Genomic DNA, 72,089 nt, shown 5'->3' with positions numbered 1-72,089 from the left:
ATTGGTTGATCTCTTTTATTAGTAATTGACATCCTTTATTCTCAGGTTTTTTTTGTTCTGAAATCTACTTTGATATTAATATAACCACCCAGCTCTTTAATGACTAGGACTAGGAGGACATGCCTTGCCTTCTATACCTTTATTATTAACCCCTGTTTCTTTTACTTAATATTTACTAATTATCCATGTTTTTATATGTATTGTATGCTTCTTGAAGGCAATATATATTTTGAATATTAAAAAAAAAATCCAATCCAGCAAACCCTGCCTTTTTATTAGGGCATTTAGACCATTTACAGTTAGTGTGCTCATTCATGTAATTTTCTGTTTTCTCCTTTTGTTATTTTTCCCATTTTTCTCATGATCTCTCTTCTTTTAAAAAGAAGCTAGTATGTTTTATTTCATTTATTCTCTTTTGCTTTTTTATTAGCTGTAACTCTGTGTTTAATTATGCTAGCTCTTGCTTTGAGGTTTGCAGTATATATCTTTAACTTATCACAATATCCCTCCAGGAGATATTATATCTTTTCATATACTATATAAAAAATTTAAAATTGTATATTTAGTTTTCCCCTCAGTCTTTGTACTATTGTCATGCATTTTACTTTTTCTATGTTATGTGTAAATAATACATTGCTATTATATTTGCTTCAATAGTCAATTCTGTGAGATTTAGACAAAAGAAAAACTATCTCAAATTTATCCTTGCAATTATCATTTTCAGTCTATTTTTTTGTGAAGATTCACCATATATTTGTACCACATGTAATATCCATTTTATAAACTAATTTGTAGGTAGACTGAAAATACCAGATATTTGTTAAAATTTTTTAATATTTTAGCTTGTAAATTTCTTATGATGACAGTTATTCAGTAATTTTTTTAAATGAAAATAAATAGCCAGAGTCACTGTTTTATAAAGTTGAACTTTCATGTCCTTATTAAACTATATAATCACATATGACAGCTACAGCACACTTTATTTGATTGAAGCTTACACAAAATAGATACCTTGAAGTCTAAAAATTTACACTTTTTATATACCTTTTTATACAAAATTGTAACACTAGGTTTCCTAGATAACTGCTACCTTCTGAACTAGAATCTAATTATCTCAATGATTATTCTTGTTATAAGAACTTTTGAAATTCTACATTCTGAAGGAGCATGTGCCAGTGAAATGTATAATACTGTTGTCTGTTGCATTAGCATCTATGAACAGAGAAAAATAGGGTAAAAATATCTGTTGTGTTTTTCCTTATTTACCAAATCTTGTTTGTATTCAAAATCAACATGAAAAAAAATATTGATCCACTGTATCAGATAACTGTCAGTATACCTGGTAAGCAAATACATTTAGTTTATTTGCTACTATTTTCAGTTACTTACAAAATTAGTCAATATCAATAAAACTTATAACTTAAGCTCAAGTTATTTGAGATACTTTATCTATTACAGTAGTGTTCAGATAAAGTTGGAGTTGCTTTAAATATTATTTTATTGATATTTTTCTCAAATTTAGTTGCGTTTTCCTAAAGGTAGCTTTCTAGAAAGGAAAGAAGTAAGGTTGTTTAACAGCGTTCCTCCCACCACTCCAGATTAAGCCAATGATACAGTAGACACATACATGCTAACCAATCTCTTACTCTTAAAACATTTTCATAGCAGTTATTAGCCTTGAACTCTAAAACTTTATTTAATATTTTAATTTTATTAAATTCACTCTTTTCACATATTTTATTGTTTTGTTTTAGTTATAACTATTTTATGAAGTATTTATTTCCATTTTATTTTAAGGGGTATAACTATGATCCAAGTATGAAGTAACTATTCTATTTCTAGTATGCAGATTGTTTTCTAATCTGTACCTGTGAATGACATTTCCTGATCATTTAGTTATTTCCTGGATATTATCTAATTAAATTTTTGGTTCTAAAATAGGCATAGTAAGCGATTTAATGAAATAATCTTCTCTCAATATTATGTGCTGAGTGGTGACATCAGCAAGCTGGTAGGGTAGGAATATATGGGTTCTTGTTCTCCTACTGAGACAGTGAATTAACAACAATGTACAAAAAAGAATAACCACGGTGTTCATTGCAACACTCTTTACAATAGCCAGGACATGGAACCAACCTAAATGTCCATCAACAGATGAATGGATAAAGAAGATGTGGCACATATATACAATGGAATATTACTCAGCCATAAAAAGAAACAAAATTGAGTTATTTTTGGTGAGGTGGATGGACCTAGAATCTGTCATACAGAGTGAACTAAGTCAGAAGGAGAAAAACAAATACCATATGCTAATGTATATATATGGAATCAAAAAAAAAAGGTACTGATGAACCTAGTGGCAGGAGAGGAATAAAGACACAGATGTAGAGAAAGGACTTGAGGACATGGGGATGGGCAAGCTGGGGCAAAGTGAGAGTAGCATCAACATATATACACTACAAAATGTGAAATAGCAGAGCTTAACTCATTTGTTGGTGTATATGCTTTCTTACCCTAGGTGTTACCCACCACGTGTAAACTACTTGAGGGTAGTCACTATCTTACTTTGGGTCCCCAGAAGCAGAATTTGAGACAAAAATACAAACTGAGTTGTTTATTTAGGAACTAATTCTAGGAAGCAGCAGTAGGACAGTGAGGAAGTGAGACAAAGAACAGACAGCCTTTGAATGTTATCAGTTCATTTAAACCAGTGGGCAAATGGATTGTAATCCCACTGGGGAGCTCTGGGGCCTGTGGGGAGCACACACCTTGAATTGTCTCATCTGAGGACCAGGGGCCAGGAATTTTTATCCATCAGCTCTCATTAGTCATTGATTGAGGGTTGCTTTCAGGGGTGTTAATTCCTGCCACTTCTAGCCTAACAGGTGGGTGGGCCACCAACATCCAATGCTGGTCTGAAGTGAGAGTGGGTACAGAGGGGATCTTAACACCCAGGAGCTAGATATGAACAGGGTGGGACTAAAACCCAGACTTAGGCCTCCCATGGTGTGAGAGGAGTCTTGTGGCAGAGATGAAGACTCTGATAGTTGGAAGTTTGTCAGTACCCCACTGGAGCAGTATGAGCTCAGTGATTTGGGCAGATTTGGTGTCTGTTACAAGGAATATGTATTTCTTGTTCACTAGGTCTTGTACATAGAGCTACTCAATTAATATTGAATTGAGAGAAACAGAACAGAGAAAAGGGGGGTGGAAATATAATATACTCTGAGTTAGAGACCACTCAGATCTGGGGGGAAATGAGGTAGAGGGGGTTCTCTAGACTCACATAATGAACGTAATGGAGACAGAGAAGGCAGGGAGAGAAACAGAGAGGCATCTATGTAAGAGAGAAGCCAAGGTTGTTGTTCCTTCTTCCCAGAAAGCCTTCTCCTCAAATTTAGTTGTGGCTGGCATCTTCTTCTCATTCAAGGTTTCAGCTCAAATATTACTTCCTTTAACAGTTGAGGTCTGACATCAAGTGCTTTGTCCGATTTCCACATTACTGTATCCCTATGCCCCTGAACTGTGAGCATGCAAAAGTCCCTGAATACATAGTTGCAGAATGATCGAATAAGTGAGTAAGCATTCTGTACATTCAGACCACTCAACTACAATTTTTATTGATGAGGTCCCTATTATGTACTAAATCTTTTCACATTTAGAAACCTTACAATATCTTATTGTGCTATAGAGGACCAATGAAAATAATGCCTTTAATACTAAGTGTCAGCTAATGTTTTGAGCATCTTGATTCATTTAATTTTAGAAAACAGACATAATATTTTATTTCCTAGGATGGAGAAAACATTCATTTTACAAAGAGTCACCATGAGATTAAGCATTTGCCCAAGGTCACACACATGAGTAACTGTCAGTGCTATTTGACTTCAGAGTCTCTGCTGTTAATGCAACACATAAGAGGTTCAAATACGTCCAGTTCCACCACCAGTTATTTGAGCTTGAGCAAGACACAACTTCTCTCTGTCACAGTTTCATCATCTGTAAAATGAGAAAAAAAGTGTATCTATCTATTTATTTTTAATTTTTACTTGATTTATTTATCTTTATTTTTGGCTGCATCAGGTCGTAAGTACAGCATGCAGCATGTTCGTTGAGGCATGTGGCCTTTAGTTGTGGCCTGTGGGTTTTCCCTCTCTAGTTGTGGTGTGTGGGCTCCAGAGCACAGAGACTCTATAGTTTGCGGCATGCGGGTTTAGTTGCCCCGAGGCCTATGGGATCTTAGTTCCCTGACCAGGGATAGAACTCACGTCCCCTGCATTGGAAGACAGATTCTTTACCACTAGACTGCCAGGGAAGTCCCCAAAAATAACATATTTAATGTAAAATGTGTGGACAAAAAGTCATCATTGACCATCTACTTCTACAAAGATTAGATCACTGTCCACTGCAGTCTCTGACCTTCAACATCCCTGAAAGGAGTTCAGGTTGGAGATCACGAATGAGGCTCTCTGTGCTCTGGGAAAAAACTAGGAGAGCAGGTTTTCAGATACTTAGATGTTTTCAGAAGAAGACTTTATAAGGCCAGATCTTACATCTCCTCATGTCCAGAAAAGCACTAAAATTATTAACAGGGACATCTGCTCCTTGTGACTAGCAGCAATCTTCCACTGATATGTGTGCTTGGTTGCACATACCTCACTTCACCAAAATCACCTATATGCTGGCTCCTCACATACCTCTCCAGAGTTGTTTCTCAGAGATTTCTGAGATTCTGCATCCCAGGTTATAGTCCTCATTTTGCCCCCAACAAACTTAACTCACAGTTCTCACATTGTGAAGTTTTTTCAGTTGACAACTGTAATAGATAATATAAAAGGAGAATTTATTCAATTGTATTGTGGTAAAAAATAACACGTAATGTATCCTCTTAACAAATTTTCAATGTATAGTTCATTATTGTTAACCCTGTACACACTGTCGTACAGCAGGTCTCTAGAACTTTTTCATTTTGCTTGACTGAAACTGTGTATTCTCCAAACAGCAACTTTCCATTTTATCCTCTTGACTCTACCCAGCACGTGGCAAGCACCATTCTTCTATCTGTTCCTATGCATTTGACTACACTGGATTATTTATGTAGGTGCACTTATGAAGTATTTGTCTGAATCTGGGTTATATTTAACATAATGTCTTCCATGTTGTCATAACCTACTATAAGGTAGGATTTCCTTTTTCATAATATTCCATTGTGCATTGGCATGAACTTGGTCTCTTTCTCCTTCCTTCCCTGCAAATTTAAATTTTGAAACTCAAATTCCCAATTATTTTAGTTTGATGTAGGTTCCACTTGTTTATTTTAGTTTTTATTGCCCGTGCTCTCGGTCCCATATCCAAGACATGGTTGCCAAAGCCAATATCCAGCGGATTTTACCCTATATTTTCTTGTAGAAGTTCAACAGTTTCAAATCTTACATTTAAGTCTCTAATTAATTTTTTCCTTTATTTTTATGTATGGTGTAAGATTAGGTCTCAGTTTCATCTTGAAGAGAATCTCCTCATTGACTAGTGTTGGAACTCTTCCTGAAGATTGTTTGATTAAACATGTGGGTTAATTTCAGCACTTTTTATACTGTTCATTGGTCTATGTGTCTTTTTGCCAGTCTTATGACTGTTTTGATTACTGTAGATTTGTAATATGTTTTGACTCAGGAAGTATGAGACATTGTAAGGTTCTTCTTTCTCAAGATTATTTTAGCTCTTCAGGGTCCTTTGTTGTTCCATATGAACTTTAGGATTATTTTTTCTATTTCTGTGAAACATGCCCCGTAGATTTTGATAGTTATCGTATTAGATCTTCAGATTGCTTTGGGTAATACATACAGTTTAACCATATTGAGTATTCCAATTCACAAACACAGATGTCTTTTTGCCTGTTTGTTCTCCTTAATTTATTTCAGCAATGGCTTGTAGTTTTTAGCAAAGAGTCTTTTGCCTTCTTGGTTAAGTTGATGTCTATGTATTTTGTTTTTTTATGCTATTGAAAATAGGATTGTTTTCTTTTTTATTGAAGAATTGTTGATGTACAATATTATGTTGGTTTCAGTTATACATCAAAGTGATTTAGTTAAATATGTATTTTGAGATTACTTTCCACTATAGGTTATTACAAGATATTGAATATAGTTCCCTGTGCTATACAGTAGGTCTTTGTTGACTATCTGTTTTATACATAGCGGTGTATATATGTTAATCCCATACCCCTAATTTGTCCCTCGCCCCCTCTACCCTTTGGTAACCATCCTTTTGTTTTCTATGTCTGAGTCTGTTTCTGTTTTGTATATATATTCATTTGTATTGTTTTCAAGATACCACATATAAATGATATCATAGAGTGTTTGTCTTTCTCTGACTTACTTAACTAATTATAATATTCTCTAAGTCCATCTATGTTGCTGAACTTTTCAGGGAGGAAAGGGTGTAGATTCAGGCCTGACCTGCTTAATCCTGGTGTGGGTGGGCTGGGCAACCAAAACCTCAGGTATTTTATACAGTGTTTTGAGGGAGACTTATGGTGGCAGAGGTTTGACCAGTATTGAGGATCAGTAAGGGACAGTGTCTGAGACCCTCATTATTTTACCGGTCTCTACTGGCCGGCTCTGGTAGAGATTTTAAACTTTTCATATGCCCACATTTTGGGGGCAGGACCCATTCGGTGGCTTTTATTGGGAAACAGTAGAAGATGTGTAGCCTTCTGAGTCTTGTGGAATAATTGTGCATATACAAACTGGGCTGATGAGGGAGCAAGAAGGAAAGAACATAGAAAATGGGGTCCAATATGGAAACTCCAAGCAGTATTCTCAAAGAAGATTAAACTGTGTCAGGTGACATTTTCTTAGGAATTCCCCTTCCACCTCTTCTACTACCACTCCCTGCACCAGTACTGCCATCAAACTCCCCCAACAAAACTCCCAAGGCACTTCCCCAAAGCTAGTTTTCTTTCAGAATTTGTAGCCGCAGAACATTTACATTCTACAGCCTCACCTACAAAAAAGAAGTTGCCAGGGGATTTTATTTCCCATTTTTTCTGTATCCATTTTTGTCAGAAGCATCAACTTTCTTCACTGATTGCATATATCCTTCCTACCTTACTTTCCTTCACATTAGTCTCCCCCTTCCATTTTTCTACTTTTTCTCCTGTTTCCTTATCATACAGCTGCCTCATGATAAACCATGTTAAAACTCCAAGAAGGCAACTGGAATATCCTCCTTACCATCCTCCTCCTGATTCCCGTCCATCTTATTTTACACTACCCCCCTGAATTCTATTTTTTTAATATAGCAGTCTTTTTGTTAGTTATCCATTTTATACATATTAGTGTATATATCTCAATCCCAATCCCCCAATTCATCCTACCACCATATGTGTACGTATAGCTGATTCACTTTGTTATACAGCAGAAAATAACACAACATTGTAAAGCAATTATACTCCAATAAAGATGTTAAAAAAAGTTTAAAAACAGACAAAAAGAAGTTAGATATCAGCCACTTTTGGTGGCTGCAAAAAGCATTGTAGCACAGCAGACATCCCTAAATTCCTTAGTCCAAATAGTATTAGATAACATAGTTGCCTTATAAAATGTGTAGTCATAAAATATTTCCCCATCAGCATATACATCCATGATTGTTTACTACATTTGAATAATTTACTCAATTTTGAAGTTTCTGTGTTGGGAAAGTGATGTTACAAAACCAAATGACTCAACTTTTAAAATGGCTTTGCACAGAGAAACTTATGCTGTAATTCAGAAAATGTTGTGCTTTCATACCAGATGAGACCTCTAATATAGCTCGTCTAGCAACTCACATGAAAAATCAAACATGTACTAGTCCAGGGGAAATCTTGGGTAAATGGTTCAGTTCTGAGGTTCATAACTGAAATATCTGCTTATTGTATTTTTATTGTTGCTGGCTATACTATGTTGTATACAATAATATCTCCTTTGCCTCTTGATGTATGTTCAAAACTCCAACTAAAATAATGGTGTCTAAATGACATGAAACTATTGATTTTAGTTCTGTATAAAACGATGGGCATGCACAATGCACATACAGGGTAAAACCGGCATAAGTCCAATTGGACAACTTGGAATTTACTATCAGTCTTTGCCAAGCATTCTACTAACCTAACCACCTAAAAACAAAGAAAGAGCCCAGCTATTAAGACTTGGCATCAAGGAATATAGTGGATCCATGGCAGGTAAACAACCACCCAGTCATCAGGGACCCAATATTTGATTACCTAAAGCTTTCTATTGAAAATCAATGATCAAAGGGGGAAAACTGATGAAGTAAAATTTATACCTTAAGGCATGACAAGAAAACTTAAACCTAAACTTCTCTTTCTCTGGCCAGTTGGGTCTCTTCCCTCCTCTTTAAGTATGCAATATTGATAAACATTTTAAATTAACCAAACCTCCTCAAAGATGGGAGCACCTGATCAACCATAAAGATCTTTTTTTTTTCTGAAGCCAACAAGTAACTTCTTAAAAGAATAGTGTTCTTTCCCAACTCTGTAGGGCATCATTGTGACTTACTGATTGCTTTGTACCTACTTACTTGGACTATATATCCATGGTGAACTTTATGTAAAATATCAGTATGACATTTTGATGTAGGATCCTTTGTCTCAAAGACTGCATCTTCAAGTTCTAATAGTTAAGAACAGATTTCAGAGCTTTCTGAGAGTCAGTCTCCCAGGATATATTCCTCAGTTTGTCACAAATAAAATTCTTTTTTTCTTCTTAACTTGATTGTTAGTTGAATTTTCATGGACAGCAAGACATTTTATTCTTTTTGATGCAGTTGTAAATTGGATTGTTTTCTTAATTTCTCCTTCTGTTAATTCGTTGTCAGTGTATAGAAATCCAACAGATTTATATTAATTGTGTAGTCTTCAAATTGACCCAATTTATTGATGAATTCTTGTGGGTTTTTTTAGTGTCTTTAGGATTTTCTACGTATGATATTGTCATCTACAAACAGAGAGAGTTTAGTTCTCCCTTTTCTATTTGGATTCCTTTTATTTCTTTTCCTTCTCTGATTGTTGTGGCTAGGACTTCCAAAACTGTGAGTAAAAGAGGTGAGATTTGTTACCAGTGCCTTGCTCCTGATCTTAGAGGAAATGGTTTCAACATTTCACCATTGAGTATCTTGTTAACTGTGTACCTGTCATATATGGCCTATGTTATGTTGAGATGTTCCTTCTGTAGCCACTTAGTTAAGAGTTTCTTTTTTTTTATCCCGAATGGATGTTGAATTTTGTGAAAACCTTTTCTGCATCTATTGAGATGATCATGTGGTTTTTATTTTTTAATTTGTTAATATGGTGTATTACATTGTTTGATTGGCAGACATTGAACCATCCTTGCATCCCTTGGTTTAATCCTACTTGTTCATGCTGTATAATCCTTTTAATATATTGTTGGATTCAGCCTCCTTATGTTTTGTTGAGAAATTTTGCCCCGGTGTTCATCAGTAATTGTCTTTTCTGGGGATATTTTTGTCTGGCTTCAGTATTAGGGTGATCTTGACCTCATAGAATGAATTTGGATGTGTCTGCTGCTCTGCAAGTTTTTGGAATACTTCCAGAATGATAGGAATTAAGTCTTCTTTACATGTTTGGTAGAATTAACCTTGAAGCCATCTTGTCCTTTTGTTTGTTGGGAGTTTTTATACTGATTAAATTTCATTTTATCACTTATCAATTTATCACTCAGATAAATGAGAAATCATGGATCAGTGTGTTTTTTTAAGTGAAGTTCTCTTATTATGAGTGAAGTTCCATGACCTTTTCCTATATCATGAATAATGTTAAGGGTCATGTATTTATAATGTGCATGTGATGTGCTCTGTTATTATGCTTTCAAATGGTAATTGAATTATCCCAGTATCATTATTAAAATGTCCATTTTTTATACTGAGATATTTAAAAATTTCACTTGTATTTGGGTGGAATTTGTGCTTTCAATTCTGTGCCACTGCAAAGGGTTTATATTATTTCATTTTATTTTTGTCTATTCATGTGTAAGAGCCAAGTGTTCAATTATACAAGCTTTGGATTGGGCTTGAGACGTAGTAGGACTAATTTCTTTCATCTCCCCACATTTTTTTGGAGGGGAGCTTTCCTTTTCCATTTATTTTGTTGTTACTCTTACATGTTTACTTTCTGGTCTCCTCAGAATGCTCTTCAGTGAGGTTTATTTTTTCCTTAGTTGTGTTAGAATATACATAAGATAAAGTTGTCTGTTTCAATCCTTTTTTTCTCCTTTTCTTTCTTTTTTTTGTTTTTCATGTGATACTTAACAATGATATTATTATTTAGCCATTTTTAAGTGGCAGTAAGAACATTGACAATGTTGTGCAACCATCACCACTGTCCCTCTCCAAAAATCTTTCACATCCTAAACAGAAACCCTGTCCCATTAAATAAGCACACCAAGTTACCACCTACTTCCAGCCCATGGTAACCTCTGTTGTACTTTCTGTCCATATGGTTGTTGTAGTTAGGTTATTGAAAGATTTCTGCACTAAGGTATTGCAGAAGTTGTGGTTATTCCTGGCAATTTACTCCAGAGATTGCAGTAAGGCTTCTGTTAACCCAGAATTCCAAGAACAGAGATGAGACAAAACAAACAAACAAACAAAAATAAAAATAAAAAACTCTGCCTTTTATTTAAGATTTGTACTACTTCATCCCGAAAAATACAGATTCAAGAAGCGTTTTGATTCTATTCTGCCACACTAAAAAATGGAGGAAAGTTATAGAGGCAAGAAGTTACATAAATTGTTTGTCAAGTATTGTAACTAGAGAAAGCAAGAAGTAAGGGTGTTTGTTAAGCAAATATTTGCTGCGCGTGTGAAATGTTTGCATAATTACAAGGGGGAACCTTGTTACCATATACTTGCAACTGGCACGTGTTATTCCAGATATGGCTGGTGGTGTTCTTGGGGTTATACAGTTCATAGAATGTTCAACTTCTTAGTGGTACAGGGACATAACTGAGGACAGATGCTCAATGGCTGCCCGACACCACTTGTTATGTCAGAACTGTAATTACTCCATTATGATTTCAATCTTTCATTACTGTGTTGACCAGTTTCTGCAAAGGTTGTGATTTAACTTCCTTGTCCAATTTCTGCAAAGATTGAAATTTTCCTTCTTACGTAGTTACTGCAGAAGTTGTTTAGTTTGCCTCTCTCTTCACTACAGAGGCTGTGTTTGTTTCTTGGGCTGATTGTTTCAAAACTGTGTCTTAGACTTCCTGGGCCAATTGCTGCAAAGGTTGTGTTTATCTCTCTAGCTGTTGCTGCAGAGGATATGGTTTGGCTCCTGTCTACCTGATGAAGAATTTGTGGTTAGCTTTCCTAAAGATCACTGCAGAGTTTTGTGGGTCAATTTCTGCAGAGGCTATGGTTAAACCTTCAAAGTTGGTGGTCAAAGTGATTGTGGTTAAGCTTTCTGGGCTAGTTGCTTCAGAGGTAGTGGCTGGCTTCCTGTGTCAGTTGCTGCAGAGCTGTGTTATTTTTCCTGCGAGGATTGCCATACATTTGATTTGCTTTCTTAGGTAGATTTCTATAGAGATTTGCTTAAACTTCTCAGCTTGACTATGTTCATACTCAATGGATACAAGCTACAGAAGTTGCAGTTAGAGTTCCTATGTGCTTTTTACATCTAGGTTTTAGTATTCAGGTGTGGTTTGGCAAACAGTTCAGGAAATAACTGCCACTGAGGAGATAATGTATTACAATTCCAAAGTACTGAAACCATATCATGTCATGGGGAGGGGCCATGCTGTTAAGCAGCAGTGTCAGTCAAGGGACAGAAGGAGCAAGTAAAAATGCATGGAAGAGCCTTTATTGTGCTTTCTGTATGAAGAGTAAGACAAGGCAGTGTAATCAGCCTTAGCATTGACTGGAGTATAGTGATTTCCTAGAGTTGTCTGGTACTTAGCCCTGGTGTAATTAGGACAGGTGGATAGTGGCCTGAGTTTTAGAACCAGATAAAGTGGGTGGTTGGCATATGGGCTTCAATTTGGTTGGTTTGCATTTGGAAGATGTGCCCTGGGCATGCTTTCTGCTATCTCTAGGCAGTAGCTAAATTTGGGAAGGGCAATCCCTTCCAGTGTCAGAAAGACCCCAAGATATCAAAACATAAAAAGAAGTGCTTACTATAATTGGACCTGTGATAGTCCACTGTCATATTAAGAACTTTTGGAGTGTTGATATCATGTTCAGTGGTAAGGTCCTGGGCTGGAGGTGATATTGAATATTGTCTGAGGTGATGTCATCTGCAATGATGAGTTCCTGAGCAAAGGTGATGTTGTCTGGGAAGAGGGAGTGCATTATCATTGTTAAGTGGATGCCCACTTGAGTTGATATGTCTTTCATATTTCTTTCTCTGTAGTATTATAGTAAGTCTGAGTTTGTTGGAGCCCTGCATAAGTCTGTAGGCAGACCCTCTAGATTTGCTTATTAGCTATGGGCCATTTCCTTACTTATTAGTTTGGTGATGAGCAAGCCAGTGAGGTAGTTGGGTCGTACAGCTTATATTACCCTGGTTCAACGGCCTGTGGGTCTAAGCATTAGAGCCCCAGTATTGATGAAGTCCATGGAGTATTATGGACTTAAAACTTTAAGCAAATTTTCATTTAAGCAAATGTTACAGCATTATTAATTTAGAATCTATGCTACAGAGGTGCAAAAGTGCCCTTTTCTTTTCTTATATAAATTACTTTAGTGTATAAGAAATTTTTAATATATAATTTATTATATACATATTTTACTATATAAATTTTGTTATGTAAATTTGGGTTTCTACTTTTGTCAAATTATGGATCTTTCTTTTAGTTAATTTTTGTAACTTATTGTACATTTATATTATTATATAAGATATATACATGTCAGTATATAATTTACCTATTTACCTTTTTTTTTTCTCTAGGGTTGCATCTAGGGTTGTTTTGTATCTATAGTTTGTTTTTCCCTTTTTAAAATATTTATTTTAGGCTTTTAGCCACCTGAATCCAAAATTTTGAGGTTTTTCTCTCTGTGGCTGATTAAAGGAAAAAGGAGATAGGAGAAATTCTGTTTACCTGTCTCTAGACAACAGTGTCTCTCTGGAATGGCACAGCCAGCTCCCTGATCTCAATATTAGCAACATTTGCATGAAGCACAATGCTTCCCAGGCTGCCACTGCTGTGTGGCAGAACTAGTTGGTAAGATAAAGAGTCTAGTGACATATCATTTCAATCTGAAACCAAACCACCTTGCTTGCTGCACCAAATGTTTTAATGTGGGTTTTATTATTGTTGAGGCCACAGGTCAGGAGATGAAATCAGTTGAAAAGAGCATCTTCTCATAGTTACCAGGAGGACTGGCACACCATGCCATGTTGGGCCACACAGAGAGATAGCAGGGTTCATCAGGAGACAGAAGGAGTAAGGAGAAAACAGGGGGAGATCTTTTATTGAATGGAAATTCCTTTTAAGAAATAGGTGAGACAGGGAAAGAAGGCTTAGGATTGGTTAGCTTTAATAATTTCAGTACACTGTGCCACTTTCTACAGGTGCCTCTGTAGTTAGCAACCTTCTGTGGTTCACTCAGAGATTGCAGTTTGGCCTCCTAGGCTGCTTGATACATAGGTTTTGGTTAGGTTCCCTGGATTGATGCTGAACAGTATGTGGTTTGCTCAGCTGGTTGATCTGGAGGTTTTTTAGGCTCTTTGGGCAGATTTCTGCAGAGGCTTTGGTTAGGCTCCCTTGGATAGTTGACATAACATTATAGTGTGACTTCTGGATTTGTTTCTGCATAGACTGTGTTTAGTTTATTGGGAGTAAATGCTGCTGATTTACTTTAGTCTTCTTAGGCAATTTGCTGGAGAATTTGTATTTTGGCCTCAAAGCTGGTATCTGCTTATCCTGGTTGATACCTGGAGAGTTCACGATTGTAGTTGCTGCACAGGTTGTACGTGGGCTTTATTATTGATGAGGGCTATTGTAGTTCCCAGGACAGTACAACCTTGGGGTTGTTGTAAATTATTTGCCTTATCTTTAATGTTCTTCCCCAAGTATATATATAAATCCCCTCTTCCAGACTTCCATGGTGGTGAAGTGGTTACGAATCCCCCGGCCAATGCAGGGGACATGGGTTCGAGTCCTGGTCTGGGAAGATCCCACATGCTGCAGAGCAACTAAGCCTGTACACCACAACTACTGAGCTTGCATTCTAGAGTTCGAAAGCCACAACTACTGAGCTCAACTGCCACAACTACTGAAGCCTGTGCATCTGGAACATGTGCTCTGCAACAAGAAAAGCCACCACAATGAGAAGCCCACGCACTGCAATGAAGAGTAGCCCCTGCTTGCTGCAAACTAGAGAAAGCCTGCGTGCAGCAATGAAGACTCAAGCAGCCCAAAACAAACAAACAAACAAACAAATAAATTTAAAAACACTCCATCTCCTCCATATCTTTGCCCAAATGTGCTCTCTTCAATGAGTGAGAAGTTCTCCTAACTTCTCATATTGAGATTCATACCACTTTTCTATCATATTCCTTATATCTTGTCCTTGATTTTCCTTAATTTATTTCTTCATTTTAACTTTATATTTTTAAGTTCATCTTGATTGTCTGTCTTGATCCTCAGAATGAAAGTTCCATGGGAAACAGATTTTTATCTATCTTGTTTAGTGCTATTACACCATTCCCTAATACAGAGCCTGACACTCTAGTAGATGCTTATAATCAAATCTGAAAAGGATGAAAGAACACATGATAACTATGTTATGAGTATTCTCTTTTAAAAATTTCTGAAAAGAGCTAGTTTATAAAATGTATTGGTAAAAAAAAGGCACTAATAGTATACACAATTCAAATGGACAAAGAACATGATATGTATTTTTAAAAAAGGAAAATATTCATGGTCTTTAAATGTAGGGAGATGTCCAACTTCACTCTTAATAAGAAAAATGAAAAATAACACTATTTTAAGATGGTAATTTTCATTTCTCAAATTGGCAAAAAACAAAGCTTACTATTGACAAGGCTGTCACAAAGAGGAATGTACACCGATGGCACTCCTATAGAGGACAAAATGGCAATATATAGTAAAATGACCTACCTTAGATTTTAAGTGAGAGTAAAGATTTAAAAAATAATAATCACTTCAAATTATTTCTAAAAATATTCACCTTTACTGACACTAATTTTGCTTATCTATCACTATGTCTTGTTCCATCTCTTTCCTCCAGCAGAAATGGCTTCCCACAGAATTACATTTTTTAAGAGTTCCAAATTGTTCCCTCACGTTACTCATAATTTTTCTGTTTTTTCCATGGTTAGTTTGTGCATACACACAAAAAAACTTAAATATATATTAACATTAATACATAAATAACAAATATGAACATACATAATTTTTAAATATAAAAATACATGTAAATAAAAATACATATAAATAAATTTATATTGTATAATAAAGTGTATGCTATATATTGTAATAATGTATACATAGGTTTTCCTACTTAACATGTAATGAAAAAAATTTATATTTTAATTATGTTTTAATTATTTGTTTTGATTGTCACTTCATTTAGAATATGGGTACATGAAACAGGGACATTTTTAAATTAAAGGCACTGCTGTGATACAATGGCATTGACAAACCTTTATGCCTGTTTCCCTCTTCACATCTCCTAGGCTCTCCTTTCTTCCAAAACACTTTAAATCTCCCGTCAGATTCTTCAGGAGGAGTGTAATACCCAGAAGGGACCACGGCTTGTTAAAATGGGTAGGTCTGAAGGGGAACCCAGGTTGAGGTCCCTTTTTGGTGGCAGGCATTATGAGCCAATTCAGCCACTGAGGTCCTCTTTGGCTTCATGTTTAGAACTTGGCTGAAATCAAATTCATGTTTTAGAGGGTGACAGCATTAGCTGCTGCTCAGCTGCTCTGTCTTATCACCAACAGAAAGTTCGCCTTCTGCTCAGTTCAGGGAGTCAACAGGAGTTCAGGGTGTCTAAAAGCCTACACATCATTTGTAGAAGGGATCTAAACTTCAGGTATCCTCTGAGGTATGCCTTTAGGTCTATGGACCATGGCGCCATTTAAGGGATGTCTATTTTGGAGGGGACCTATAGGAGGTGGTGTTTAGGGACTGAGGGGAGGGATTTGGAAGTCTCTTTGGGGGCATACCCTTTTGCAACAGGGCTTAGAAATATTTGGCAGGAGGTCTTTGGTGTCCATGTTTCGATAGCACACAGTATTTGCAATGTTCTCCAAAGGGAAGTGGATTTGGGTAAAATTTGAGATTTCTAATCAAGGCAGGATTTGAAGAAGATTGTTTAAGTAAGACTCCTAGTACAAGTGTTGGGAGCTTGCCAAAATGGCCTTTGTGACCCACGTTCCATTATAGGGTCCTTCAAACATTTGGAGACATGGGTCAATAAGATCGGATGCATCTGGGCTCACTTTTTTTGTAAGGATAGTCATCAACTCAGGCTAAGAAGGGATACTGGAGCCTAGTCAACTAGGATCTTGCTGAGAAACAGGGTACCATTAGGACATCATTTGCTATAGCTTTACTCACCATTCATGAAGATATGGGGCCCTTCTTGTCAGGAAAGGAGAAAGGACAGTTGTGCTGAAGGGACACAGATATTATCGTACAAAACTAAATGAATTGGTTATTCATGAGGGAGAGTATAGTCCCAATTTAGAGAGCCTTTATTTAGGACACTTGTACATTTATCATGAAGAGTATGGTTTTGCTCATTCATGTGCATAAAACATGTATAGATTCCCCTAACAGGTTGTAGAGTTTTGAGCCTTGCATCTAATGAAGGAGTAGATACTTCTGTATATGAGGAGGGAAAAGCCTTCTGGTGCAATATGTCAGTTACCTGCAAAGTTCTAAATGAAAAATCCAGCATTTTTCTTTCCCAGCTGTGTGAACACAGGCAATTTTTTGCAGCATCCATTGGTGGTATGAAGGTGATGACAAGAAGAACAGCAAATACTTACATGATCTTTACAGTGTGGTGAATGTCTTTATCAGGTGTCATAATACACCAGGCAATTTAATAGTACTCCAACTACTAATATTAATTAGGTAGTACTTACTGTGTGTCATGCTCTTTTTTAAGCCCTTTATTCATATTTAGTCATTTAAACTCTACCACTGGGGTAAGTTACAATTATTATCCTCATTTTATAGATGGCCCATAGAAGTGAGGTGCCTGTCTTCAGGCCACACAGCTGATAATCATGGAAAGAATTACTGTGAGGGTCCAACACTTCTCTTGGGTCACCTTTGAGCTGAAACACAAACAAACCTTTGTTTCTTCCTCAGTAAGGACAGCTCATGAGTTGTGTCAGAAAATGATAGAGTAAGGCCCTCCAAAAATTCTCTACATTACAAACCTACAATGCAGACTCAACTTTTTCAGAACTCTGGAAATTGACAAAATTTTACAGGAACTAGGGGAGTATTTACGTGTTTAAAAATGACTGAATCTTGGTAAGATCAGCAAGCTCTAGAGACTTTAAATTGTCACAATCCCACCCTCCTTTTTTCCAGCTTAATAATGGTACACTTTGAAATAGTATGCATTCCTTTTGCATCCCAGTAGCCACCAGAAGGAGAGGAACAAAGTGAGAATTCTTTCAGAACCTCATCTCCAAGGCTTTGACATTATCTGTTGTGACTGAGATGTTCTTTGGAAGACTCCATTTGCAAGACTGTCTATATTTGCCATAATTTGGAGCTCACCCAGTGCAAATGAACTTTAACCTGGGGAGTTGCCAAAATAATTATGGGAGCAGAAAGAAAGTTTGAAGAAGTAATGCCAAGATACATCCCAAATTTGATGCAAAACATCATTATACAGATTCAACCAGCTAAACAAACTCAAAGCAGGATAAACTCAAAGAGATCCATACCAAAACATATCATAATCAAACTACTGAAAGCCAAAAACCAAGAGAGAATTGTGAAAGCACTGTGTAGCAACCCATGGCATGTAAGAGATTCTCAATTAGACCAAAACCAAACATTTCTCATCAGAAACCATGCAGGGCAGAAGACACTTGGATGACATTCATAGTGTTAAAAGAAAACAAAAACAAAAACTGTCAACCCAGAATTTTATATGCAGCAAGACCATCTTTTGAAAATGAGTACAAAATTAGGACAATTCCAGATAAACAAAAAAAACGGAGAGGATTTATTGCTAACTATCTGCCATACAAGATGAGATAATACCTGGAGGGAGTCCAAACTAAAATGAAAGACACTTTGATGTTGACTCAAATCCAGAGAAAGAAAGAACATCAGTAAAAGTAATTATATAGGTAAATACAGAGGATAATTTAAACAAATTTTTTCTGTGTATGATTTTAGTCTGAATAATAGTCCACAAATATGTCCACATTTTAATCCCCAGGACATGTATGTATTTTTAGGCAGAAAACTTTGCATATATGATTAAATTAAAGTCTTCAGATGGGAAATTGTCTTGGATTACCTTGGGTGGATCTAATCAAAATGTTTCTTATAAGAGGGATGCAGGAGTTGTCAGAGTCAGAGGAGAAGCCAGTGTGATGACAGAAGTAGATAATGAAGTGATGTATTTGAAGATAGTAGAAGGGGTTACTAGCCTAGGAATACTGGCAACCACTATGCAAAAAAAGGCCAAGGAAATATATTATCCCAGCAGAGCATCTAGATGGACCCAGTCCTGCCAACATGTTGAATTTAGCCCAGTAAAATGGATTTGGGACTTGTAACATTTAGGATTGTAAGAGAACAATTTGTAATGTTTTAAACCACTGAATTTCTGGAAATGTGTTACAGCAACAATAGTAAACTAATGCAGTTACTTTTTTCCTCTTACCTGATTTAAAACATAACTCCACAGGAAAAAAAATTAATTGGTGCTGATGTATAAAGGGGATAAAGATGTAATTTATTATAAGAACAACACAAGAAAAAGGGGGATAAACTAGATAAAAGCAAAAATTCATATTTTGAAATTAAGTTGGTATTAATCTGAACTAGGTTGTTAGAAACTGTCAGCTTAATTTATAACAACCTAAATCCAGAGCAACCACTAATAAAATGACTCTAAAATGTATATAGTAAAAGAAATAACAAATAACCATAAAAATGGTACACTAGAAGATGTCCAATTAAAAAGCAGATTGCAGTATGGATTCTTTAAAAACATGATGAACTACATGATGTCAAAGAGACAAATCTTAGAGTGAAACAAAGAGATTTTAAGTAAAAAGTTGCAAAGATAAGTTTGTTGCCAACAATAATCAAAAAAGAGCTACAGTGACTATACTAATGGCAGACAAAACAGATTTTAAATAAAAAAATTATGAGACAAAAGACAGTATATATTACTATATTATTATATTAGGTTAATAATATATTATTGATAAAAGGGTAAATCTGTTGAAATACATAAGAATTATAAACATATACTCTCCTAACTAAAAAGTTCCAGATACCTGAATCAAAAACTGACAAAATTTGAGAGAGGAATAAATAGATTCAACAGTATATCCAAATAAATGACAGAACATAAGATCACCAAGGGAAGAGAAGACCTAAACAACACTATGACATAAACCGAGTGGACTTAACAGACATGTACAGAACATTCCTCCCAAGAACAGAAGAATACAATCTCCTTTCAATTGAACTAGGAATGTTCTCCAGGATAGACTTCACGTTAGGCCATAAAACAAGTGTCAATAATTTAAATCACACCAAATATGTTCTCTGACCACAAAGGAATGAATAATGGGAAATCAATAATAGGAGGAAATTGTGAAAACTTGTAAATATGTGGAAATTAAACAACACATTCCTAAGTAATCAATGAGTCAAACAGTGTCCAAGGGATATTAGAAAATACTCTGAAGTGAATGAAAATGAAAACACAACATACCAAGACATGGGATTCGGCAAAAGCAGAACCCAGAGGAATATATATATATATACATATATGTGTATGTATATATATATATATATATATATACAAACACACACATATGCAGGCCTATATAAAAGGGAAGAAAGAGTTCAGAAACTGGAAAAAAAAGTCTAACCGCAAAACAAAGTGAAAGAGGAAAATAATAAAGGTTAGTATAAAAATAAATAAAATAATATACATAGAAAAAGCATAAAGAAAATCAACCAAAACCAAAAGTTGGTTCTGTGATAAGATTATTAAAATTGAAAAACCTTAGGTTGACTGCAAAAATGAAGAGAGAGAGAGAGAGATGACTCAATTACTGAAACCTGAATGAATAAAATAAAATGGCTATGAAACCATATAGAAATAAAGAGAATTGTTAGGAATTCGTTTGGACATTACTTTTGACTATATGAAATAGTCAAGTTAGTGGAAAAACAGAGTGAATAAAACTGAGTTAAAAAAACTAGAAAATCTGAATAGACCTGTAACAAAGAGGTTGGATTCGTAATCAAAATTTCCAGAAATAAAAGCATGGGACCAGTTCTTTTAACAGTGTACTCTACCAGATGTTTTTCTGAGCATGCCAGTGGCAAAATGTCAAAGACACAGGTGTACTGTATATTAGCAATCAGTTAATGTCATATCTTATTATTATTCAATAGAAATGCATTGGGTGCTTATTGTGTATCACGAGGTTTGTTAAATGGTGGTGTCTATGATGACTTGGTATTGTGTTTTTCTTATTTCATGGGCACTGGTAACATTAGCATTATGGTTTCAGGGTCACTTTGGAAGGGTGTTTCAAGGCCTCATTATGAAATAATGTCCCCAAATGGAAGTTTCTCTGGTGCCTGGGTATATCTTCACCCATAATCAATTTAATATTAATAGGAAAAACATGTATTCATATATAAATATTACGTTAATATTTAAACTTAACAGTGTTTAGTGCATAGACAGCATTGCTGTAAACTTTTTACACCATAGTGATTATTCATTTTATCTTATTTCCCTGTACATAATGTTTCCAATTTCATAACATGTTGACCTTATCAGGTGGCTGATGTTATCACAGTTGTATAGAAGAGGACAGTGAGGCATTGGTCCCTACTCACTTATTAAGTTCAAGAGTGAGTAATGGAAATCAGAGCACTCAGGTGGCAGAGTAGAAATTTTACATGCTTAAACTATGTGCTGTTAAAAAGAATCATAAGCAGTTCCGGGAAATTTTAGCACCCGTTTGCTTTCATATGCCTCTGTTGCAAGTCTCTTTCGGCACGGACTTCTACTCAGGAAGTCCGTTAACACCTAGTGTCTTGTATAATTCGAGACCAAAAGTCTTGACTTCTCTAGCTTGCTGTCTTCCCTCAGAGTGATTCAGTGAGGTAACTTTGCGTGTTTCAGTTTATACCCATTTTACTGAATGCAGCCACTAGGTGGAGCTGTCTTCCTTCTGCCGTCAGCACACGTAATGAGTCACACAGGGGCTGCTGACGTCACCAGTGATTCACTAAGGGTGCGACGGCGAGTAGGACCAAACGTTTTGTTTGGGCTTCCGGGTCAGCGGTTGAGGTAAAGGAGGCGTGGTCAGTGGAATTGGGTAAGGCTGAGGCGGCTGCAACTCTCCTCCAGCCAGACGGCGGGGGAGGAGGAGTAAAAAGAGGGCGGCAGCCCGGCTTGTCTTCAGATCCACATGGAGTTGGCGGCAGAACCCCCGTGGAACGGGCATTTGTACCAAACGGCCTTTCTCGGCACCTCTCCCTGGGCAGGGTTTTTGGGAGGGTCTTGGAGGTGGTTAACTGGGCTGAGGAGGCGGCATAGGGGCGGATGCTGGGGCTGGGTTGATGTTACTCTTTCTTGCCTGTGTTCTGGAATCTGACCTCAGGGCTCCAGAGGCCCAGTTCCTAACCTTTAGAGTCTCGGGTGCAACATATCTAGCCAAGAACCTTATTCCCTCACAGATCTAGCACGTTACAGCACCAGATTCAATATTCCCAGCCAGTGTATTACATAGAAGACCGTAAACCCAAATTACCATCCTCACAGCTTCCAAGAGGAACCGGAGCCCTGACAAGGTCTGTTTCGCTCTCATTTCCCTAAAAGAGACCTTTCTCTAACATCTTTACTCACCCTTCCCTCCCCTTTTTCCTCCTCCTAATCACCATTCAGAGCTAAAAAAATACAACACTATGGAATACCACAGACCCTGACTCATTCTCAGAGACCTCTTGCTCACGTCTCACCCTGGTAGTCTCATCTGTCAGAGATCACTCTGTACGCAGCATTTCTACTTAATATTTTTTAGCATTTCCCTTGAAAGACCTTTATTACCTGCCGTTAAAGACCTTCCATTCTATGGCATCTTCAAGAAGTGTCCCTACACCTAGCATTTCTACTTAGTCGTCGACCTTCCCAAACTCCATTTTAGCATTTTCCATCAAAAACACCTCCGAATCTGACATTGTCCTTTACTAAAATGCTTTACTACTAACCCAATATCTGCTCTTAGAAAATACCCCCTTTTCATCGTCTCAGAATTCTTTCCAGATAATCCCAAGTATCTTCTCTCAGAAGCTCCCGGGGGACCAGATACCAGGTAGGAATTCTTCAGATACATAATCTGGCAGACATCCTTTCCCAGTCCCCCTTCCCTGCACCAGTATTTGATAGACCCTTTCAGATTTTGGTTCTAACCACCCCTATCAGAGACTCACCTTCCCAGTCTTGCCCAGGGCTCTACCTGTGCATTCAAAAGGAAACAGGTTGTCCTCCCTTCTTTTAAGATCCTGTACTCCACATCGTGCCTTATAGTCTCCCCTAGGGCCTTTCAAGTGGCCAATATCTTCATTCACAAGCCCTCATCTTCTGCTTTCAGCCTCATAGGCCCCTATATCATTATTATACAACCCCTCCCTGAGCACGCTTCCTTCCTACTAGATCCCCTTCTCAGCATCTGTTCAGCCTGCATGGTGCTCTGCATCAGTGGTCACAGAAGCCCAGCCGGACTTCACAATCTAGCCAGTGTCTGCTCACTCACTCTTTTAGTCTGTTATCTTCCTGAAACTTTTATCCTCCATTCCTGGGGAAAATCAACTGTCTGAGCTCAGCCTCCTCTTTCCTCCCTCTCAGAGTAGCTCTAGTACCTAGCATGTCTTCATGTTTCCGTTCTTGAAATGAGGATGCTAGTACTTAAGTCCTTCTCTCCACCAGAGTTACCACCAACAAAAGAGAAAAACCTCCCCGTATCTGGCTCACCTCTGACCCTTTTTCTAAAGATGTGCACTATGCCACTATCGAAGAAACGTTGTATGTCTGGGCCTGATCCAAAACCATGTGCTGATTGCCCTTCCAACCAACGTGAGTGTCCTTTCCCTAAATCTTGGATGTGGGATGGTATTGTGGTTGGTGGGAAAGTACCTCTTATTTAAGCGTTTTTTTGCTGTCTTGATGAAACTCTTTTCCCCTCCATTCCTAGGGAATGCCAAAAACAGGCAGTGCACCAGACATAGGTGAGGGTCTTTACTCCTGGCAGTGGTGACTATGGCTGAGCCTGGGAATGTGAAGCAGGAGGGGGGCAAAGAGAGTATAGAGTTGGGTGGGCCAAGCCATGACCCAGAGTCTCCTTCAAATCTGGCAGGTATGTCCTGGGCCGTGAGGCTATGAAGCATCTCCAGACATCCAGTGTGCTAGTGTCGGGCCTTCAGGGCCTAGGGGTGGAGATTGCGAAGAATATCATCCTTGGTGGGGTCAAAGCAGTCACCCTTCATGACCAGGGCACTGCCCAGTGGGCTGACTTCTCATCCCAGATACCTCTTCCTGGATCCCTTCCCCTTGCCCAATCACCAAACCCCCTGGTCTCTGCATTCACTTCACTTCTTTCCTTCTTGTACCTTGTTGTAGTTCTACCTAAGGGAGGAGGACATCGGTAAGAACCAGGCTGAGGCATCACAGCCCTACCTTGCTGAACTCAACAGCTATGTGCCCGTCACCACCTACACTGGGGCCCCTGTTGATGACTTACTTAGTGGTTTCCAGGTACTTTGCAGCATCACCCTGCCTCCTGACTTGCATTCTCAGATCCTTTTCCTGGTTGGTTTGTTCAGTATTTATTTAATGGACCAGCCCTGTGGGTGCGTGCCCTTGCGTTTCCCAGAGAACTTGGGCACTGGAACTCCTGATGCAGCAGTAGGAACTTATCCTGGTGAATAAGGAAGGGAATTCAAAGATTGCCTACATATCATTGCTGAGCAGGCTTTGCTTTGTTCTGTTTTGTTTTATTTGAGAATTGAAGCAAATGATTGTAGGATTTGGGGATAAACCCAAACTTTAACTGGGAACAGACTGTGACTCATTGTTTGACTCCCAGGACATGCAGGGTTGTAGGCAGGCAGGAATGGGTGTTTTTCAAATAAGTGAATTAGTTGGTCTTCAAATTCTGTCCTCCTAATACTGCTTTACTTTTCTTGTCATAGTCTGGGGTTTCATATTTCTCTTCATTGAGTTTTACCCTCACTGAGTATGACACACATACTTTGTAAATATTTGAAGAAAAGGTCTGAACCAGTAAGCTTTAGTCCTGCCATTCTGCCAACCCCTGGCCTGCCTTTCTCCTTTATTTTCTTATTTCCCTTCACCCCAATGCCAGTCCCTTTGCATGAGCTTCCTTCTTGTTACAGGTTGTGTTCCTCACCAGCTCTCCTTTGGAGGGCCAGCTGCGGGTGGGTGTGTTTTGTCACAGCCATGGAATCAAGCTGGTCGTGGCAGACACTCGGGGTCTGTTTGGTTGAGTGCCTGCTTCTTCCTTTATCCCCAGCTCCTCCCAAGCCCAGGCTAAGACCCCCTGGCTCCCAGTGGCGTAATGCTACTCTCAGCCCACCAGATTTTCCATTCTCCATGTTCACCTCTCCCCAGTTAGCATGAGCACTGACTGCCGGGAGTGATGGCTAAGCTTTCCTAGGAAGTGTTCACTATTTCGAAGGGTCTCAGGCACCAGTCCTCGTGTCTCCTTTTACAGGCAGTTGTTCGGTGACTTTGGAGAGGAGATGATCCTGACGGATTCCAATGGGGAACAGCCTCTCAGTGCTATGATTCCTCTGGTTACCAAGGTAAGGAGATTGGCCACAGGGGTTCTGGAAGGCATGTGGGTAGCCATAGTCCTCCTTTATGCTCCTGGTACCCTGATCCTACCTCTGAGGCTTTCTTTACTTCTCTTCCATCCAGGACAACCCTGGTGTTGTAAGCTGCCTGGATGTGCCCGACACGGGTTTGAGAGCGTGACTTCGTGTCCTTCACAGAAGTTCAGGGCATTAATGAACTCAATGGCATCTATCCCCTAGAGATCAAAGTCCTGGGTATGCCAAGACTGGGGAGCAAGAAATTGTTGCCCAGATCAAAGAGAGAATTGTCCCTGTGGTGTGGGCTGACCCACAACCCAAGGGTTGACACATATCTGTAGTCTTGACTTGTACCAAAGTCCAAGAGGAGATGCCTCTCTGAAATCTGACTTGGGACTTAGAAGAGACGGGTCCAGGTAGCTTTAATAAAGACATGTGAACTGAGCTACAGGCAGAAAAGGTTTATACCACTAGGGTTTGATTCCATTATTATTTTTTGGCCCATTGACTCTGTTTCTTTCTTTTTTAAACTGTTTTAGAATGTATAGTATAACAATCTCTAAGTAATACTTCATCACCACACATATTAAAGAGAAACTTACAACAAAATATTTCCACTTTCTGGTTCACCATTTGCTGTCCTCATATATTTTATGTATGTTATAAACTTCTCAATACATTATTTTTGACTTCACAATTATATTGTTGAAAAGATTTAAGAAAGTTTATTTTTACCCACATAATCACCATTTCCAGTATACTTTTCTGTGGCTCCAGATTTGCATCTGATGCAATTTTTCTTCTGCCGAAGAAAGCCTTTGACATATGTTGTGGAATGGGGTCTGCTGGTGATGATTCTTTCAGCTTTTTCATGCTTGAAATTTCATTTTGCCTGTGTTTTTGAAAGATGTCTTTACAGAGTGTAGCATTTTAGAATTCATTGCTTTAAAGATATTGCTCTGTTGTCTTTCCTGCCTTATTTTCCACAGGAAGTCTGCTATTCTTATTCTTGTTTCTCTGTATTTAATGTGTTTATTTTCGCTATCACTGATCTTAATGGGATTATGATATACATTAGTATAGTTTTCTCCGTGTCTCTTTTGCAGTTTATTAAATTTATATTAACTATGGTTTTATAGTTTTATCAAATTGGGAAAATATCTGGCCTTATTTTTTTTGAAAATGTTACTTTCGCAGCTCACTGCCACCCCATTATCTCCTTCCAGAACTCCAATTACATGTATATTAAGGCACTTGACTTGTTTGTCTTTTTCTCCCCGTCTTTGTTGTATTTTGGATAGTTTCTTCTACTTTGTTAAATCTCCTAATTTTTTCTTGTGTGTTAATTTGTTAATCACATCTGTTATGTAAAATCACTGGTCAAGAACATTAAAACAACTATTGTAAATATATTTCACATGTCAAAGAAATTCCCAACAAAGGAGGGGGCCAAAAGAGTTTTTGAAGAAATAATGGCCAAAAATTTACAAATTTTTGAAGACTAAAGCCACAGATCTGTGTTCTGCTAATTTTTGATGGATGGAAGGTAATTGTGAATGTTAGCTTTTTGGAGTTGCGTTTTGTGTTCCTTTAATATTTTTGAGTTTGTTCTAGAGAAATTATGTAGTTGCCATTGGATCCTTTCAGGGCTTACTTTTTCTCTAGAGTGGCATTTAGACATAGGGTGCCTGTGCTGTCTGAAGAAATCAGCATTGTGTTTGTTTGTTTTTTATGGTGTACGATACCTTATTTTTATTTTTTAATTGAAGGATAGTTGATTTAATGTTTAATGTTGTGTTACTTTTTGCTTTACAGCAAAGTGGCTCAGTTATCTATATACACATTATTTTTCATATTCTATTCCATGATGGTTTATCTCAGGATACTGAATAGAGTTCCATGTGCTCTATAGTAGGACCTTTTTTATCCATTCTATATATAATTTTTTATCCATTCTATATATAATAGCTTACATCTGTTAACTCCAAACTCCCACTATATGGGGGAGGGGGTTTGGGGAGAAAGGAGGTGGGAGGTTTTCCCGTTCCTGTTTTGATAGTGCTGTTGATCTTGGGAGGGAATGAATTGACATATAAACCTTCATTCTTTTCATCCCCCAGGTCCCTACACCTTTAGTATCTGTGATACCTCCAATTTCTCTGACTACATCTGTGGAGGCGTTGTCAGTCAGGTCAAAGTAACTAAGAAGATAAGCTTTGTGAGTATGAGCAGGAGAGTGTGCTGTAGGGTTCCAGGCATCTCTACGTTTTTTCCTTTTTTGTTCTGATATCTTGCTCTCCACAGAAATCCTTGCCCACTTCACTGGCAGAGCCGGACTTTGTGATAACAGATTTTGCCAAGTATTCTCGCCCTCCTCAGCTACCCATTGGCTTCCAGGCCCTGCACCAGTTCTGTGCCCAGCATGGCCATTCTCCTTGGCCCCACAATGAGGTAGATGGGTGGGCAAGCCAGCCAGGTCCTTGAGCCAAAGCTGCTCTATGCCTCTTCATCTATTTAGTTTTTTTACCTCTCCCTCTCCCCACAGTGGTGTGATTGTTCTTTTTCTCCTTCCAGGAGGATGCAACGGAACTGGTGACCCTAGCACAGGCTGTGAATGCTGAAACTCTGCCAGCAGTGCAGCAAAACAGTCTGGATGAAGACCTCATCCGGAAGCCGGCTTATATGGCCCCTGGGGATCTGGCACCCATCAATTCCTTCACTGGTTGTGTGGCTGCCCAGGAGTTTATGAAGGTCAGCGTGAGTGGAGATGGACAGTGCTGGGCCTGGGCCAGGTTCCTTTCCGGCCCTGCTGCTTGCTTTCCAGCTCTGATTAACCAGTGATCACATTCTCTTTCTAACCGACTCCTCAGGGCTGCTCTGGAAAGTTTATGCCTGTTATACAGTAGCTGTACTTTGATGCCATTGAGTGTCTCCCTGTGGAAAAAGAGGCCTTCACAGAGGACACGTGCCTTCCAATATGTGATTTGGGCCCATGGAGAAGACATTATTGTGGATCTTTTTAACGTGGCTTTTCCCTAACCCTCTCTTCCCTTCACATGACTCAGTGCCAGAACCATTATGATGGGCACATGGCTGTATTTGGCTCTGACCTGCAAGAGAAGCTGGGTAAGCAGAGATACTTCTTGGTGAGAGAACCTTGTGGTCAAAAGCTACCTTTAGGTCCCCTAGGCTCTGGCCACCTCTTCTGGAGTCTCCTCATGGTGTACAAGGGATGGTGTTGGCTTGTACCCTCATCTCATCCCTCTTCCATTTTCTTCACACCAGGTCCTTTATATCCTGGTCTTGTGCCTCTTTCCTTAGAGGACCATGGATTTTTATGGCACTGTGACTTAAATATGCAGTCATAGATCCTCTTACCCTCTCTTGCCCTCTGCAGGGGTAGTGAGGAGTGGTTTTGTTACCCAGTGACCCTAACCATCTTGTGTCTCTCTTCTTGGCCACCTCCCAGGTGGGTGCAGGGGCCGTTGGCTGTGAGCTACTCAAGACCTTTGCCATGACTGGGCTAGGCTGTGGGGAGGGTGTGGCAATCACCATTACAGACATGGACACCATAGTAAAATCCAATCTGAATCGACAGTTTCTGTTCCGACCTTGGGATATCAAGGTGAGTGGAATGGATATGGTATGTGGTTCAGCTTTGTTTTTCACTTTTCCCCTGTCTTTTTCTGGTTATCTGTCTTATTGCCTTTGGACTTTTTTTTTTTTTTTTTTGGTACGCGGGCCTCACACTGTTGTGGCCTCTGCCATTGTGGAGCGCAGGCTCTAGACCTTCAGGCCCAGCGGCCATGGATCATGGGCACAGACGCTCCATGGAATGTGGGATCTTCCTGGACAAGGGCACGAACCCATGTCCCCGAAACGGCAGGTGGACTCTCAACCACTGCCCCACCAGGGAAGCCCACCTTAGGACTTTTTGTTTGTCTCTTTCCTTCAGTTCTTACCTTATTTCTTTTCTCTACCACTCACTCTTTCTTCCAGGAGATATTTATTGAAAAGTTATTACATCGTTCATTTGTGAGTTTAAAACTGTCCCCAGCCATCTTTTTTTTTCTTTGGTTTTTGGTTACGGCTAATGTGGAACTCTGGAAGCTAGATTATAGAGGGATCTATCTGGGGCGTCTCTGTAAAGTTCAGTGTTATTTTGCCTGGCCAGTGTTTATCTTTCCTTTCATTTTGTCATGCAAATACTAGGTACTACTTAAGTAGTTAGAATATATAAGATAGCAAATGAAAGGTTTCTGCTTTTGTCTAGTGGGAAGACATAGTAAATGAGAGATTCTCTAATGCAGTGGAGGTTGGCAGCACTCTTTCCTCAAGTCCAAAAGATCACAACTCTTTTAAGAATACTAAGACATTATGTCCTTTTTATCCTCATTTTATCAGGTGAAAGGGTAATTTTCCACTCTGCTCTAGGAGGCTGTCCGTAACCCAAATACACAGTATTTTCCAAATGACCAGACCAATTCATGATGATACAGAGTTGTGCATTAACTAAAGAACCATTCAAAATACAGAGAAAGACAGTGGATATTGCTGTGGATCAGTATTTTACCTTGCAACTAAACTTTACTATCACATGTCAAGTTTTGATGTATTTTAAAAAAAATATCAACAATCATCTGAAAATGTTATTGAAATATTTTTTGGTAAGGCTGGATGTCCCTTACATCTTTCAAGCAAAACATGTAATACATTACAGGCAGTAGATAATGAAAATTCAGCTATCTTCTAAGATATTATATAACTAAAATTTGCAAAACTGTAAATACAGATTGACTCCTATCATTAAAGATTTGTATTGGAGTGTTTTTCATAATATTTGTACTATATAATGGAATTATTCCAATTTTATTAATTAATTAATTTATTTATTTAGTTTTGGCTGTGTTGGGTCTTCCTTTCTGTGTGAGGTCTTTCTCTAGTTGTGGTAAGTGGGAACCACGCTTCATCGCGGTGCGCGGGCCTTTCACTACCGCAGCCTCTCTTGTTGCGGAGCACAGGCTCCAGACGCGGAGGCTCAGTAGTTGTGGCTCTGGCCTAGTTGCTCCGCGGCATGTGGGATCTTCCCAGACCAGGGCTCGAACCCATGTCCCCTGCATTAGCAGGCAGATTCTCAACCACTGCACCACCAGGGAAGCCCCTCCAATTTTAAACGGAGTAATAATATTTAAAAATTTTCTGAGTTTAAATGTCTAATGTAGGAAATCTTGATAGCTGTGCCTCACATAAAAAACCCCCCACAAACTTCGTTTTAACATCATTAGTTTGGAGAACTGCTACAGCAAATAATAAATACAATAGCACAGTATGTGGTTAGAACATAACAAGGTGAAAAATACTGTGTAGGGGCAAGAATGAAAAACAAGATATAGAACTGGAAATGCCATGAGAGGGTGGTTTTCAGTGTGGTAAAGGAAATCCTCATTGGAAAGGTGGTATATCCACAGAGAATTAAAGATGATATATGAGAACAGGAAGAAATCTCAGGGAAGAGTATGCCAGGTGAAGTTAACAGTATGAGCAAAACCCTGAGGTTGGAATATGCCTGCTGTGTTTAAGGAATAGAGACAGAGACAGCCCACAGTATGAGAGAAGGTTGTAAAAGTAATAGGGAGCAGCTCATTTTACCCTTAGTGAGAGTGGGAATCAATAGAGGGCTGTGAGGAGAGGAATGTGATCTGACTTGTACTTTCAGAGGATCCTTTTTGTTTTTGTAAGTTCAGAGGACCTTGGTTTTCTTTGGGTGAATGCACTCCAACTCTGGGTGCTAGTAAGTAAAAACAATGGATGTTCGGTAGACAAAAGAACAGATACTAAACCCATTGGCTCCTATTGTATCACTGTTTTCCTTTTTTATTCACCCCATTCCTCATTTGTCCCAGCCCAAGCTGTGTGGCATTTATCATAGACCACAGAGCCTCCTGACCTCAGAGCCTAGGTCTTGTGCATCATTGCGTAAATCAATTTTCAGAACAGCTCTGTAAAGTTTTGTTGGGTGATTATATGAATGACAGTTCTGTTTCTCCATCCCTATCCAGAAATTGAAGTCTGATACAGCTGCTGCAGCTGTGAGCCAGATAAATCCACATATCCGGGTGATGAGCCATCAGAACTGTGTGGGCCCTCACACAGAGCATGTGTATGATGATAACTTCTTCCAAAAGCTGGATGGTGTGGGCAGTGCCTCGGACAGTGTGGATGCCCGTGAGTTTTGCGGGTCGGTGAGGACAAGGCGAGAGTAATGTGTGTGTTTTAGGGAGTGTGTGTCACTGTGTCCTATCCTGATATTATTTTCCCCCACCCTCACCTGCTGCACCTTTCTCACAGGCACGTATATGGACCGCTGCTGTGTGTTCTACCGTAAGCCTCTTCTGGAGTCAGGCACACTGGGTACCAAGGGTAATGTGGAAGTAGTATCCCCTTCCTCACAGAGTCATACAGCTCCAGCCAGGACCCTCCTGAGAAGTCCATCCCCATCTACACACTGAAGAACTTCCTGAATGCCGTTGAGCACACTTTGCAGGTGATCAGCCTTGCAGGGAGTAAGAGGTGGAACAGATAGGTACCTGGACAGTGTCTCATTTGCCAAACTCTTGTTATTCAGATGATGAAGCCTCAGTGTATGTAATATCTGCCCTCTCTTTAACTCTCCTTCACTCACTTTAAACCTAGCAACCTAAGCTTTTCAAAATGATTTTCTTTAACTTGAAATTTTTATTTTGGAAACATACAGGGAAGTATTATTTATACCATGTGAAATACTTTATGTAAGAAGTGTATATCTAAAAGGTGAGGATGTGTTTCTTTGTGTACAGGATACTATTTTGCTAATATTAAGTCCATATTTAGGACTACTTTTTTGATTGTTTCCCAATATATGTTTAATAGCTTGTCAGCATAGTTGTGTTTATATAGTACACATACATACAAAACAGCATACCTATCATGTAGGTTGACAAAGTAAAAGCACCCCATTAACTGGCCCTCAGAACTTGGCCCTAATTACAGTCCCCTTTCAAACCACAAATAACCATCCTTTTATCAAAATGATTCTTAATGCAGTCTTTGAGGCTATGTTTAGGAAGTATGGGAACAGGAAGAAAATGAGCAGTAACAGTTCAGTCACTTTTCCTTCCAGAATGGATGAGTTTATACTTGTGGACTCAGTTCAGTATGTGTCTTTCTCCCTGTCCATACATCCCATGTTGGTGTGTGTGTGTGTGTGTGTGTGTGTGTGTGTGTGTTTAGATACAGAGAGATGGAGAGAGAAAGAGATGTGTTTTTGTGTGCATGTTCATTTCTATATACATAAAACCTCTACTAGGTTATGGTTCTATTACTGTGTTTCTCTCTACCCAGCATGCAGAAGGGCCAATAAAAAGGCTTTTAAAACAAATATACTATGTGCCCTTGGACTTAACATCTTCATGCTTCAGATTCCTTATCTGTAAAATTGGAATGATGGTAGTAACTCTCACAGGACTTTTGTAAAGCATTTACACTTAATATGTCCTTGTGACTTTCAAACTAAGCTTTAAATGTGTACATGTTTGCTTATTTCATATTAACTCCATGAGGTGTAGTTTTACTGTTACAGTGTATGTCTTTAAAATGAGAAAAAACAAGTAAAGATATACCTGATGGTCACAAAACTGTGACAGAGCTGGCCTTTGAACCTGGATTTCGAGCATCAGGATGCTCCAGATCACTTCACCAGTGACTATTTATCGACCTCTGAATTCACAGGGGTCAAACCTCTATCTTACTTTCTGCCCAGTCCCCAGAACCTGCATAGAGATCGTTCATGTTTTATTCTTGGTGTGAACTTTTTCTTTTATTGAGGCCTCACATACCTAAGGTAAGGTGTACATCTTAATAAATTCTGCATGAATGTACACTTGTGTGTTAACCTCTTCCCAGATTAAGATCATTGGATTTTACATTGAAGTGGTGAGGGCTTGACAAGTTTGAGGAGTCACATTGGGAGGGCTTCCTTCCTCTGTTCTCCCATAACAGCCATGCTCTTCCTATTTGCTGCATTTCCTGATGGTGTTCCTAAGGTCTACATAAACTTATTTGTTTCCCATAACCCACGTAGTGTTGATTTGCTCTGTCTGCAGTGGGCTCAGGATGAGTTTGAAGGTCTCTTCAAGCAGCCAGCAGACAACGTCAACCAGTACCTAATGTGAGTAATTCTGTCCAAATCCTCGCTCACTGTGTCCCCTGCCTGTCAGTCAAAGCATTCTGTAACCAGTGTAACACTTAGGACCTGGCCTACTTTTCAAATAAACTAATAATTCCTTGGGCCTTATACCTTTGGGAGTCAGCACTGACTTTTCATGGTGTTAAGCTCACTCTGGGATCACTGTGTAATTTTGAGTTTGTGTCCCCTCTAATTCTTGATAGGGATTCAATGTTTGTGGAGCAAACACTGCACCTGGCAGGCACTGAACCCCTGGAGGTGCTGGAGACTGTGCAGCGCAGCCTGGTGCTTCAGCAGCCACATACCTGGGCTGACTGTGTGACGTGGGCTTACTACCACTGGCACACCCAGTACTCCAACAACATCAGACAGCTGCTGCACAACTTTCCTCCGAACCAGGTATTACACTCTTGTGGGGTCCATTTGTCAGAATAGGCTTACTGAAAGCAGTTTGCTACACACTTTTGACATGATTCATTGCAGTTAATCCAGTTGTGGCAAGCCCACCAAGTCCCAGAGATCTCATTAAATGATTAAGCCAGTGATTTTTGAAGTCAAAGACCTGTTCCTCCTGACCTCTCTCCTCTGCCTGCCCATCCCTGTTCTCTCAGGCAAGATACTTGGTACCTGTTTCCCTCAGATATGACATGAGTCATTCCAGATTCCCAGTCAGGGCTATAGATATTGTAGAAGAGAAATTTTGGTGTTAAGAGCACAGGACCTAGGTGGGTTCAAGTCTCAACTGCATTTGATATTGGGACTAATCATGTATTTTCTCTCTGTGCCTCAGTATCCTCATGTAGGAAGTAGGAATAATAGTGACCTAACTTCATGAGAGTTTTATGAGGGCTAATTGATATTTATTAAGTTAATAAAGTAAGTATGTTAGTACCTGCCTGGCAATCTATAAAAGTTTCATAAATAGCTCTGTGTCTGGCACAAAGTGAGTGCCCAGCCATATACTAAGTTGGGACTTCCGGGCTTGAAAATGAGGAGTCACAATTATCAGAAAGACCTCTTCTCTCATGTCCCACTCCCCCCAATCTTTCTGTTTTCTTAGCTTACAAGCTCAGGAGCCCCTTTCTGGTCTGGGCCTAAACACTGTCCACACCCGCTCATCTTTGATGTCAGCAATGTAAGTCTCCTCCTTCAAATGTGGGTACATGGATGGGAAGGAGGCTACGGCTCCTTAGGTGAGTACTGATATGCTTACCCCTCCATACATTGCCTTCTCTTGGCCCCTGCATCTGGACTACATGATAGCTGCTACCAACCTGTTTGCCCAGACCTATGGGCTGAGGGGCTCTCAGGACCGAGCTGCTGTGACCATACTCATTCAGTCTGTGCAGGTCCCTGAGTTCACCCTGAAGTCTGGAGTCAAGATCCATGTTTCTGATCAGGAGCTGCAGACCACTTCGTGTGTTGGTGAGGGTGTTTAACTAGTTGGCCTAGAGCTAGCATCCTACTTATCACCTATGTATGCAGGCCTCCCCTGTGCTTGTGTTTTGCCACTGGCTCTGCTCTGAGATCTCAGGCCTGAGATTTATCCACACTGTCCTTTGGTCCTTGCTTCTTCCAATTTAAAATAAGGTTGGTTAGTTGAGGCAAATTCTCTGATGTGCTACTACTTTGTTCTTCCCACTGTTTCTCCCTCAGGTGCACCAGTGGTCCATCTCTTTTCTGTGTGTATGTTTGCTTTGTTTTGTTCTTTCCTCTGTTTCTTTTTGTGTCCATATGCAGGGACAAATGGATATGATCTTTACCAGTAGTCTCTCTGCCTTGATTTCTTCCCTGTTTCATTTCATTATAGATCTCCTCATCCACCTCCCCACCTTCCTTTGGTATGCCTCTTTACCCTATGTTTATTTATTTATTTATTTATTTTTGCTGTGTTGGGTCTTTGTTTCTGTGCGAGGGCTTTCTCTAGTTGCGGCGAGCGGGGGCCACTCTTCATCGTGGTGCACGGGCCTCTCACTGTCACGGCCTCTCTTGTTGCGGAGCACAGGCTCCAGACGCGCAGGCTCTGTAGTTGTGGCTCACGGGCCTAGTTGCTGTGCGGCATGTGGGATCTTCCCAGACCAGGGCTCGAACCCGTGTCCCCCGCCCTGGCAGGCATATTCTCAACAACTGCACCACCAGGGAAGGCCTAACCTATTTTTTTTTTCAAAATTCAAAGGGTTTATTACTCATCTATTAATTCTATTACATTTATTTATTGTTTTATTGTTTTAAAATATATCAAAATAAATAGAGAAATTTATACGTATTTTATCTATATATGGAAGAGCAGCTGGTACCCAAGGTGGCACCAACAATCCTAGCAGCTCTTAGTTTAAATATCCGTAGTAGTCAGCAATTTCCATTTCATTTTCCCTCTCAATGAAAAATTGCAGTTTCCCCAGAGAGGTGTATTTGGCAGCATTCTCACGATCTTGTTGAGCCCGCCTCTTCATGGCCTCCCGCTCTGGCCTCTGCTCTTGTTCGATGGGCTTTGACCTGACTGACACAGGAACATTGGGTTCCCTGCATGGAATTCGTTGCTTGCTGAAGTCTTGGAGTAGAAATGGGGTTTGGAGCTTGGGTGGGGACTGGTGCTTAGTTACAGCAGGGGGAACAGGCTCCCGCTGGAGAGAAGCACAAGATGAAATTTTGTAGGGTGCAGGCCTAGGAGCAGCAGACTGAGGAACACTAGGCTGGGTATGGTCAGTCCAACCTGGTTGGGTTGGGTTGGTCACAGTTGTCTGAGCTGGTTTGGCAGGACCTGGCAAAGAGGCAGGAGCTGGCTGGGATGAACTGGCTGCAGCAGGTTGAGCTGAGTTAGTAGAAGCAGGCTGGGCATGGTCTGCCACAGCAGGCCGATGTGAGGCCAGAGACTGTGGCCTCCAAGGAGCAGGTCGAGCTTGAGGCTTGTCCCAGGCAGAAAAAGGCAGAGGTATCAACTTGACCTTCCCAGGAGGAGGCAGCTCATACTGGGATGGAGATGGACACTCTTTCAGCACTGCTGTCTGGTTTCTGGGTTTTGACTTGAGTTTTCTCAGGGCTCTTACCCTCATGTGGGGTATGCCACCATGGCTGGATAGCTGGGGGTGGCTGGGGGTCCTTAGGGTTGCTTGAATTTCCCAAGACCTGACAGGAAGAGAGCCCAGTTTTCTTATCATTCTTCTCCCCCAGTGCATGAAAAACCTTCACAGACTCCAGCATGCGCATGCCTAGGGAGGTTCGAGGTTTTTTTAAAGCTCTCTTGGGTAAGCTCTGTTTGGTGTTTCTTTCGCTTTGTCTTGGGAATTGTTGGCTTCTCTTCTGCCTTGACTTTGTTCCCTGACTGCTTATTGTCTTCAGCCTTCTTTCTTCCTCTGGTCCTTGTGGTCTTTTCCTGCCCGTGGCTCTTAGTTTTGCTGATCTTTCTGGATGCAGCTTTCTGAGGTTTGCCTTTAGAATGCTTGGCCGTGTTCACAGGAGCCCTGTCACTGACTGCAGCATTGCAGAGAACCACTTCTCCCCCTAACAGGCACTCTGGATTCTTTGGCTGGATTTTGGCCTTGGGAGCACCACTGATAGGCTCAGAGGCTTTATGTTTGTTCTTCCTGGGTTGATCAGAGGGAACCTTTATGACACTTGGCTTTTCCTGCACCTGATTCACCTTAATGGCTCTGGTGTCTTTGGCTTTGATCACGTTGGGACCTTTGGATTGATCAAGATCTGACATGCTCAGAGAAGAAGAGGAAACATCAACACATACAAGGGATGAGGAGACAACACCAGAGGATGTCTGAGTGGCTGCAGCTGAACGGCACATGTGTCCAGTACAAAGGTCACTGGTTACTGGTCACTGGTCACTTGTGATGATCCAAATTTATTTACAGACAACTCTACAGAAACCCCAAGACTCTACCAAGTGGTAGTAGGTTTGGTAGGAGAATGATGTCAAAAAGCAGGCAGTTGAAAGATATGAGATAGCCAATAGGGAGGTTTGATCCCCAACAGGAAGGCAGGATTGGGTGGAGAGAGTGTAGAAGAGCTAAAACAACGCCTAAATTTCTGAGTTCTGGGGAGGAAATCCTAGAAGACAGATTTACTTCCCCCAGGCTCTTACATTAGGGAAAACATTACAACATTCCTTTTTTTTTTAGTTTCTGCTTTATAACAAAGTGAATCAGTTACACATATACATCTGTTCCCATATCCCTTCCCTCTTGCGTCTCCTTCCCTCCCACCCTCCCTATCCCACTACTCCAGGCGGTCACAAAGCACCGAGCTGATCTCCCTGTGCTATGTGGCTGCTTCCCACTAGCTATCTACCTTATGTTTGGTAGTGTATATATGTCCATGCCTCTCTTTCGTTTTGTCACAGCTTACCCTTCCGCCTCCCCATATCCTCAAGTCCATTCTCAAGTAGGTCTGTGTCTTCATTCCTGTTTTACTCCTAGGTTCTTCATGACATTTTAAAAAAATTCCATATATATGTGTTAGCATACGGTATTTGTCTTTCTCTTTCTGATTTACTTCACTCTGTATGACAGACTCTAGGTCTGTTCACCTCATTACAAATAGCTCAATTTCGTTACGTTTTATGGCTGAGTAATATTCCATTGTATATATGTGCCACATCTTCTTTATCCATTCATCCGATGATGGACACTTAGGTTGTTTCCATCTCCGGGCTATTGTGAATAGAGCTGCAATGAACATTTTGGTACATGTCTCTTTTTGAATTATGGTTTTCTCAGGGTATATGCCTAGTAGTGGGATTGCTGGGTCATATGGTAGTTCTATTTGTAGTTTTTTAAGGAACCTCCATACTGTTCTCCATAGTGGCTGTACCAATTCACATTCCCACCAACAGTGCAAGAGTGTTCCCTTTTCTCCACACCCTCTCCAGCATTTATTGTTTCTAGATTTCTTGATGATGGTATTCTGACTGGTGTGAGATGATATCTCATTGTAGTTTTGATTTGCATTTCTCTAATGATTAATGATGTTGAACATTCTTTCATGTGTTTGTTGGCAATCTGTATATCTTCTTTGGAGAAATGTCTATTTAGGCCTTCTGCCCATTTTTGGATTGGATTGTTTGTTTTTTTGCTATTGAGCTGCATGAGCTGCTTATACATTTTGGAGATTAATCCTTTGTCAGTTGCTTCATTTGCAAATATTTTCTCCCATTCTGAGGGTTGTCTTTTGGTCTTGTTTATGGTTTCCTTTACTGTGCAAAAGATTTGAAGTTTTATTCGGTCCCATTTGTTTATTTTTGTTTTTATTTCCATTTCTCTAGGAGGTGGGTCCAAAAGGATCTTGCTGTGATTCATGTCATAGAGTGTTCTGCCTACGTTTTCCTCTAAGAGTTTGATAGTTTCTAGCCTTACATTTAGGTCTTTAATCCATTTTGAACTTATTTTTATGTATGGTGTTAGGGAGTGATCTAATCTCATACTTTTGCATGTTCCTGTCCAGTTTTCCCAGCACCACTTATCGAAGAGGCTGTCCTTTCTCCATTGTACATTCCTGCCTCCTTTATCCAAGATAAGGTGACCATATGTGCATGGGTTTATCTCTGGGCTTTCTATCCTGTTCCATTGATCTATCTTTCTGTTTTTGTACCAGTACCACACTGTCTTGATTACTGTAGCTTTGTAGTATAGTCTGAAGTCAGGGAGCCTGATTCCTCCAGCTCCATTTTTCGTTCTCAAGATTGCTTTGGCTGTTCAGGGTCTTTTGTTTTTCCAAACAAATGTTGAAATTTTTTGTTCTAGTTCTGTGAAAAATGCCAGTGGTAGTTTGATAGGGATGGCATCGAATCTGTAGATTGCTTTGGGTAGTAGAGTCATTTTCACAATATTGATTCTTCCAATCCAGGTACCAGATATATCTCTCCATCTATTTGTATCATCTTTAATTTCTTTCATCAGTGTCTTATAATTTTCTGCATACAGGTCTTTTGTCTCCTTAGGTAGGTTTATTCCTAGATATTTTATTCTTTTTGTTGCAGTGGTAAATGGGAGTGTTTTCTTGATTTCACTTTCAGATTTTTTATCATTAGTGTATAGGAATGCCAGAGATTTCTGTGCATTAATTTTGTACCCTGATACATTACCAAATTCATTGATTAGCTCTAGTAGTTTTCTGATAGCATCTTTAGGATTCTCTATGTACAGTATCATGTCATCTGCAAATAGTGACAGCTATACTTCTTCTTTTCCAATTTGGATTCCTTTTATTTCCTTTTCTTCTCTGATTGCTGTGGCTAAAATTTCCAAAACTATGTTGAATAAGAGTGGTGAGAGTGGGCAGCCTTGTCTTGTTCTTGATCTTAGTGGAAATGGTTTCAGTTTTTCACCATTGAGGACTATGTTGGCTGTGGGTTTGTCATATATGGCCTTTATTATGTTGAGGAAAGTTCCCTCTATGCCTACTTTCTACAGCGTTTGTATCATAAATGGGTGTTGAATTTTGTCGAAAACATTCTCTGCATCTATTGAGATGATCATATGGGTTTTCTCCTTCAATTTGTATATATGGTGTATCACGTTGATTGATTTGCTTATATTGAAGAATCCTTGCATTCCTGGAATAAACCCCACTTGATCATGGTGTATGATCCTTTTAATGTGCTGTTGGATTCTGTTTGCTAGTATTTTGTTGAGGATTTTTGCATCTATGTTCATCAGTGATATTGGCCTGTAGTTTTCTTTCTTTGTGACATCCTTGCCTGGTTTTGGTATCAAGGAGATGGTGGCCTCATAGAATGAGTTTGGGAGTGTTCCTCCCTCTGCTGTATTTTGTAAGAGTTTGAGAAGGATAGGTGTTAGCTCTTCTCTAAATATTTGACAGAATTCGTCTGTGAAGCCATCTGGTCCTGGGCTTTTGTTTGTTGGAAGATTTTTAATCACAGTTTCAATTTCAGTGCTTGTGATTGGTCTATTCATATTTTCTATTTCTTCCTGATTCAGTCTTGGCAGGTTGTGCAATTCTAAGAATTTGTCCATTTCTTCCAGGTTGTCCATTTTTTTCACATAGAGTTGCTTGTAGTAATCTCTCATGATCTTTTGTATTTCTGCAGTGTCAGTTGTTACTTCTCCTTTTTCATTTCTAATTCTATTGATTTGAGTCTTCTCCCTTTTTTTCTTGATGAGTCTGGCTAATGGTTTATCAATTTTGTTTATCTGCTCAAAGAACCAGCTTTTAGTTTTATTGATCTTTGCTATCATTTCCTTCATTTCTTTTTCATTTATTTCTGATCTGACCTTTATGATTTCTTTCCTTCTGCTCACTTTGGGTTTGTTTTGTTCTTCTTTCTCTAATTGCTTTAGGTGCAGGGTCAGGTTGTTCCCTCGAGATGTTTCTTGTTTCTTAAGGTGGGATTGTATTGCTATAAACTTCCCCCTTAGAACTGCTTTTGCTGTGTCCCATAGGTTTTGGGTCGTCGTATCTCCATTGTCATTTGTTTCTAGGTATTTTTTGATTTTCTCTTTGATTTCTTCAGTGATCACTTCGTTATTAAGCAGTGCATTGTTTAGCCTCCATGTGTTTGTATTTTTTACAGATCTTTTCCTGTAATTGACATCTAGTCTCATAGCATTGTGGTCGGAAAAGATACTTGATACAATTTCAATTTTCTTAAATTTATGAAGGATTCATTTGTGACCCAAGATATGATCTATCCTGGAGAATGTTCCATGAGCAATTGAGAAAAATGGGTGTTCTGTTGTTTTTGGATGGAATGTCCTACAAATATCCATTAAGTCCATCTTGTTTAATGTATCATTTAAAGCTTGTGTTTCTTTATTTTTTTTCATTTTGGATGATCTGTCCATTTGTGAAAGTGGGGTATTGACGTCCCCTACTCTGAGTGTGTTACTCTCAATTTCCCCTTTTATGGCTGTTAGTATTTGCCTTATGTATTGAGGTGCTCCTATGTTGGGTGCATAAATATTTACAATTGTTATGTCTTCTTCTTGGATCAATCCCTTGATCATTATGTAGTGTCCTTCTTTGTCTCTTCTAATAGTCTTTATTTTAAAGTCTATTTTGTCTGATATGAGAATTGCTACTCCAGCTTTCTTTTGATTTCCATTTGCATGGAGTATCTTTTTCCATCCTCTTACTTTCAATCTGTATGTGTTTCTAGGTCTGAAGTGGGTCTCTTGTAGACAGCATATATATGGGTCTTGTTTTTGTATCCATTCAGCCAATCTGTGTCTTTTGGTGGGAGCATTTAGTCCATTTACATTTAAGGTAATTATCAATATGTATGTTCCTATTCCCATTTTCTTAATTGTTTTGGGTTTGTTATTGTAAGTATTTTCTTTCTGTTGTGTTTCTTGCCTAGAGAACTTCCTTTAGCATTTGTTGCAAAGCTGGTTTGGTGGTACTGAACTCTCTCAGCTTTTGCTTGTCTGTAAACGTTTTAATTTCTCCATCAAATCTGAATGAGATCCTTGCTGGGTAGAGTAATCTTGGTTCCAGGTTTTTCTCCTTCATCACTTTAAATATGTCCTGCCACTCCCTTCTGGCTTGTAGAGTTTCTGCTGAGAGATCAGCTGTTAACCTGATGGGGGTTCCCTTGTGTGTTATTTGTTGTTTTTCCCTTGCTGCTTTTAATATGATTTCTTTGTGTTTTATTTTTGACAGTTTGATTAATATGTGTCTTGGCATATTTCTCCTTGGATTTATTCTATATGGGACTCTCTGTGCCTCCTGGACTTGATTAACTATTTCCTTTCCCATATTAGGGAAGTTTTCAACTATAATCTCTTCAGATATTTTCTCATTCCCTTTCTTTTTCTCTTCTTCTTCTGGAACCTCTATAATTCGAATGTTGGTGCATTTAATGTTGTCCCAGAAGTCTCTGAGACTGTCCTCTGTTCTTTTCATTCTTTTTTCTTTATTCTGCTCTGCAGCAGTTATTTCCACTATTTTATCTTCCACGTCACTTATCCATTCTTTTGCCTCAGTTATTCTGCTATTGATCCCATCTAGAGTATTTTAAATTTCATTTATTGTGTTTCTAATTGATGCTTGATTCATCTTTAGTTCTTCTAAGTCCTTGTTAACTGTTTCTTGCATTTTGTCTATTCTATTTCCAAGATTTTGGATGATCTTTACTATCATTATTCTGAAATCTTTTTCAGGTAGACTGCCTATTTCCTCTTCATTTGTTAAGTTTTCTGGGCTTTTATCTTGCTGCTTCACCTGCTGTTGTTTTCTGTCTTCTCATTTTGCTTATCTTGCTGTGTTAGCGGTCTCCTTTTTGCAGGCTACAGGTTCGTAGTTCCTGTTGTTTTTGGTGTCTGTCCCCAGTGGCTAAGGTTGTTTCAATGGGTTGTGTAGGCTTCCTGTTGGAGGGGACTGTTGCCTGTTTTCTGGTGGATGAGGCTCGATCTTGTCTTTCTGGTGGACAGGTCCATGTCTGGTGGTGTGTTTTGGGGCGTCTGTTGCCTTATTATGTTTTTTGGCAGCCTCTCTGCTAATGGGTGGGGTTTCGTTCCTGTGTTGCTAGTTGCTTGGCATAGGGTGACCAGCACTGTAGCTTGCTGGTTGTTGACTGAAGCTGGGTGCTAGTGTTGAGATGGAGATCTCTGGCAGATTTTTGCTATTTGATATTATGTGGAGCTGGGAGGTCTCTTGTGGACCAGTGTCCTGAATTTGGCTCTCCCACCTCAGAGGCACAGCACTGATTCCTGGCTGCAGCACCAAGAGCCTTTCATCCTGCAGCTCAGAATAAAAGGGAGAAAAAGTAGAAAGAAAGAATTAGCAGAAGAAAGAACGAGAGAAAGAAAGAAAGAAAGGAAGAAAAAGAAAGAGAGAGAGGGAGGGAGGGAGGGAGGGGAGGAAGGAAGGAAGGAAGTGAGGAAAGAAAGAAGGGAGGGAGGAAGAAGAGAAGGTAGGAAAAGAGAAAGAAGATAAAGTAAAATAGAATACAGTATGATAAAATATAATAGCGTTATTAAAATAAAAAAGTTATTAAAAAAATTAAAGAAAAAACAGACAGGACCCTGGGACAAATGGTGCAAGCAAAGCTATACAGACAAAATCTCACACAGAAGTATACACATACACATTCACAAAAAGAGGAAAAGGGGAAAAATCGTAAATCTTGCCCTGAAAGTCCACCTCCTCAATTTGGGTTAATTCGTTGTAAAAAGAGGAAAAGGGGAAAAAATCATAAATCCTGTTCTCAAAATCCACCTCCTCAATTTGGGATGATTCGTTGTCTATTCATGTATTCCACAGATGCAGGGTACATCAAGTTGATTGTGGAGCTTTAATCCGCTGCTTCTGAGACTGCTGGGAGAGATTTTCCTTTCTCTTCTTTATTCTCACAGCTCCCGGGTCTGAGCTTTGGATTTAGCCACCAGAGGGCGTCTGTTCTTCACTCAGACAGGATGGAGTTAAAGGAGCAGCTGCTTCGGGGGACTCTGGCTCACCCAGGCCGGGGGGAGGGAGGGATACGGAGTGCGGGGCGATCCTGCGGCGGCAGAGGCCGGCGTGACGTTGTAGCAGCCTGAGCCATGCATTCTCCCGGGGAAGTTGTCCCTGGATCCTGGGATCCTGGCAGTGGCAGGTTGCACAGGCTCCCGGAGGGGAGGTGTGGACAGTGACCTGCGCTCGCACACAGGCCTCTTGGTGGCGGCCGCAGCAGCCCCAGCGTCCCACACCCGTCTCAGGGGTCCACGCTTTTAGCCGCGGGTCGCGCCCATCTCTGGAGTTCCTTTAAGCAGCGTTCTTAATCCCCTTTCCTTGCACAACAGGAAACAAAGATGGAAGAAAAAGTCTCTTGCCTCTTCGGCAGGTCCAGACTTCTTCCTGGACTCCCTCCCGGCCAGCCGTGGCACACTAACCCCTTCAGGCTGTGTTCACGCCGCCAACCCCCGTCCTCTCCCTGTGCTCCGACCGAAGTCCGAGCCTCAGCTCCCAGCCCTGCCCGCCCCGGCGGGTGAGCAGACAAGCCTCTCAGGGTGGTGGGTGCCAGTTGGCACTGATCCTCTCTGCGGGAACCTCTCCACTTTGCCCTCCGCTGCCCTGTGGCTGTGCTCTCTTCTGCTACTCCGAAGCTTTCCCCCTCTGCCACCCACAGTCTCCACCTGCGGATGGCCTTCCTACTGTGTGGAAACCTTTCCTCCTTCACGGCTTCCTCCCACTGGTGCAGGTCCTGTCCCTATCCTTTTTTCTGTTTATTCTTTTTTCTTTTGCCCTACCCAGGTACGTGGGGAGCTTCTTGCCTTTGGGGGTGTCTGAGGTCTTCTGCCAGCGTTCAGTAGGTGTTCTGTAGGAGTTGTTCCACAGGTAGATGAATTTCTGGTGTATCTGTGGGGAGGAAGGTGATCTCCGTGTCTTACTCTTCCACCATCTTCCCAGGGCCCTGGCCTAACCTATTTTTAACCTCCATATATCTTTCCTCATCTCCCTCTCTAGATAGCCCTCCTCTTCTCTCCCTCTAGATAGCCCTACTCATCTCTCCATCTATAACTACCCCCCAACTCAAATTTCCCACCTCTCCCGTATCCTGTCTCATGCCCTGTAAGTCTTCCTCTACATTTTATCTTCTTTGTATATATCCTTCAATTTCTTCATCTGTATATCTGTCCCCTCCTCATATATCTCCCGCATTTTCCTTCCCAGACAACTACTCTCTCATGTTTCTCTTTGTATATTTTCTTTATTTCCCTACATGTCTCCCTTTCAGGTATTTTGTACTTTCTCATTCTCTGAACATTCTCTTAATCTTCACATTTATTCTCCTTGGTCTCTCTCTTCAAATTTTCTGAGGTCTATCCCATGTAATATTACTCTCTTCTTTGCTGTCTGTGCATTTTCCCCTATGCCCCTTTCTGTATCTTTTATCCCTCTGTCTCCTGTTTTCCCTTATATCTTCCTTCATGTCTCCCCTTCTCTCTTTCTGTCTTTCTCTTTCAGTATGTTCTCATTGACCTCCTTTTTTTTAAGTTGTGGTAAGAAACACAAAAGATTTACCATCTTAACCAACTTTAAATATAGTAGACTTCCATTTTGGAATGCTTAATATTTCATTGAATGGATTTTAAGGCTTAATATTTCATTTGATTGATAGATCAGTTTTTCTATCCACTCATTCATCAGTTAACAACTTCTGTGCTTTCACCTGTTTTATGATTAGTGCTGCTGTCTATATTCTTTCTTAGTGGCTTTACCTGTTTTCCTCAGTGTCTCTAGATATATCTCCATGTCCCACACACCTGTCTGCCTTTTTCTTTTCTGAGGTGTTTTCTGCCCTATCTTTCCCCATTCTTTTCTCTTTCCCATGATGTCTCTCCTTTTCAAATCCTTTATCTGCCTGAACATCTCTGCCCCACCCTGGACTCCTGCTTGCACCTCAGACACTGGCCTGGGATCTCACATATATCTAAGGCCTAACATGTACTACCTCCCTTTCTGCAGCTGATAAACGCCTGCAGGAGCTCGAGACCATGCTGCCCAGCCCAGAGAGCCTCCCTGGGTTCAAGATGTACCCCATCAACTTTGAGAAGGTGCTGTGATGGGGACCTTCAACAGTGTAGGAGAATGGGCTGAGCCATCCTAAGCTTTTGTGGGGATTACAAGCCTGCCTGTAATTTTGTTAATTTTTTTTTTTTTTTTTTTTGCAGCACATGGATTTCTCACTGTTGTGAGCTCTCCCTTTGCAGAGCACAGGCTCCGGATGCTCAGGCTTAGTGGGCATGGCTCATGGGCCCAGACGCTCTGCGGTATGTGGGATCTTCCCAGACCGGGGCACAAACCCATTTCCCATGCATCAGATGGCCCAATTATCTTTTGTGGTCTGGGCTAGTATTTGGCTTGTCTGGCAGGTAATTTAGGTGAATATACCTCAGGTCCCAGTATTCAGGAAACCTTTTTTTCCTTTAACTCTGTCTCTCCTGTTCTTCCTCTGTCTCCACTCACAAGAGGATGATGACAGCATCTTTCATATGGATTTCATTGTGGCTGCATCCAATCTCTGGGCGGAGAACTATAACATTCCCCACTGCTGACCAGCATAAGGTAACAGTAGTCTAGAACTAACCTTGCACCCTTTTCCAAGTTTGAGTCCACCATGTTTGACCTCTTCTGTAGACCTTGAACGTCTCTAACAACTGCGTCTGCTCATCACCTTCTGCGTTACAGAGCAAGTTGTTTGCAGGGAAGATCATTCCAGCCATTGCCACAACCACAGCAGCTATAGTTGGCCTTGCATGTCTGGAGCTGTACAAGGTAGTGCAGGGACACCAACAGCTTGAGTCCTATAAGAACAGCTTCATCAACTTGGCCCTGCCCTTTTTCAGCTTCTCTGAGCCCCTTGCCCCACACCGTCATCAGGTAAGGGCTTGCTTTTATAGAAACCTTTGGTGTTGCCCATCAGTGAGTGATGCTATGTGTGTGTGTGTGTGTGTGTGTGTGTGCGTGTAGAGGTTGTGTGTATCTTATCTCCATAGAACTGGCTCTGGTTTTCATCATACCAGGTGAGAGGCTTTGTTTAATTTTGTGTAGCCTTTGTTCATTGAACCTGTGCAAAGTAGGAATGGAACTGGCATGTTTGTGAAATAAAGAGGAGCATATGATCTGGGCTTGCTCCCGTTTTACTCTTTGTGCTTTACTCTGTGCTTTGTCCCAGTGTACTATAACCAGCAGTGGACATTGTGGGATCGCTTTGAGGTACAGGGGCTGCAGCCTAATGGTGAAGAGATGCCCCTCAAGCAGTTCCTTGACTACTTTAAGGTAAGGCCCTTTCACTCGCTGCACTTGTGGTGGTGGTTGCCCAGGTTACTGGTACTGTCCATCCCAGTGACCTTGTTGCCCCTCCTCCTTTCCACCCTCTTCAGCCAGAGCACAAGTTAGAGATCACCATGCTGTTCCAGGGTGTATCCATGCTCTACTCCTTTTTCATGACAGCAAGTAAGATCAAAGATCAACTCAGGCTTGAGTTGGGTCAGTGTGCAAACAGAAACAGGTCCTGCCTGGGGTGGGAAGCATCAGCTAGCTATGCAACTCATCTTCACTGTTCTCCTAACTTTGTCTCTGTAAGTCCTTTCCTCTCTTTCTTCTTCACAGACCCTCTTTTTCCTCACCCCAGGATAACAGCAATAGTGAGACGAGTATCAAAGCAAGAGCTGGGACACCACATTCAAGCACTGGTGCTTGAGCTGTGCTGCAACGACGAGAGCGGCAACGATGTGGAGGTCCCCTATGTACGATACACCATTCGCTGATCCCTCTACACCCATCTACCTCATTCTCAGTCAAGTCAATCTATTTCCGTTTCTCTTATAGTTGTGGCAAAAGCTGAGCCTTAAGTTCTTCTGAGGACTTTTTGTTGTTGTTGTTGCTGCTTTCTACTGTTTGGAGTTGGAATTCTTAATAAAGAGTTATTAATCCAAGTCTGTCATATCCTTGTTTTGTCAAAGGCTCGTACCCTGTTGTCTGTGGGAAAGACCAGCCTTTCTTTAGCTCTGTAGGTTCAGGTGATAGTACAGAAGGCTCAGCCCCTCCGCAACAGCATGGAATTTGCCTCACATCCAAGCTTATGAGAAAAGATTAAATCCACCTCTTCTGGTAAATCATTCGTTTGCTATTTTTCCTTTGTCCTCTCTGTTTAAAAAGAAATAGAGGGGGAGTTGAGGAAGATGGCAGAAGAGTAAGACGCGGAGATCACCTTTCTCCCCACAGATATGTCAGAAATACATATACACGTGGAACAACTCCTACTGAACACCTACTGAATGCTGGCAGAAGGCCTCAGACCTCTCAAAAGGCAAGAAACTCTGCATGTACCTGGGTAGAGCAAAAGAAAAAAGAAAAAGGACAAAAGAGTAGGGATGGGACCTGCACCTATGGGAGGGAGCTGTGAAGGAGGGAAGGCTTTCACACACAAGGAGCCCCTTCGTGTGCAGAGACTACTGGTGGCAGAGGGAGGAAGCTTCGCAACCACAGAGCAGAGCAGAGCAGCAGGGGTGCAGAGGGCAAAGTGGAGAGATTCCTGCACAGGATTGGTGCCAACTGGCACTCACCAGCCTGATAGGCTGGTCTGCTCAGCTGCCAGGGCAGGCGGGGGCAGGGGGCTGAGGCTCGGGATTTGGTCGGAGCGCAGGTAGAGGACTGGGGTTGGCAGCGTGAACACAACCTGAAGGGGTTAGTGCACCATGGCTGGCTGGGAGGGAGTCCAGGGAAAAGTCTGGAGCTTCCCGAAACACAAGAGACATTTTCTTCCCTCCTTGTTTCCTGGTGCGTGAGGAGAGGGGATTAAGAGTGCTGCTTAAAGGAGCTCCAGAGAATGGCATGAGCCGTGGCTATCAGCACGACCCCAGAGACGGGCGTGAGACAATAAGGCTGCTCCTTCCACCACCTAGAATCCTGTGTGCAAGCACAGGTCACTCCCCACACCTCCCCTCCCGGGAGGCTGTGCTGCCCGCCACTGCCAGGGTCCCGTGATCCAGGGACAACTTCCCCAGGAGAACTCATTGCGCGCCTCAGGCTGCTGCAACGTCACACCGGCCTCTGCCACCGCAGGCTCGGCCCGCACTCCGTACCCCTCCCTCTCCCCGGCCTGAGTGAGGCAGAGCCCCCGAGGCAGCGGCTCCTTTAACCCCATCCTGTCTGAGCGAAGAAGAGACACCTTCAGGCGACCTACAAGCAGAGGCAGGGCCAAATCCAAAGCTGAAACACAGGAGCTATGCGAACAAAGAAGAGAAAGGGGGGCTTCCCTGGTGGTGCAGTGGTTGAGAATTGGCCTGCTAACGCAGGGGACACGGGTTCGAGCCCTGCTCTGGGAAGATACCACATGCCACGTGGAGCAACTAGGCCCGTGAGCCACAACTACTGAGCCTGCACGTCTGGAGCCTGTGCTCCACAACAAGAGAGGCCGCGATAGTGAGAGGACTGTGCACCACAATGAAGAGTGGCCCCTGCTTGCCACAACTAGATAAAGCCCTCACACAGAAATAAAAACCCAACACAGCCAAAAATAAATAAATAAATAAATAAATAAAGTACCCTTAATTAAAAAAAAGAAAAAAATGTATTTCACACCAGGGTCAAAAATAAAAACAAAAATTTAAAAAAATAATAAAAATAAAGAGAAAGGGAAATCTCTCCCAGCAGCCTCAGGAGCAGTGAACTTAATCTCCACAATCAACTTGATGTACCCTGCATCGTTGGAATACCTGAATAGACAATGAGTCATCCAAAATTGAGGAGGTGGACTTTGAGAGCATGATATATTATTTTTTCCCCTTTTCCTCTTTTTGTGAGTGTGTATGTGTATGCTTCTGTGTGTGATTTTGTCTGTATAGTGTTGCTTTCACCATTTGTCCTATTGTTATGTTCATACATTTTTTTTACTTAAAATTTTTTTCCCTTATTTTATTTTATTTTATCTTCTTTCTTTCTTTCTTTCTTTCTTCCTTCCTTCCTTCCTTCCATCCTTCCTTCCTTCCTTCTTTTTCTCTTTTTTATTCTGAGCCATGAGGATGAAACACTCTTGGTGCTCCAGCCAGGAGTCGGTGCTGTGCCTCTGAGGTGGGGGAGCCAACTTCAGGACACTGGACCACAAGAGACCTCCCAGCTCCATGTAATATAAAATGGTGAAAATCTCCCAGAGGTCTCCATCTCAATGCCAAGACCCATCTTCACTCAACAACAAGCAAGCTACACTGCTGGACACTCTGTGCCAAACAACTAGCAAGACAGGAGCAGAACAACACCCATTAGCAGAGAGGCTACCTAAAATCATAATAAGGCCACAGACACCCTAAAACACACCATAAGACGTGGACCTGTGCACTAGAAAGACAACATCTAACCGCATCCACCAGAACACAGGCACTACTCCCCTCTACCAGGAAGCCTACAAAACCCACTGAACGAACTTTAGCCACTGGGGACAGACACCAAAACAACACGAACTACGGACTTGCAGCCTGCAAAAAGGAGACCCCAAACACAGTAAGATAAACAAAAGGAGAAGACAGAAAAACACACAGAAGATGAAGGAGCAAGGTTAAAAACCCACCAGATCTAACAAATGAAGAGGAAATAGGCAGTCTACCTGAAAAAAAGAATTCAGAATAATGATAGTAAAGATGATCCAAAATATGTGAAATATAATAGAGAAAATGCAAGAAACATTTAACAAGGACCTAGAACAACTAAAGAAGAAAGAAGCAATTATGAACAACAAAATAAATAAAATTAAAAATAATCTAGAAGGGATCACTAGCAGAATAACTGAGGCAGAAAAATGGATAAGTGACCTGGAAATTAAATAGTGGAAATAACTACTGCAGAGGAGAATAAAGAGAAAAGAATAAGAAGAACTGCAGACAGTCTCAGAGACCTCTTGGACAACATTAAATGGACCAACATTCGAATTATAGGGGTCCCAGAAGAAGAAGCGAAAGAGAAAGGGATTGAGCAAATATTTGAAGAAATTATAGCTCAAAATTTCTGTAATATTGGAAAGGAAAAAGTGAATCAAATCCAGGAAGCACAGAGAGTTCCATGCAGGTTATATCCAAGGAGAAACACGCCAAGACACATATTAATAAAACTATCAAAAATTAAATACAAAGAAAACATAGTAAAAGCAGCAAGGGATAAAACACACACACACACACACACACACACACAGGAATCTGCATAAGGTTAACAGTGGATTTTCAGCAGAAATTCTGCAAGCCAGAAGGGAGTGGCATGACATTTTTTAAGTGATGAAGGAGAAAAATATACAACCCAGATTACTCTAACCAGCAAAGATCTCATTCAGATTTGATGGAGAAGTTAAAAATTTTACAGACAAGCAAAAGCTGAGAGAGTTCAGCACCACCAAACCAGCTTTACAACAAATGCTAAAGGAACTTCTCTAGGTAAGAAACACAACAGAAGGAAAAGATCTACAATAAGAAACCGAAAAACAATTAAGAAATGGGAAGGGGAACATACATATTGATAATTACCTTAAATGTAAATGGATTAAAAGCTCCCACCAAAAGACACTGCCTAGCTGAATGGACACAAAATCAAAACCAATATATATGCTGTCTAAAAGAGACCAATTTCAGACCTAGGGACACATACAGACTGAAAGTGAGGGGATGGAAATATATATTGCATGAAAATGGAAACCAAAAGAAAGCTGGAGTAACAATTCTCGTATCAGAAAAAATAGACTTTAAAATAAAGTCTATTACAAGAGACAAAGAAGGACACTACATAATGATCAAGGGATCAATCCAAGAAGAAGATATGACAATTGTAAATATTTATGCACCCAACATGGGAGCACCTCAATACATAAGGCAAATGCTAACAGCCATAAAAGGGGAAATCTACAATAACACATTCATATTAGGGGACTTTTACACCCCACTTTCACAAATGGACAGATCATCCAAAATTTAAATAAATAAGGGAACACAAGCTTTAAATGATACATTAAAACAGATGGACATAATTGATATTTATAGGACATTCCATCCAAAAACAACAAAATACATATTTTTCTCAAATGCACATGGACTGATCTCCAGGATAGATCATATCTTGGGTCACAAATCAAGCCTTCGTAAATTTAAGAATACTGAAACTGTTTCAAGTATCTTTTCCGACCACAACACTATGAGACTAGATATCAATTACAGGAAAAGATCTATAAAAAATACAAACACATGGAGGCTAAACAATACACTACTTAATAACGAAGTTGTCACTGAAGAAATAAAAGAGAAAATCAAAAAATACCTAGCAACAAATGACAGTGGAGACACGATGACCCAAAACCGATGGGATACAGCAAAAGGAATTCTAAGAGGGAAGTTTACAGCAATATAATCCTACCTTAGGAAACAGGAAACATATCAAATAAACAACCTAACCTTGCACCTAAAACAATAAGATAATGAAGAACAAAAACCCCCCAAAGTTTGCAGAATGAAAGAAATCAAAATGATCAGATGAGTAATAAATGATAAAGATATGAAGGAAACAACAGCAAAGATAAATAAAACTAAAAGCTGATTCTTTGAGAAGATAAACAAAATTGATAAACCATTAGCCAGATTCATCAAGAAAAAAAGGGAGAAGACTCAAATCAATAGTATTAGAAATGAAAAAGGAGAAGTAACAACTGACTGACACTGCAGAATTACAAAAGATCATGAGAGATTACTACAAGCAACTCTATGCAAATAAAATGGACAACCTGGAAGAAATGGACAAATTCTTAGAAATGCACAACCTGCCAAGACTGAATAAGGAAGAAATAGAAAATATGAACAGACCAATCAGAAGCCCTGGAATCGAAACTGTGATTAAAAATCTTCCAACAAATAAAAGCCCAGGACCAGATGGCTTCACAGGCGAACTCTGTCAAACATTTAGAGAAGACTTAACACCTACTCTTCTCAATGTCTTCCAAAATATAACAGAGGGAGGAACACACCCAAACTCATTCTACGAGACCATCATCATCCTGATAATAAAACCAGACAAGGATGTCACAAAGAAAGAAAACAACAGGCCAATATCACTGATGAATATAGATGCAGAACTCCTCAACAAAATACTAGCAAACAGAATCGAAGAGCACATTAAAAGGATCATACACAATGATCAAGTGGGGTTTATTCCAGGAACTCAAGGATTCTTCAGTATACACAAATCAATCAACGTGATACACCATATTAAAAAATTGAAGGAGAAAACCCATATGATCATCTCAATAGATGCAGAGAAAGCTTTTGACAAATTTCAGCACCCACTTTTGATAAAAACCCTGCAGAAAGTAGGCATAGAGGGAACTTTCCTCAACACAATAAAGGCCATATATTACAAACCCACAGCCAACATCGTCCTCAATGGAGAAAATTTGAAACCATTTCCACTAAGATCAGGAACAAGACAAGGTTGCCACTCTCACCACTCTTATTCAACATAGTTTTGGAAATTTTAGCCACAGGAATGAGTGAAGAAAAGGTAATGAAAGGAATCTAAATCAGAAAAGAAGTAAAGCTGTCACATTTTGCAGATGACATGATACTCTACATATAGAATCCTAAAGATGCTACCAGAAAACTACTAGAGTTAATCAGTGAGTTTGGTAAAGTAGCAAGATACAAAATTAATGCACAGAAATCTCTGGCATAACTATAAACTAATGATTAAAAATAAGAAAGTGAAATCAAGAAAACACTCCCATTTACAATTGTAACAAAAAGAATAAAATACCTAGGAATAAACCTACCTAAGGAAAAAAAAGTCCTCTGTGCAGAAAATTATAAGACACTGATGAAGGAAATTAAAGATGATACAAATAGATGGAGAGATATACCATGTTCTTGGATTGGAAGAATCAACATGGTGAAAATGACTCTATTACCCAAAGCAATCTGCAGATCCAATGCAGTCCCTATGAAAATATCACTGACATTTTTCACAGAAATAGAACAAAAACTTTCACAATTTGTATGGAAACACAAAAGACCCCGAAAAGCCAAAGCAACCTTGAGAACGAAAAATGGAGCTGGAGGAATCAGGCTCCCTGACTTCAGACTATACTACAAAGCAAGTGTCATCAAGACAGTATGGTACTGGCACAAAAACAGAAAGATCAATGGAACAGGATAGAAAGCCCAGAGATAAACCCACGCACATATGGTCACCTTATCTTTGATAAAGGAGACAGGAATGTACAATGGAGAAAGGTCAGCCTCTTCGATAAGTGGTGCTGGGAAAACTGGACAGATATATGTAAAACTATGAGATTAGAACACTTGCTAAAAGCATACACAAAAATAAACTCAAAATGCATTAAAGACCTAGATGTAAGGCTAGAAACTATCAACCTCTTAGAGGAAAACATAGGTAGAACACTCTATGACATAAGTCACAGCAAGATCCTTTTTACCCTCCTTGTAGAGAAATGGAAATAAAAACGAAAATCAGCAAATGGGACCAAATGAAACTATGAAACTTTTGCATAGCAAAGGAAACCATAATGAAGACCAAAAGACAACCCTTAGAATGGGAGAAAATAATTGCAAATGAAACAAGTGACAAAGGATTAATCTTCAAAATTTATAAGCAGCTCATGCAGGTCAATAACATAAAAGCAAACAGCCCAATAGAAAAAGTGGTCAGATGGCCTAAATAGACATTTCTCCAAAGAAGATATACTGATTGCCAACAAACACATGAAAAAATACTCAACATCATTAATCATTAGATAAATGCAAGTCAAAACTACCATGAGATATCATGTCACACAGGTCAGAATGAACATCATCAAAAATTCTAGAAACAATAAATGCTAGAGAGGGTGTGGAGAAAAGGGAACACTCCTGCACTGCTGGTGGGAATATGAATTGGTACAGCCACTATGGAGAACTGTATGGAGGTTCCTTAAAAATCTAAAAATAGAACTACCATATGACCCAGCAATACCACTACTGGTCATATACCCCGAGAAACAATAATTCAAAAAGGGTCTTGCACCAAAATATTCATTGCAGCTCTATTTACAATATCCAGGAGATGGAAACAACCTAAGTGTCCATCATCGGATGAATGGATAAAGAAGATGTGGCACATATATACAATGGAATATTACTCAGCCATAAGAAAAAAACCTAAATTGATTTATTTGTAGTGAGGTGGATTGACCCAGAGTGTGTCATACACAGTGAAGTAAGTCATAAAGAGAATGACAAATACTATATGGAAACACATATATATATGGAATCTAAGAAAAAAATGGCATTAAACACCTATTGGTGAAAAGGGAATAAAGACACAGACTTAGTAGAGAATGGACTTGAGGATATGGTGGGGGGAGTGTAAGCTGTGACAAAGTGAGAGAGTGGCATGGACTTATATACACTACCAAACGTAAAATAGATAGCTATTGGGAAGCAACTGCATAGCAGAGGGAGATCAGCTCAGTGCTTTGTGACCACCTGGATGGGTGGCATAGGGAGGGTGGGAAGGAGGTAGACACAAGAGGGAAGAGATGTGGGAACATATGTATAACTGATTCACTTTGTTATAAAACAGAAACTAACACACCATTGTAAAGCAATTATACTACAATAAAGATGTAAAAAAAAGATATAAATGAAAAAGAAATGAAGGAAATAATAGATAAGAAAAATAAAACTAAAAGCTGGTTCTTTGAGAAGATGAAAAAAACTGATAAATAAGTGGCCAGACTGATCAAGTAAAAACAGGACATGATTCAATTCAACAGAATTAGAAATGAAAAGGAGAAGTAATGACTGACTCTGCAGAAATACAAAGTATCATGAGAGATTACTACAAGCAACTATTTGCCAAGAAAATGGACAACATGCAAGAAATGGACAACTTCTTTGAAAAACATGAAATTCCTAGACTGAACAAGGAAGAAATAGAAAATATAAACAGACCACTCAGAAGCACTGAAATTGAGAGTGTGATAAAAAATATTCCAAAAAACAAAAGTCCTGGACCACATGGCTTCAAATGCCAATTCTATCAAACAATTAGAGAAGAGCTAAAACCTATCCTTATCAAACTCTTCCAAAATATAGCAGAGGGAGGAACACTCCCCAATTCATTCCACAAGGACACCATCACCCTGATACCAAAACCATACAAGGATATCACAAAAAATGAAAACTATAGGCTAATATAATTGATGATCATAGAAGCGAAAATCCTCAACAAAATACTAGCAAACAGAATTCAACAGCACATTAAAAGGATCATACACCATGATCAAGTGGGGTTTATCACAGCAATGAAAGGATTCATCAACATACGTAAATCAATCAATATGGTACACCATATTAACAAATTGAAGGATAAAAACCATATAGTAATCTCAAAAGATGCAGAAAAAACTTTTGACAACTTTCAATACCCATTTGTGATAACAACCTTCCAGAAAGTAGGCATAGAGAGAACGTACCACTACATAATAAAGTCCATATATGACTAACCCACAGCCAACATCATTCTCAATGGTGAAAATCTGAAACCATTTCCAATAAGATCAGGAACAAGACAATGTTACCCACTCTCACCATTATTATTATTATAGTTTTGGAAGTTTTAGACACTGTAGAGAAGAAAAGGAAATAAAAGGAATCCAAATTGGAAAAGAAGTAGTAAAGCTGTCACTGTTTGCAGATGACATGATACTATACATAGAGAATCCTAAAGGTGCTACCAGAAAACTACTAGAGCTAATCAATGAATCTGGTAAAGTAGCAGGATACAAAATTAATGTACAGAAATCTCTGGCATTCCTGTACACTAATGATGAAAAATCTGAAAATGAAATCAAGAAAACACTCCCAATTACCACTGCAACGTAAAGAATAAAATCTGTAGGAAAAACCTACCTAAGATGATAAAAGACCTTTATGCCAAAAAGTATAAGACACTAATAAAAGAAATCAAGGATGATACAAACAGATGGAGAGGTGTACCATTTCCTAGGATTGGAAAATCAACATTGTGAAAATAACTAAACTACCCAAAGCAACCTACCAATTCAATGCAATCCCTTTAAAACTACCAATGTAATATTTCAGGGAACTAAAACGAAATATTTCACAATTTGTATGGAAGCACAAAAGACCTCGAATAACTAAATCATACTTGAGAAAGAAAAATGGAGCTGGAGGAATCAGCCTCCCTGACTTCAGACTATACTCCAAAGCTACAGTAGTCAAGAATGTAAGGTACTGGCAGAAAAATCGAAATATAGATCAATGGAAGAGGATAGAAAGCCCAGAGATAAACCCAGGCACATAAAGTCATCTTATCTGTGATAAAGGATGCAATAATATACAAGGGAGAAAAGACTGCCTCTTCAATAAGTGGTGCTGGGAAAATTAGACAGCTACATGTAAAAGAATGAAACTAGAAAACTCCCTAACACCATACACAAAAATAAACTCAAAATGGATTAAAGACCTAAATAAAAGGCCAGACACCACTAAACTCTTAGAGAAAAACATAGGCAGAACACTCTATGGCATAAATCACAATAAAATCCTTTTTAACCCACCTCCTAGAGAAATGGAAATAAAAAGAAAAATAAAGAAATGGGACCTAATGAAACTTAAAAGATTTTGCACAGCAAAGGAAACCATAAACAAGATGCGACAACCCTCAGAATGGGAGAAAATATTTACAAATGAAGCAATTCACAAAGGATTAATCTCCAAAATATACAAGCATCTAATGCAGCTCAATACCAAAAATCAAATAACCCAATCCAAATATGAGCAGGAGACCTAAATAGACATTTCTCCAAAGAAGATATAAGGATTGCCAGCAAACACATGAAAGGATGCTCAACATTAGTCATCTTTAGGGAAATGCAAATCGAAACTACAACCTACAATGAGGAGTCACCTCACACCAGTCACAATGGCCATCATGAAAAGGGCAACCAAATATAAATGCTGTAGAGAGTGTGGAGAATAGGGAACCCTCTTGCACTGTTGGTGGGAATGTAAACAGATACAGCCACTATGGAGAGCAGTATGGAGGTTCCTTAGAAAACTAAAAATAGAACCACCATACGACCCAGCATCCCACTGCTGGGCATATACCCTGAGAATGTCATAATTCAAAAAGAGTCATGTACCACAATGTTCACTGCAGCTGTATTTACACTAGCAAAGGCATGGAAGCAATGTAAGTGTCCATTGACAGATGAATGGATAAGAAAGATGTGGCATATATATATAATGGAATATTACTCAGCCTTATAAAGGAACAAAATTGAGTTATTTATAGTGAGCTGGATGGACCTAGAGTTTGTCACACAGAGTGAAGTAAGCCAGAAAGGGAAAAACAAATACCATATGTTGATGCATATATATGGAATCTAAAAAAAAAAAGAAAAAGGTTATGATGAACATAAGAGCAGGACAAGAGTAAAGAAGCAGATGTAGAGAATGGACTTAAGGCATGGGGAGGGGGAAGTGTAAGCTGGGACGAAGCGTGAGAGTGGCATTGACATATATACACTACCAACTGTAAAATAGATAGCTAGTGGGAAGCAGCAGCATAGCACAGGTAGATCAGCTCGGTGCTTTGTTATCACCTAGATGGGTAGCATAGGGAGTGTGGGAGGGAGATGCCAGAAGGAGGGGATATGAGGATATATGTATAAGTATAGCTGATTCACTTCCTTATACAGCAGAAACTAACAGAACGTTGTAAAGAAATTATACTCTAATAAAGATGTTTTAAAAAAAGAAACATGTTAAATGAAAGATATTTATTCTAATTAATTTGGGCAGTAGTCATCAATAAATGCTAGAACTGGTGTTAAGTATTTGAGGAGTTTTAAGATGGCTACATAATCTCAAAGTATGTTTCCATAAAGCATGTATTAAGTAATGGTAATAATTATCATAATATAATATAATGTACTATATTAACAATTAATATAATAATGCCACAGTGAGATAATATCATAATGTTACAGTGGAGAAATATGACAGATATCACTTTTGCCAAATAATCAATTTTAACTTCAACAATAATGGGACAAATAAACGGCATATTCCTCCTAAAGTGGTGCACTGAGAGGAACACAGCCTCATTTCTGTGATATTCCTACCAAAGTGCAAAACTAGAACCTAATCATGAGAAAACATCTGAAAAACCCTAATGTGAAGGACACTCTACAAAATCCGTGTCCTTTACCTTTCAAAAATATCTGCTTCGTAAATACAAAGAATGTCTCAGGACTTCCATGTTGAAGGAAAGTAAAGAGATACGACATTTGAATATGATGCTTGATCTTAAATTTTTTTTGCTATAATTGACATTACTGGGCAATTAGTGAAATCTGCATAAGCGCTGTATAATAAATAATAGTGTTATATCAGTATTAATTTTGAAAATTGTACTGTGGTTATATAAGATATTCTTGGTTTTAGGAAATACACACTGAAGTACATAGCAGGAAAGAAGTATTGTATCTGAAACTTAATCTTAAAGAATTCAGAGGTCTGTGTATTGGGGATGTGGTTGGGGATGTGCAAGCGTGCTGGGATGCATGTATGTGCACACAAGAGAGAGAGAGCGAGAGAGCGAGAAGGTGAGAGAGAGAGATAGAGAGAGAGAGAGAGAATGAAGAAGATTGTGAGTACAATAAAAATGAACATTTGAGGAAAAAAAGATTATTAGTACTTATCATTATTACTGATAATGGTTTAAGTATACCATTTTGTTATTGGTTTCTGTTAGTTGCCTTTATATATTCCACTATTTCTCATTGTAGACTATCCTCGAATTATCTGAATTTTTTAACATTCCATTTTAACTTGCCTATAGTGTATTTCTCAATTAATCCTGTTTCCCTTTTCATACCCTCTCTCTTTTCATCTCTGCTCCTACCTCCAACTGCTGTCTGTTTCTGTCTTTTTCTCTCTTCTTTTCTCTCTCTGCTGGCCTGTCTCTATTTTTCTCTCCCTACCTTGTGTTGCTCTGGGGATTACAGTACACAAACTTAACCTTTCATCTGCAAGTTAGAGTTTATTTTGAACCACTACATCATAATAAAGAAAAACTTTACTCTCGTATTAATTTACTATTACTAACCTTTCTGTTGTAGCTTTCATATGCATTACATCTGCATATATTGAGAACCAGGAAGAAAATATTATAGTTCTTCTTTAAGCAGTTATTTGTATTTTAAGGGACTTAAGAGGAAAAATAAATCTTTTCTTTTACTTTTAACTATTTTCTGTTTCCTGTCCTTTGTTCCTATGGAAAGATTGTACTAATGAATTGTCTTCATTTATCTTGATCTCAGAATTATGTCTAGTATAAGAAAACTACATTTACTGCTTTCTCCCCCACACTCTAAAGAGTTATTTCACTGTCTTTTCACTGCATGGGTTTTTGATGAAAAATTTGAAGTTGTTCAAATTGGTGTTTCCCTACATCTAGTGTGTTGTTTTCCTTAACCTGGAAGGGTATATCTATGATAACTACTTTAAAGTCTCTAATTGTTCATACATCTCAATTTTGTGGTTGACAGCTATTTCATTTAGCAAGAGTCATGCCGGTTTTATTGTGGTTTAAATTGTGTGAATTATTCCTTTTATAAATTGTGGTAAAAGATAGCAAAATTTATCATTAACCATTTTTAGGTGTAAAGTTCACTGACAGTGAATATATCATACACTGTCACATTGTTGTGAAACATTCATCACTATTCACTCTGTACCCATTAAACGTTGTGAAACGTTCACCACTATCCACTCTACCCATTCACTCTGTATCCTTATTTTCACCTTGACCCAGTCCCTAAGAACCACTGTTCTGCTTTGTGTCTCTATATGTTTTTTAATGTTACACACAGTTTATAAGTGGAATTATACAATATTTGTCTTTTTGTGAATGGTTTATTTCAATTAACATGTCTTCAAAGTTCATTCATGTTGTAGCATATATCAAAATTTCATGCTTTCTTAAGGGAATAATATTCCACTTTAACTGTATATATAATATTTACTGTATATATTCACCCATGAATGGACATTAGGGTTATTTTTATCTTTTGGTTAGCAAAAATGCTGGCAGGAACATAGATATACAAATACTTTTTCAAGCCTATGAGTTCAATTGTTTGGTTATGTACCTAGAAGAGGATCATATGGTAATTCTATCTTTTATTTTTGAATGAACTTGCTCTACTCTATTCCATATGTTTGCATCATTTTACACTTCCACCAGCAATACATATGGGTTCCAACTTCTCCACATCTCACTAATACTTATTTTCTGCTTTTTATATTAACAATCCTAATGGGTGTGAAGCACTTAATATGTGTTGTGTGCATCTTTCCATCTACTTATTGGCATTTGTTTATCTTTTTGGGGGGAAAAGTGTATTCAAGTCCCGTGTTGTGTGCTTTGTTTTGTTGAGTTGTAGTTCTCTATACATTTTGAATATTAATCTCTTATCAGATATGTGATTTGAATATATTTCCTTGTATTCTTTTAATTATCCTTTTGTTCAGTTGATAGTCTTTTTTGAAATACAAAAGTTTAAAATTTTGATCTAATCCAGTCTGTGAATTTTTTCTTTTTACCTGTGCCTTTTATGTCATATCCAAGAAATCATTGCCAAATCTAGTGTCATCAAGTTTTTTCTTTATGGTTTCTTTAAGGGTTTTATAGTTTTTGCTTGTTATTTTTAGGTCTATAATCCATTTTGAGATTCTTTTTATATGGTATTAAGTAAGAGTTAATCTTAACTCTTTAACATATGGTTATCTGTTTTTCCCAGAGCCGTGTGTTGAAAAGGCTGCACTTTCTAGTTTTTTATCATTGAATATGATGTTAGCTGTTTGTCATATATGGTGTTTATTGTGTTGAGGTAGTTTCATTTTTCTTGCTTTTTAAGTACTTTTATCATGAAATGATGTAGAATTTTGTCCAGTGTTTTTTTCTACATCAATTGAGATTATCTCCTTTTCTGCCTAGTTTCTGTTGACATTACATCAAATGATTTTCTTTTAACCCATCCTAGTATTCCAGGAATAAGTCCCACTTAGTGGTAGTATATAATTATTTTTATATGCTATTTAATTTAGTTTGCTAGTATTTTATTGAAAAATTTTTGCATTAGTATTCAAATGGCCTATTTTCTATAGTTTTCTTGTAATTTATCTCTGGTTTTGATATTCTAGTAATAAAGGCTGGCCTCAGATTGAGTTAGGAAGCATTGCTTCCTCTTCTGTTTTAAGAGGAGTTTGAGAAGAGTTGGTGCTTATTCTTCAAATGTTGGCATTTTTTATAAGTAAAGCTATCAGGTCCTGGGCTTTTCTTTGTTGGGAGATTTTTGATTTACTGATTTAAATCTTTTAGTATTTAACTGTCTGGTCAGATTTTCTATTCTTCATGATTCAAGTTTGGTTGTGTGTTTCAGTGAATAGGTTTATTTCATCTAAGTTAACCAATATGTTAATATACAATTGTTCATTGCTCTGTTATAAACCATTTTATTTTAGTAGTAGTGTACTAATTTTCATTTCTGATTTTATTAATTTTAGTCTTCTGTCTTAGCTAATGTAGCTAAAGATTTGTCAATTTTGTTTATCTTTGAAAAAAAAGCTTTTTTTTCTTTATTTCTCTCCCTGTTTTATATCTCTGTTTCCACCTCCCAACACCTACTTCCTGACCCCTATCCATTGACCATATTCTGTAGTCCTAGTTCCTGACTTTTTCTGAGACCTGATCCCCTTGATGCAGTTAACATTTACCTATTCTTTGCTCCATTTCTGGTTTTTCCCCCTCTTTCCTATTCTTCTTTATGTTTTATTGATTCTTTTTCTATTGTCTGATCTATGGCCCCTTCTAACATAACTTTGGAATCAGAGTTTCATAAGTTTTGTCTGTAAGAGAGCTGTGTCTTTATCAGACTTTCACAAACAACTTTTTCATGAAAACTGAATAAAAACAATAATTTTTATAGAGGAAAACATCACATAAAAATTCACTGTTATAATGATTTAAAAGTATACCACTTAATATGGCTTAGAATATTCAGAGTGTTGTATAACTACTATATGTGGCTAGATTCAAAACATTTTTATCCCTTCTAAAAGAAATGCTGTGCTCATTAAGCAGTCATTTCTGTTATGCCCCTTGTCCTCTCTCCTGACACCACTGGTTTGTTTTCTTCTATATGGATTTTCATATCCTGGATATTTCATATAAATAAAGTCATATGATATGTGACCTTTTGTGTCTGACTTCTTTCAAGTAGCATGAATTTAAATTATCTACATTTAGCAAAATCAGCACAGTTTGTTTTATAGCTTAATACAGTCTTTGCATGGCTAGTACCAACCTTTGGGTTGTTTCCACATCTTGACTATTGTGAATAGTGCTTCTATGAACTATTTGTGCAAAAAGTTTGTATAGATATATGTTTTCAGTTCTACTGAGTATATACTTAATTGTTGAATTTCTGAGTCATATGGTAACTTTATGTTTAAAGTTTAGAGGAACCACAATTCTATTTTGCACAGGATTTGGCATGACCACCAAAAACTATGAGGGTTCTAATATCCCCATTTTTGGCCAACATTTGTTACTTTCTGGGTTTTTTTTTGTTTGTCTGTTTGTTTTAGTCACCATAGTTAGTGTGAATTAGTAGCTTATTGTGGTGTTCACTTGCCTTTCCCTAATGACTAATGATGTTGACAGTCTTCTCATGTGCTTACTGGCTATTTGTGTATCTTTTTTGGGAAATGTCTATTGAAATCATTTTCTGCTTTTTTAATTGGGTTATTCATTTTGTTGCTGAGTGGTCAGAACTCTTTATACATGTTGCATACTAGGTATAAATACATAATTTGTAGATTATTTTCTTCTGTGGGTATTTTTCTTTCCATTCTTCCATTTTGAATCTTCCCTTCCTTCTTTCAAAACATTTTCTCCTTTCTTTTCTCCTCTTTCCCTCCGTTTTTTCCGAACTAGTTAGATTTTTAAAAATTGAGCTTATTTTATAGAGAAGTTTTAGGCTTATACAAAATAGAAAATATATAGATTTCTCCTGTAATTCCTGCTTCCAGTCACCACAGTTTCTCTCATTATCATCTTCCAGACTGGTACATTGAGGAATCTATATCGGTATATAATAATCACCCAGAGTCCATTGTTTACATTATAAGCCACTCATGTTTTTGTACATAATGTGAGTGTTTACAAATTTATAATGACATGTATCTTTTATTAGAATACTTTGTCCAAAAATCCTCTTTCTGCTACCAATTTATCTCACTCTCACCCTTAATCACTTGACAGTCCTTTTATGTCTGTATAGTTTTTTGTCTTTTCCAGAAGGTCATATAGTTGGAATCACACATCATGTAGCATTTTCAGGTTGGCTTCTTTTACTTAGTAATATGCATTTAGATTTTCTCCATGTCTTTGTAAGGTTTGATAGCTCATCTCTTTTTAACCCTGAATAATATTTTGTTGTCTGGATGTACTACAGTTTATTTATCAGTTTGCCTACTGAAGTACATCTTGGTTGCTTCCTAGTTTTGGTAAATATGAATAAAACTGCTAGAAATATCCCTGTGTAGGTTTTTGTATGGACATAAGTTTTTAGCTTATTTGGGTAAAAACCATAGGAATAACTGCTGAATTGTATGGAAAAAGTATGTTAAGTTTTGTAAGAAACTGTCAGACTGTCTTCCAAGTATTTGTACAATTTTCATTCTCACTAGCAATGAATGAGATTTCCTGTTGCTCTACATTTTTGTCAGCATTAGGTGTTTTCAGTATTTTGGTTTTGGTTTTCTAGTAGATGTATAGTGGTATCTCATTGTTTTAATGTGCCCTCACCTGTGACATGATGTTGAACATCTTTTGTTATACTATTTCCACCTGAATATCTTCTTATATGAGCTAGCAGTTCCGTTCCCACCTTTAACTCAGGTTGTTTTCTTATTGTTGAGTTTTAAGAGTTCTTTCTATGTTTTGGATGACAGTCCTTTATCAATGTTTAGAAAATATTTTATCCTAGTCCAAGGCTAGTCTTCTCATTTTAAAGTGTCTTTCACAGGGCATTAAAAAAAAGTAATGAACTCCAGCTTATCAATATTTCTTTCATGGCTTATGCCATCAGTGTTATATTTTGTTAAAAATCACTGAATCTGGGCTTCCCTGGTGGTGCAGCGGTTGAGAGTCTGCCTGCTGATGCAGGGGACACGAGTTTGTGCCCCGGTCTGGGAAGATCCCACATGCCACGGAGCAGTTAGACCCGTGAGCCATGGCTGCTGAGCCTGCGTGTCCGGAGCCTGTGCTCTGCAATGGGAAAGGCCACAACAGTGAGAGGCCTGCGTACCGCAAAAACAAACAAAAAACAATCACTGAATCCAGTATCATCTATTTTTTTTCTTATGTTATCTTGCATTTGCCATTTAAATCTGTGATCCATTATGTAGGTTGTAAGGATTCTTTATTTTTTTCTCATGGATGTCCAGTTGTTCTAACACCATTTCTTCATATGGTTGCTCCATCTTATTACCTTTTCTCCTTTGTCAGAGATCAGCTGTCTGTATTTATGTGGGTCTATTTCTGGGCTATCTTATATTATTTATCTATTTTTCACCAGTACCACACTATTTGATTACTGTGACATTGAATCAGACAGTGTTAGTTCTGCACCTTTGTTCTCCTTTATTATTGTGTTGACTATTCTGGATCTTGTGGCCCTCCACATAAACTTTAAAACACTTTGTCAGGACTTCCCTGGTGGTGCAGTTGTTAAGAATTCACCTGCCAATGCAGGGGACACGGCTTCGAGCCCTTGTCTGGGAAGATTCCACGTGCCATGGAGAAACTAAGCCCATGCACCACAACTACTGAGCATGCACTCTAGAGCCCGCGAGCCACAACTACTGAAGCCTGTGTGCCTAGAGCCTGTGCTTCTCAACAAGAGACACTGTCACAAAGAGAAGCCCGTGCACCACAACAAAGTGTAGTCCCAGCTCACAGCAACTAGAGAAAAGCCCACACACAACAATGAAGACCAAATGCAGCCAAAGATAAATAAATAAATGAACAAATAAATAAATTTATATATATTAAAAAAAAACATGTGTTGTCAATACCCACAAAGTAACTTGCTTAGGTATTGCTTGGCATTGCTTTGACTCTATAGATCAAACTGAGAAGAACTGATATCTTGACCACTTTGGTCTTCCTATCAGTGAATGTGTAATATCTTTCCATTTATTTAGTTCTTCATTGATTTATTTCATCAGAATTTGTAGTTTTTATATACGTCTTGTCATATTTTGTTAGATTAAACCTTAGTATTTCATTTTTGGGAAGATAAATGTAAATTGAATTTTGTCTTAAATTTCAAATTCCACTCTTCCATTGCTGGTATATAGGACAATGATTGACTTTTTTACTGCCATTTAACAGTATGTAAATTTAAGGTGTACAACCTGTTAATCTGATATATTTATATAGTAATATGATTGCCATAGTAGCAATAATTAGCAAGTCTATCACATTACATAATTATCTATTCTTTTTAGCAGCTGGACTCACTACTTAGCAAGTCTAATTGTAATAATACAGTATTGTCTATATTCCCAATACTGTGTGTTAGATCTTTCAGGCTTATTTAGTACTCGTTTCAGGTTTGTGCCTTTCAACAATATCTGTTCTAATTCACCTCCTCTTTTTTTTTTTTTTTTTTTTTTTTTGCATTACGCGGCCCTCTCACTGTTGTGGCCTCTCCCCCTTGCGGAGCACAGGCTCCGGACGCACAGGCCCAGCGGCCATGGCTCACGGGTCCAGCCGCTCCACGGCATGTGGGATCCTCCCAGGACCGGGGCACGAACCCGCGTCCCCTGCATCGGCAGGCGGACTCTCAACCACTGCGCCACCAGGGAAGCCCCACCTCCTCTTAAGTCCCTGGTAACCAGTATCTTAACTTGCTGTTTTTATAAGTTTGGTGTTTTCAGATTCCACAGGTAAGTAATACCATAGAGTACTTGTCTTTCACTGACTGATTTATCTCATATAACATAATACTCAAGGTCCATCCATGTTGTCTCATATGGCAAAATGTCATTTTTCATGGCTGAATAATATTTCATTGCATATTTACATATGATGTCTTCCTTATCCATTCATCCATTGACAGACACTTAGGTTCTTTCCATATCTTGGCTGTTGTAAATCGTGCTTCAGTAAAGAAAGGAGTGCATCTCTTTTGAGATCTTGTTTTCAGTTCCTTTGTGTATATATGCAGAATTGGATCATATAGTAAACCTACTTTTTATTTTCTGAGGAACCTCCTTACTACTTTCCATTGTGACTGCACCAACTTATATCCCCACCAACAGTTTAGGAGGGTTTCCTTACCTCTACATCTTTGCCAAAATTTATCTCTTGTTTTCTTTTTTCTTTTCTTTTCTTTTTTTTTTTTTTTTTGTGGTACGCGGGCCTTTCACTGTTGTGGCCTCTCCCATTGTGGAGCACAGGTTCCGGACGTGCAGGTTCAGCGGCCATGGCTCACGGGCCCAGCCACTCCGCGGCATGTGGGATCTTCCCTGACCCGGGCACGAACCCGTGTCCCCTGCATCGGCAGGTGGACTCCCAACCACTGCGTCACCAGGGAAGCCCTATCTCTTGTTTTCTTTTTTTTTTTTCCTCTTCTCTTGTTTTCTTGAAGGTAGTCATTCTAACATGTGTGAGGTAATGTCTAATTGTGGTTTTGATTTGTATTTCCCTAATGATTAGTAATGTTGGACATCTTTTTATGTACATTTTTATGTGGTCATTTGGATGCCCTTTTTGGAAAAATGTCTATTTAGTTTCTCTGCCAATTTTTAAATCATTTTTTTGTTATTGAGATGTATGAGCTCTTTTTATATTTTGGATATTAATCCCTTATCCATTATATTTGCAAAAATTTGCTCCCACTCGTAGATTCCCTTTTCATTTTATTATTATTATTTATTATTATTATTATTACTATGCAGAATCTTTCAAATTTGATGTAGAACCATTTGTTGATGTTTGCTATTGTTGTTTTGTGCTTTTGATGTCATTATCCAGAAAATCATTGCCAAGCCCAATGCCAAGGAACTTCTCTGTTTTCTTTCAGGAGTTTTATGGTACTGGGTCTTATGTTTAAGTCTTTGATACATTTTGAGTTAATTCTTGTAAGAAGTTTTAGGCAGAGGCCCAATTTCATTGTTCTGCCTAAACTTATATAGTTTTCCCAAAACTATTTGCTAAGTCTATTTTGTTGGGTATAAGATTTGCTACTAGAGCTTTTTTTTAATTTCCATTTGCATGGAATATCTTTTTCCATCTCCTCACTTTCAGTCTGTATGTGTTCCTAGGTCTGCGGTGGGTATCTTGTAGAGAGAATATATAACGGTCTTCTTTCTGTATCCATTCAGCTAGTCTATGTCTTTTTGTTGGAGCATTTAATCCATTTACATTTAAGGTAATTATCAATATGTAGGTTTCTATTACCACTTTCTTGATTGTTTTGGGTTCGTTATTGTATGTCTTTTCCTTCTCTTGTGTTCCATTGATCTATATTTCTTTTTTTTGTGCCAGTAACATACTGTCTTGATTACTGTAGCTCAATAATATAGTCTGAAGTCAGGAACCTGCTTCCTCCAGCTCTGTTTTCCTTGCTCAAGATTGCTTTGGCTATGCAGGGTCTTTTGTGTTTCCATAAAAATTGTGAAATTTTTTTTTTCTAGTCCTGTGAAAAATTCAATTGGTTGTTTGATAGGTACTGCATTGAATCTGTAGATTGGTTTTGGTAGTATAGTCATTTTCACAATGTAGACCTTTCCAGTGCAAGAACATGGTATATGTCTCCATCTGTTTGTATCATCTTAATTTCTTTCATGAGTGTCTTATAATTTTCTGCATACTGGTCTTTTGTCTCCTTAGATAGGTTTATTCCAAGGCATTTTATTATTTTTGTTGCAGTGGTAATGGGAGTGTTTCCTTAAATTCTCTTTCAGATTTTTCATCATTAGTGTATAGGAATGCAAAAGATATCTGGGTATTAATTTTTTTTTTTTAAAGTTTATTTATTTATTTATTTAATTAGTTTCTGCTTTATAACAAAGTGAATCAGTCATACATATACATCTGTTCCCACATCCCTTCCCTCATGCATCTCCCTCCCTCCCACCCTCCCCATCCCACCCCTCCAGGCGGTCACAAAGCACCGAGCTGATCTCCCTGTGCTCTGCGGCTGCTTCCCACTATCTATCTACCTTACGTTTGGTAGTGTATACACGTCCATGCCTCTCTTTCGCCTTGTCACAGCCCACCCTTCCCCCTCCCCATATCCTCAAGACCATTCTCAAGTAGGTCTGCGTCTTCATTCCCGTTTTGCCCCTAGGTTCTTCATGACATTTTTTTTTTAAATTCCGTATATATGTGTTAGCATACGGTATTTGTCTTTCTCTTTCTGACTAACTTCACTCTGTATGACAGACTCTAGGTCTATCCACCTCATTACAAATAGCTCAGTTTCGTTTCTTTTTATGGCTGAGTAATATTCCATTGTATATATGTGCCACATCTTCTTTATCCATTCATCCGATGATGGACACTTAGGTTGTTTCCAGCTCCGGGCTATTGTGAATAGAGCTGCAATGAACATTTTGGTACATGTCTCTTTTTGAATTATGGTTTTCTCAGGGTATATGCCCAGTAGTGGGATTGCTGGGTCATATGGTAGTTCTATTTGTAGTTTTTTAAGGAACCTCCATACCGTTCTCCATAGTGGCTGTACCAATTCACATTCCCACCAGCAGTGCAAGAGTGTTCCCTTTTCTCCACACCCTCTCCAGCATTTATTGTTTCTAGATTTCTTGATGATGGCCATTCTGACTGGTGTGAGATGATATCTCATTGTAGTTTTGATTTGCATTTCTCTAATGATTAATGATGTTGAGCATTCTTTCATGTGTTTGTTGGCAGTCTGTATATCTTCTTTGGAGAAATGCCTATTTAAGTCTTCTGCCCATTTTTGGATTGGGTTGTCTGTTTTTTTGCTATTGAGCTGCATGAGCTGTTTATAAATTTTGGAGATTAATCCTTTGTCAGTTGCTTCATTTGCAAATATTTTCTCCCATTCTGAGGGTTGTCTTTTGGTCTTCTTTATGGTTTCCTTTGCTGTGCAAAAGCTTTGAAGTTTCATTAGGTCCCATTTGTTTATCTTTGTTTTTATTTCCATTTCTCTAGGAGGTGGGTCCAAAAGGATCTTGCTGTGATTTATGTCATAGAGTGTTCTACCTATGTTTTCCTCTAAGAGTTTGATAGTTTCTGGCCTTACATTTAAGTCTTTAATCCATTTTGAGCTTATTTTTGTGTATGGTGTTAGGGAATGATCTAATCTCAAACTTTTACATGTCCCTGTCCAGTTTTCCCAGCACCACTTATTGAAGAGGCTGTCTTTTCTCCACTGTACATTCCTGCCTCCTTTATCAAAGATAAGTTGGCCATATGTGCGTGGGTTTATCTCTGGGCTTTCTATCCTGATCCACTGATCTATCTTTCTGTTTTTATGCCAGTACCAGACTGTCTTAATTACTGTAGCTTTGTAGTATAGTCTGAAGTCAGGGAGCCTGATTCCTCCAGCTCCGTTTTTCGTTCTCAAGATTGCTTTAGCTATTCGGGGCCTTTTGTTTTTCCAAACAAATTTTGAAATTTTTTGTTCTAGTTCTGTGAAAAATGCCAGTGGTAGTTTGATAGGGATTGCATTGAATCTGTAGATTGCTTTGGGTAGTAGAGTCATTTTCACAATATTGATTCTTCCAATCCAGGAGCATGGTATATCTCTCCATCTATTTGTATCATCTTTAATTTCTTTCATCAGTGTCTTATAGTTTTCTGCATACAGGTCTTTTGTCTCCTTAGGTAGGTTTATTCCTAGATATTTTATTCTTTTTGTTGTGATGGTAAATGGGAGTGTTTTCTTGATTTCATTTTCAGATTTTTCATCATTAGTGTACAGGAATGCCAGAGATTTCTGTACATTAATTTTATATCCTGCTACTTTACCAAATTCATTGATTAGCTCTAGTAGTTTTTCGGTAGCATCTTTAGGATTCTCTATGTATAGTATCATGTCATCTGCAAACAGTGATAGCTTTACTTCTTCTTTTCCAATTTGGATTCCTTTTATTTCCTTTTCTTCTCTGATTGCTGTGGCTAAAACTTCCAAAACTATGTTGAATAAGAGTGGTGAGAGTGGGCAGCCTTGTCTTGTTCCTGATCTTGGTGGAAATGGTTTCAGTTTTTCACCATTGAGGACAATGTTGGCTGTGGGTTTGTCATATATGGCCTTTATTATGTTGAGGAAAGATCCCTCTATACCTACTTTCTGCAGGGTTTTTATCATAAATGGGTGTTGAATTTTGTCAAAAGCTTTCTCTGCATCTATTGAGATGATCATATGGTTTTTCTCCTTCAACTTGTTAATATGGTGTATTACATTGATTGATTTGCATATATTGAAGAATCCTTGCATTCCTGGGATAAACCCCACTTGATCATGGTGTATGATCCTTTTAATGTGCTGTTGGATTCTGTTTGCTAGTATTTTGTTGAGGATTTTTGCATCTATGTTCATCAGTGATATTGGCCTGTAGTTTTCTTTCTTTGTGACTTCCTTGCCTGGTTTTGGTATCAAGGTGATGTCGGCCTCGTAGAATGAGTTTGGGAGTGTTCCTCCCTCTGCTATATTTTGGAAGAGTTTCAGAAGGATAGGTGTTAGCTCTTCTCTAAATGTTTGATAGAATTCATCTGTGAAGCCATCTGGTCCTGGGCTTTTGTTTGATGGAAGATTTTTAATCACAGTTTCAATTTCAGTGCTTGTGATTGGTCTATTCATATTTTCTATTTCTTCCTGAGTCAGTCTTGGCAGGTTGTGCATTTCTAAGAATGTGTCCATTTCTTCCAGGTTGTCCATTTTATTGGAATAGAGTTGCTTATAGTAATCTCTCATAATCTTTTGTATTTCTGCAGTGTCAGTTGTTACTTCTCCTTTTTCATTTCTAATTCTATTGATTTGAGTCTTCTCCCTTTTTTTCTTGATGAGTCTGGCTAATGGTTTGTCAATTTTGTTTATCTTCTCAAAGAACCAGCTTTTAGTTTGGTTGATCTTTGCTATCGTTTCCTTCATTTCTTTTTCATTTATTTCTGATCTG

General features: G+C 38.9%; 2 pseudogenes across 2 annotated transcripts; one reads left to right on the top strand and one right to left on the bottom strand.

Moving 5' to 3' along the window:
• The first annotated feature begins 23,482 nt into the window (after positions 1-23,482).
• On the top strand, positions 23,483-47,561 carry LOC308609498 (ubiquitin-like modifier-activating enzyme 1; annotated as a pseudogene). The gene is made up of 24 exons: positions 23,483-23,538; positions 23,642-23,810; positions 23,905-24,039; positions 24,681-24,791; positions 25,023-25,109; positions 25,225-25,355; positions 27,239-27,336; positions 27,423-27,569; positions 27,693-27,869; positions 27,989-28,093; positions 28,184-28,264; positions 28,588-28,743; positions 31,178-31,343; positions 31,467-31,662; positions 33,260-33,324; positions 33,546-33,741; positions 34,403-34,477; positions 34,536-34,767; positions 45,757-45,845; positions 46,263-46,356; positions 46,480-46,671; positions 46,969-47,070; positions 47,175-47,275; positions 47,426-47,561. The product of its transcript is annotated as a ubiquitin-like modifier-activating enzyme 1 (transcript).
• On the bottom strand, positions 35,670-37,138 carry LOC308608849 (uncharacterized protein C2orf78-like; annotated as a pseudogene). Its single transcript has one exon. The product of its transcript is annotated as an uncharacterized protein C2orf78-like (transcript).
• Positions 47,562-72,089: the final 24,528 nt, after the last annotated feature.

Source organism: Mesoplodon bidens (genome assembly GCF_964165515.1).
Source record: "Mesoplodon bidens genome assembly, chromosome: X".
Taxonomy (NCBI): domain Eukaryota; kingdom Metazoa; phylum Chordata; class Mammalia; order Artiodactyla; family Ziphiidae; genus Mesoplodon; species Mesoplodon bidens.
The sequence above is the reverse complement of the archived record's forward strand: the minus strand, read 5'-3'. Positions and strand labels throughout refer to the sequence as shown.